This window comes from Wolffia australiana, chromosome 16, assembly GCF_029677425.1.
Source record: "Wolffia australiana isolate 7733 chromosome 16, ASM2967742v1".
Classification (NCBI taxonomy): domain Eukaryota; kingdom Viridiplantae; phylum Streptophyta; class Magnoliopsida; order Alismatales; family Araceae; genus Wolffia; species Wolffia australiana.
Genome location: NC_135850.1, coordinates 655,197 through 726,870, shown reverse-complemented (window position 1 = coordinate 726,870; position 71,674 = coordinate 655,197). Strand labels below are relative to the sequence as shown.

Here is a 71,674-nt window from a genome sequence, read left to right as displayed (position 1 = left end):
ATTATAAAACAACGACACGAATTTTGAGTTCATCACAGTGCAGTCCACAAATTCTCACAAGTGCAATTTTGGTCGCACATAAACCCCTGTGCGATGGCTGGTACAAATTTGTGCTGAAACTCGCATCACACATTGTACAAATTCGCACAAATGATTGCGAGAAAGATGGAGAAGAGAGAGATGGAGAATATCCAGTGAGAGAGAAAATTGATAAGGAAATATGAGGGAGAGAGGACCAAGCTACATACTCGCGAGGGAGGGAAGAATGGGTGGGAGAGATAGAGAATAGTGAGAAGAGCAATAAGTAGAGAGAAAAGAGGGAAAGAGAGCAAGAAAGAGGAAGACAAATAAGAGCGACGGAGAGAGAGAGAATAGTGAGAGAAAATAACGATAGAGACAGAGGAAAAGTAGAGGGAGAGAGAGGAGCAATAGAGAGTGATAGAAAAGAGCAATATAGATCAAGAGGGAGAGAGAGGAGTGATAGGGAGAGAGAGAGACACGTGATAGATTGTGAGAGGAGAGAGAGGAGTGACTGAGGGGGAAGCACGAGAGAGAGATAGAGGAGAGAGAGAGAGAAGAATTATTGAGTGAGAGATAGAGCAAATCTATTTTTTTAAAAATATTCAGACAGAACCACAAAGGCCTCTATGTGGTGTCCAGTGTGATTATTCTGGCAGGTGCACGATGCACACTTAAAATTTTTTAACCGCTCCGCACATCACACAATAACCGCATACGAATTGCACTACCCTAGGGACAACAAAGAAAAGAGGGAAATGACGATTAATGGATGGAAGGTTGTAGAAGGTCATTTCTGTCATCCATTTGAGACGACACATGATGGATGACTTATGATTTGAAATGACTACAAGAGGGAAAGGGGGAAAGAGTGTGAGTTAAATGATAGAATGGGACTCATGGATGACCAAATGTGGATGAATGAGGAAGAATCACCTCCTTGAAAGACAACAATTAGGAAAAGAGGGAAATTACGATGAATGGATGGATGATTGTAAGAAATATCAATCGAGAGAGACACGTAGAAGGAATCAGAAAAAGTACAATGTGTATTACTCAAAAAGGAAATATATATGTGAGATGAGAATTTTGACGACGTTCATTTTTCATAAGATAACAAAAGTTTCTAAATAGTCTACTCCAATCAAACTTTGTTTTGTTCAAGTTGATTGTTCTCCGTAAAACTCGCAATATAACCCTGTAGACATTCAAAGCTTCTTTTAGAGAGTGATGGATAATAAGCCCCACGTGTGATTAGCATGAAGATACATTGTTACAGCGTGTGTGGGTTTGGCGCCTTGGTTCATCCATAGAAAACACAATCCTATGGATGCGAAAGCGTGGTAATCGATTCATAATCGATCTTTAAAATCATACATCGAATGTACCTTGTGGGGAACTTTTTCCACCCTAGACTTTGCTCTTATGAGATATTTTTGAAGCCGTTTACGTGTCCAGTCTCTAGAATGATCCACATGATCACATTGCTCTTTGATCTCCACCTCTTCTTCTTCTTCAATTCTCCTTAAAGATATTGAAGATATTCTCACCATGCCGACACTCTCCTTGGTTGAGTGGAGAAGAGAGTGGAGAAAGGGATGGGCTCTCAATTATGGCTGGCCTATGTGCTTGAAATGAGTGCCCCTTCCCTATTTATATTTTACTTAAGTTTTTTTCTCAAAACCCCTAAAAAGTAAAATATATCCACAAATGCCCTTATGACCTTGTGCGTGTGACCCTTTAGGCCCATGAATCATTTTAGTTAATAACTCAAGTGTACCAATAACAACTATTTTCCAACCTTATTGATTGACTATATCAACAGATAGATTAATTAACTAAGGATTGATTTAACCTAGTCAATAAGTTAGGTTTCCAGCCCGTGGGGTGCCAAGGTACATCTCATGCTCTAGAAGATAACGAGTAGTGTTTGAATTCTCTCATGGAACCTTTACCATCATTAGTTATCGTATATGTATGATTCATCATCCGCATGAGACTCTCGAACGATTGAGGGCATGGTTGATCTTCAAACCCTAATACGTCATTTGATTAGTACTGATATGTACCGGGGATCATTGGAGAATGTCTTCTTTAAAATCCTTACTACCCTTGCTAGGGATTTGTTGCATCATCTTCCTTGAATCAATCTCCTCTTATACCGAGAACAGATGATCCCGTCTTGACCACTCAATCATCTCCGTGAGCTTCTTAATACATCTGAGTTATGACTTGTTTGAATCCCATGATTAGAGGCTCGTAAATCATAGTCAAAATATAGTCGTCCATTCACGAGATGTCAAAGGTGTCTCAGCTCAGTGGATCACTCATACAACCATGACATGAAACAACCTAATTGACTTTCAGGTATTATACCATTGAGGGATTCGTACGGATCAATTTAGTGAACTCTTTCTCCAAAGAGCACCCACTATATGTCCTTAGTGTCGACACACCAATAGCCATATGATCAGCTATACTTTTCGTATAAGTAGGATCAGCTAGTGCTATTCTATACAAATAATTCAATTTCCATCTCGACTATTTGTCAAATAGGAATATTTAGAATACATGCTTAAAGACTAGTGATAAATGTATTATGATCTCATCATAATTCACTAAGTCATTGCACGTATTCACGGACTTCATTATAAACATCACACGGAATAATAATGAACGTAAATATTTTATTCAAAGAACTTAAATAAACATGGTAGTGTGATTGGCTTGACGACCATATAATATCCAACACAACGTCCATTGCATGTTTCCAATATGGTTACGGGCTTAAAGAATAGTAAGAGGGGTGTCACTTCTTGATTTTTCATAAGAAAGGACTTATGAGTCCATACTTTTCGATAAGTCAGAATGACAGCTAGTAGATGGGTACCTCGTCCTAGGGGAGAGAGATGATGAATTCACTAGTACGATAGAAGTGAGCGGAACATGTACTTGTATGGGGATAGGATGATTTGTAGATAAGTTATCAGCTGAAGAAGAATGTACTTGGGCCCAAACAAAGTTTATGGGACAAGGAAGGAGCAACCCTTAATGGGATGACCCAATTCCTTGAAATGGATCTATTGGGATTCCCTCACAATCAGATTTTCTTTTGGCACTCGTCTCCACATGGGATGGCAGAATTATAGGAGGAGGAAGGCTAGAGGAGGGCGGGTTTGAGTATAATATATCCCAGATGTGTAGTAGTAATCAATCGCTTGGTTAAAGTGGGGGTACCATCATAGTAAAAGTGACCTTCATTACACACTACACATTTTGGAGGTTTTTTTTCTTGTGGGAGACAATGTTTATATCCTTAATGAGTGTTAGAGTATCAAATAGACACAGAAGTAAGAACCCATGAGGCTAACTTATTGGTTATTCACTCGAATGAGTGTGATTAATTGGATATAAATGAACATAGCTCTCACAACTAAAGAGACAAAGCTTCAAGGTACGGTGGAGTGGAGCATATGGATGTGAAATTTGAAGGAGTTCTAACAAGGTTTTCTTCCATGTGAGGGACTAGAAAATCTATAAGTTATGTTAAACGATAGCAAAGATACATGCCCCCAAATTGTTGTTGGGACCTTACTCTAGATGTCAAGTGATCTTGTTTCTTCCATAATATGTCCCAACTTATGTTTGGCTACACAATTCTGTTCGGCGGTATGAAGGCAAGATGATTCATGAATAATCCTGAAACCCTTAATATGGAGATGCTTTATAATTAATGAATTATATTGTATTATTGAGTTTTATGGCCTTGAATTGGATGAAACTAAAGTGATTCGTGTAGCAAAAAGACTCTAAACATAATCACAACTTCATTAAAAAAACTAATCTTCAAATCACTGGAGCACCAATCAGATATGTGATTTCTCAATTCCTTTAGTGAAATGTGTCAAGTCTCTCAAGTGTACAACCTCTAGACAAATACAAACAATCCCGACACGTCAAATTTCCTCCATTGCGATGAGCCTGTTATAGTTTCATCATCTCATCTTGATCGCATCAAGAGGTAAGAGAAGACAAGGGGTTAAGGGAGAATAAGTGTGGGGCCTATGCAATTCTACCATGGGTGAATTTTGTTTAGGGCATTTTCCTATTTTTACTAAGGAGGGATTTTTCAAACTTTAAGTATATAATATGACCCTTTAGGCATGTATCAGTCTAATAATGACTTCAATGACTCAAGTTAATGAATTGTAAAATCACACTAATTAACCTAATCAAAAGTTTGAGTTTCCAACTAGTGGGGTGCCAAGCTACACCTCGTGCTCTACAATATGTAAATGAGTGCATTTATTCATGCATTAGACATTTTTTGTGGTCAAATATCGTATCTGTATAGTTTCTCATATGCTTGATACTATTGGGCTCTAAAAGGCCTAGATATAGATGAAGATTTCATTACAATCTGCAACGGAAGACTTTAGCATCGTAACGACATATATAAAACATGAAATGAAGAACCTTTGCACGGATCGCATCCGTGATTTCTTAGATCCCAAAGTGAAACGAGTTGAGTTGCTCAAGTGTGCAGCCTCTAAACGTATCCACGTGGTCATCGGCATGTTGGGTCTCTTCCTCCACGTTGGCGAGCGTTGTTCAATCTCTATCATTGTCATTACGTCATCTTGATCTCATCATGAACGGAGAGGAAGTGTGGGGATAAAGGAGAAGAAGGAGAAGGCCCCCTGAAAAATTCTGGCTAGAGTGAATTTCATTTATGGCCTTCCCCTATCTATACGAAATCATCTTTTTTCATTAAAATCCCCAAAACTTAAATATATCTTCTGACGTCCAAAATACCATTTGCGTGTGACTCTCTAGGCCCATGTATTGGTCTAGTTAATGACTTCAACGACGTAATAAATTTCATTGCCTTCCAAATTAATTAACTATATCATCATATAGATTAATTAATGTCGTATTGATTTAACGCAATTGATAGGTGAAGTTTTTCAACATGTGGGGTGCCAAGCTATACTTCAAGCTCTAGAATATGTAAAGAAGTGTTTATCTACTCATTATGTATAATCCCTCATCCACTTGACGCTTCTAGGATGACTTAGAGTATGGTCAATAGTCAAGCCCTAATCGGTCATCCGAGTTAGTATTGGTACGTTTGGAAATCATCGGAGAACTATCCTCTGATATTTCACTGCCTTGGCCAAGGACTTCATCGCATTGCCTTCCTTGAGATGTCACCTCTTATACCGAGGGTGGACAATCCCATCTTGACCACTCAATCATCTTTGTGAACTTCTAGATGCACCCAAACTAAGACTATTTAGAATCCCATGATTACGGATGCGTTGGTCATAGTTATAGAACAGTTGTTCATCCACAAGACGTCTTCGGTGTCTCAGGTCTAAGGACTACTTACACTATCGTGACGTGAATGAACCTGATTTATTGTTCGGTATAATACCATTCACGGAGTTGTAGTTATCAATCCAGTGAACTATTTCCATTAAATAGCACCCACTATCTATCCTTGGTATCTCGTCACTAATGCATACGGAACGTCCATACTCATCATACGAGTGAGACTAGATAGTGTTATTCTATGCAGATACTTCAATGTCCTTTTCAAGTATCCTTTGAATAGGAATATTTAGAACATATGCTTAAAGACTAGTAATCCATGTATTATGATCTCATCATTATTCATATAATCTTGGACTTCGTTATAAGCATTATATGTGCACTGTAATGAATATGTTGTTTTAATGAACATGGAACGAGATATGGAATGTGTGACTGGCTTGTTGTCCACATATATATTTTCATCAGATACTCCTTGGATGACTTGGGGACGGGAAACTATCAAACCCTAATCAGTCATCCGAGCTAGTATTAATGTATTTGGAAACCATTAAATAACTCTTCTCTAATATTCTACTTCCTTGGCTAATGACTTTGTATCATCATCTTCCTTGATCTGTCTCCTCTTATACCAATGACAGATATTCTCATATTGATCACACAATCAGCTACATGAATTTCTTGATGTACCTAAACTAAGTCTTTTTATAATTTTATGATTAGAAACTCAAAATGTCATACTCATATTACAATCGTCCACTTACAATATATATTTGGTGTGCTAAATCTAAGGACCACTTATTCAATCGTGACACAAATAAGCCTGATCAACAATTTGTAATATTACCATTTAGAAATTCATATAGATAGATTCAATGAACTATTTTCATTAAAGAGCGTCTGGTATCTATCTTTAGTGTCTCCACACTAATGACTAGATAATGATATTCTACCTATAGATATTTTGATGTAATTCTAAACAATAATTCAAATAGGAAAATTTAGAAACATGCTCAATGACCCATCATCTTCGTATTTTTAATATCATCATAATTCAATAAGCTAGTTAATATATTTATGTAATCCATCAAAAGCATCACATGTGCATTATAATGAATTGGTTGTATGAATGAATGTTGAACAAGACAAGGAATGTGTTACTAGATCATCAGTTGCATATATTTCCATCAGCATTTAATCTAATGGCCAAGTGAGAAGAATGCCTTATTTGCATCACTTGTTATAACTCTTACTTGCAGCTAGCTGTGATTTATTTGTCGAATGATTTGCTTGGCCTCTACGACGGGAAGTAATTTTAACATACTTACTCTTATAGAGGTTCATGTTGAGTCAATCGATTTATATAAGCTACTCTGGAAATGGGTTTATATACCATTTATCACATGAGGGAGCGAGCAAGGAACTGGTATCACTCAAGCATTCCTTCTTCCTTAGCCACGAGGATATCCTACTAAAAACAACAGTAACTAATCCTTAATAACAAGGAAAGTGTAACTATCACACCTTGTTATCCAAGTAGTGGCATATGGTGGTAGCTAGATATGAAGAGTGATTTTGGGTGAACGAAGTAGGCCCCAGTTGAAAGTTTCAATGGAGTACAACATAATGAAGTAGCCACGTGTTGACCATATGATTTTACCATTAAACAAGCCTCAGGGGATGTGATGACCTGAAGATGGTAAGACTAAAATGACTTGAGTCACCTAAGCTACTCGAGCATAGACGAGCCTTGAAGTTTTTAAATCAGGAAAAAGATATATTCATCTTAGGCGCTCAAGTTGCTAAGACATGATTGCGAGGTGGCTTCATGTGCTCAAGATTGTGCAATAAACATAGGACTTCCTTAGCGAATAACTTATGTCATGGAGAGATTTTGCCATGAGAAAGCTTGATTAATGGATAAAAATTTTGTGGAGTGTTGAGAAACTCAATAAAGTTGATATGGAGAGTTGCGGCACAAACAACAATGTCACAGCATTAAACGAGATATCCAGAATAGAATTCATGCACACTAGATTCCAATAGAGCCAAGTCACTTGACGGTGATCCATAAAATAATGATTTTCATTAACGTTTGGGCCTCCAAGATTCAAGATGAGTCTTCACTTGCAGGTTATGATACCACACCAATATATATAGTCATTGATTGGAAATGAGTCACACACAATGAATAATAAAAGGATCACATGTATAGCTCATAAAGGAACACATAAACACTGTCACAAGTACAAGAACTTTCCATGATGACAACATTTGCATTGAACGATGTGTGGTCACATTTTACAACCAAGACTAATAACATGAAGGCATTTTTGTCAATCTTCTAAGTCGTAAGATGATGTATTACTAATGACTAAAAATAACTATGGAAAGGGAAAGAGAGTGAGAAAAATGCAGGAATGAGTGTGATAAAAAAATGATGATGATGACTAAATGACAACAAAGACAAGAAGAGGGAAATGACAATAAATGGACATATAACATCACAAAAACATTTTCCATTCGAGTGCTCGATAGACGATGAACGACTGAAAATGATGACTTAGCTCAAAAGAGGGAAAGAGAGCGAGATGAATGATAGAAGGGACTGATGATGGAATGGTTAGAGCTGGAGGACAGATGACGTTTTGCCATCCATCTGTTCAAAAAGAGTCATTGTCATCGTCCGGAGTGACAGACGGATGACTGAATATAGAGCTTTTACTCATCAGTCATCTGTTTGTCATCCGTCATCTGTGATGGATGATAGATGACAGAAATGACAAACGGATGACAAAAAATGACACATGACTTTTTTGGATGATGAATATATTATAAATATAAATAAGAAACTATAAATTCTTACAACATTATATTTTTTAACTCTAGAATAACAACAGCACCACGCTGCTGAACAAGACGACCTACGGTTTGTTGAACAAGACAAGGTATGACATAAAATGCAAATAAAACTTGCTCACTCATCAGGAGAGAGGCTAATCAAAACTGATAATTAATTATTGAGAAGGAATATGAAAGTAAGTACATAAATGACTAGGGATTCTCTTTCTGTCCATAAATTCAGAAATATAGAGGGAAAGAGAGAATTGTTTTCAACCCTAACAACGTGAAATCCCCGTAGTAGTGTTCGCCCATCTCGATACCGGTACCGGATGACGGTATCTGGACATATGCTGCATCGGATACCAGAAAGGGAATTTCTGGTATCCATTTTTTTTGATATCAAGATATTGGATATTGGTTGCTACAGTGCCGATATCCGATATCGATATCCGTCTCGATGTCATCATCGGCCTTCGTCTCAAGGGGAAGGATGGCGACATTGGTTTTTGATGTTGGATATCAAATTCCGATATCCAGCATCAAAAACATTACTTCATGTATTTCGATTCGAAACTTTCGAATCTCTTTTGATTCGAAAGTTTGAATCGAAAACACATAAAATAGAGGGTCTAGCGGACGGTGGATGACGGACGGCGTCATCGGTGGATGGTGGCAAAGGCAGAAGCGGCGGACGGCGGAAGGGGGTAAGTTCTTCTTCATGTTCTTCCCTTCGCCCTGGAAATTTATTTTTCTTCTTCTTCTTCCGCTATTTCTCATATTCTTCTTCATTCGCCAATTATCAATTCTCATCTTCTTCCTGTTCACTAAAATGTTGTAATTTCCATTCTGGTTGCATGTATTCAAAGAATTTTATTTCAAATTAAAATATCTGTATTCAGTAGCTTCAATTTATTTTTATCTTCCTCAATTCTAGTTCTTACCATTGCATTTTTGGCTATCTTGTGAAAGTAACCATGTTAATATGTTATTTTCACACCTATGTGCAATTGTGCATTCATATTTTATATCTCAGTTTGTTTTTTTAATTCATCCGTGATTTTGCCTATTGTGTGTTCATTACCCACTATACTAAGTTTTCTAGTTGAAGAGAATTGTATAATGTATATACGTTATACATGGGGTTGCATCTTAATTTCGTATTTCAGTTTCTCCCTATACCTCTAACTTTCTCTCATTCTTTCTCACTCTTTATCTTTCTCTTTGTATTTCATTCTATAACTGTTTCTTATTCCTTCTCTATATCTGAAACACACACTATCTCTTACTCTTTTTGTCTTAATCTTTCCCTCTTTCTCACTCTTTAGCTTTCTCCATGTCTTTCATTCTCTCTCATTATCTCTCGTACTGTCTCACTATTTCTCTCTCTGACTCTCTCTCTCTCTGTCAGTCTGTCTCTTTAACTCTTTCTGTCTCACTTTCTCAATCTCACTGTCTCTGTCTTTCAATTTCTCTCTTACTCTATTTTGTAATGTATCTCACTTTCTTGCCTTCTAACTCTTCATATATCTCTGTCTTTAGTATCTTTATCTCCTAAGTGTGTGTGTCCCACTGCCCCTCTCTAAGTAGATCTGGTCCGAAACATTTTCCATCACTCATTACTTTTTCTCTGTTTGACTCTCTCATCCTCTCTCTTACTCTCTCTCTTTGACTCTCTCACCCTCTCTCTTACTCTTTCTCTCTTTGTCTGTGTCTCTCACTCACTCTGTGACTCTTTCATTCTTTGTCTCTCTCATTCTCTCTCAGTCTCACTCTTTCTCACTTTGTCTCTCTCATTCTCTCTCAATGTGTGATTCTTTCTCTCCTTATTTCTCTCATTCTCCCTCTCTCTCACACTTTCCCTCTTTGTCTCTCTCATTCTCTCTCATTCTCATTCTTTCTCATTCTCTTTCACTCTGTGATTCTTTTTCTCTATATTTCTCTCTCACTCTTTCACTCTCCCTCTCTCTCATTCTCTCTCAGTCTCTCTATGCATATTTCAGTCCCTCCCTCTTGCTCTCTCTCGCTGTCTATATTTCTCAGTCACTCACTTACTAAGTCTCCCTTTCTCTCTCTTTGGCTGTCTAACTATCTTCCCCTTACTCTTTCTGTCTTCTTCTTTCTTCCTTTCTGTCTCTTACTCTTACTCTCCTTGTCTGTCTCACCCTCTCTCTTATTCTTTCTCTCTTTGCCTATGTCACTGTTTCACTCTGTGTCTCTTGCTCTCTCTTTCTCTCTCATTCTCCCTCTCTCTCACTCTTTCTCTCTTTGTCTCTCTCATCCTCTCTCACCCTGTGATTATTTCTCTCCTTATTTCTCTAATTCTCCCTTTCTCTCACTCTTTCACTCTTTGTCTCTCAGTCTCATTCTTGTTCATTCTCCCTCTCTCTCACTCTATCACTCTTTGTCTCTCTCATTCTCTCTCAGTCTCTCTCTGAATTTTTCAGTCCCTCCCTCTTGCTCTCTCTCTCTCTCTGTCTATATTTCTCAGTCACTCACTTACTAAGTCTCCCTTACTCTCTCTTTGTCTGTCTCACTATCTTTCTCTTACTCTTTCTCTCTTCTTCTTTCTTCCTTCCTGTCTCTTACTCTTCCTCTCCTTGTCTCTCTCACCCTCTCTCTTACTGTTTCTCTCTTTCCCTCTTTCACTCTCTCACTCAGTGTCTCCTGCTCTCTTTGTCTCTCTCATTCTCCCTCTCTGTCATTCTCTCTCACTTTGTGTTCTTTCTCTCTTTATTGTTCTCATTCTCACTCTCTCTCAGCCTAATTCTTTCTCATTCTCCCTCTCCTCATTCTATGATTCTTTCTGGCTTAATTTCTCTCATTCTCCCTCTCTCTCATTCTCTATCACTCTTTGATTCTTTCTCTCTTTATTTCTCTCATTCTCCCTCTCACTCTCACTCTTTCACCCTCCCTCTCTCTCATTCTCTCTCAGTCTCATTCTTTCTCATTCTCCCTCTCTCTCATTCTCTCACTCTGTGATTCTTTCTCTCTCATTCTCTCTTTGTCTCACTCTGTCTCATTCTCCCTCTCTCTCATTCTCTCACTCTGTGATTCTTTCTCACTTTATTTCTCTCATTGTCCCTCTCTCTCATTCTCTCTCAGTCTCATTCTTTCTCATTCTCCCTCTCTCTCATTCTCTCTCACTCTGTGACTCTTTCTCAATTTATTTCTCTCATTGTCCCTCTCTCTCACTCTTTCACTCTCCCTCTCTCTCATTCTCTCTCAGTCTCACTCTTTCTCATTCTCTCTCACTCTGTGATTCTCTCTCACTTTATTTCTCTCATTGTCCCGCTCTCTCACTCTTTCACTCTTTGTTTCTCTCATTCTCTCTCATTTTCCCATCTCTCATTCTATCTCACTCTGTGATTCTTTCTCTCTTTATTTCTCTAATTCTCGCTCTCTCTCACTCTTTCAATCTTTGTCTCTGTCAATCTCTCTCAGTCTCATTCTTTCTCATTCTCTGTCTCTCTCATTCTCTCTCACTCTGTGATTCTTTCTCTCTTTATTTCTCTCATTTTCCCTCTCTCTCACTCTTTCACCCTCCCATTCTCTCTCATTCTCTCTCAGCCTCATTCTTTCTCATTCTCCCTCTCTGTCATTCTCTCTCACTCTGTGATTCTTTCTCACTTTATTTCTTTTATTCTCCCATCTCTCATTCTCTCTCACTCTGTCATTCTTCCTCTCTTTATTTCTCTCATCCTCCCTCTCTCTCTTGCACTCTTTCATACCCCCTCTCTCTCATTCTCTCTCACTCTGCGATTCTTTCTCTCTTTATTTCTCTCACTCTCCCTCTCTCTCACTCTTTCACTCTCCCTCTCTCTCATTCTCTCTCAGTCTCATTCTTCTCTCATTATCATTCTTTCTCGTTCTCCCTCTATCTCATTCTCTTTCACTCAGTGATTCTTTCTCTCTTTATTGCTCTCATTCTCCTTCTCTCTCACTCTTTCACTCTCCCTCTCTCTCATTCTCTCTCAGCCTCATTCTTTCTCCTTCTCCCTCTCTCTGATTCTATCTCACTTTGTGATTCTTTCTCGCTTTATTTCTTTCATTCTCCCATCTCTCATTCTCTCTCACTCTGTGACTCTTTCTCTCTTTATTTCTCTAATTCTCCCTCTCTCTCACTCTTTCACTCTTTGTCTCTCTCATTCTCTCTCAGTCTCATTCTTTCTCATTCTCTCTCACTCTGTGATTCTTTCTCTCTTTATTTTTCTCATTCTCCCTCTCTCTCACTCTTTCACTCTCCCTTTCTCTCATTCTCTCTCTGTCTCATTCTTTCTCTTTCTCCCTCTCTCTCATTCTCTCTCTCTCTCTGTGATTCGTTCTCTCTTTATTGCTCTCATTCTCCCTCTCTCTCATTCTCTCTCTGTCTCATTCTTTCTCGTTCTCCCTCTCTCTCATTCTCTCTCACTCTGTGATTCGTTCTCTCTTTATTGCTCTCATTCTCCCTCTCTCTCACTATTTCACTCTCCCTCTCTCTCATTCTCTCTCTGTCTCATTCTTTCTTGTTCTCCCTCTCTCTCATTCTTTCACACTCTGTGATTCTTTCTCTCTTTATTGCTCTCATTCTCCCTCTCTCTCATTCTCTCTCAGTCTAATTCTTTCTCATTCTCTCTCACTGTGTGATTTTAAGCATAGCTCAGCAACAAAAGATGTCTGAAGAAATTTACAATTCTCTTCCCTCCTACTTCTCACTTATCATAGTTTCCTCACTTTTCATAGTTTCTTCACTGTCGCTGCTTTTTATAGATTGTTGAATTTCTTTAAAGTGTTTTGTTTCTTTATTTGCGTTATCATCATTGTATCTCATATTATCTGTGGATGTAGTCGCAAATTGTGATATATTCTTTATAGTTTTAAGCATAGCTCATCAACATGCGTTGATGTATGAAACAATTTTTTGCTAACCAAATTATGCTTTCTCGGAACCATGAACCCACCGAGATAGTGCCCCACCCCAAGACTGCTATGGGGCAGAACCTAGTTGTCCTAAAGGTACGAACACGGGAACACCCATGCCGTACAGATTCACCCTCGTTCAAACCATTCAGTCATCATTGTCTACTTCGAAGACATTGGTGATCGGTACTATGCATGCTTACTATGCAGTGAGTAGAACCTGCACAATAAGAGGAAAGCAATCAAACGGCAGGCCGACAAGAGCACCAATGTATTCTGGAGACATTTCCAATCTTACCATCCTAAACGTCATGCTGAGCTTAAGGGCTTGGTGGTTGACAACCATCATCATTCGCATATAACGGAGGCAATGCACACCAAACAATAGGGAGAGCTAAACTAACGAGGAGTGATGAGAGGGCGTACGCCAGATGAGACGAAGAATGTCATTGGATGATTTATATGTTTGACTGATTCACCATGGAGCATTGTTCAGAATGTCACATTCAAGGAGCTGTGGCGCTACGTGACACAATTGGACTTGGATCCCCCCAATGCGAAGGTCATGAAGCAGTGGACGATCCAAATGCATGGTTGCATGAAAGAAGAGGTGAAGAAGCTATGGGAGAACGTGGACCAAGTGTCCCTCACTATAGACGCATGGACTGTAGAGAATGGTTCTGGACTTCTAGGCATCACCGTTCATTGGGTGGACGAGAAATGGGTGTACCGAGAGTGGGTTCTCGCCATCCAAGAGATCGTTGACAAGCACGATGGGGACACCATGGCATCCATCGTTTTCCAGGTCCTGGAAGAATTCTGTCTGCGCCCAAAGGTCATCATTTGACATCAAACTTATTTTAGTAATTAAACATGTGATTTTACACGTTACCGATATTTATGCAGGTTTACGTTGTGACTACTGACAATGCCTCTGCGAATAAATGGATGTTGTCATTGATTGCGAAGAAGATAAAGAGCATCAGCCTGAAGTTTAGCACTAGAAGACACGTCCCATGCGTTGCACACATTCTGAATATTTTTGTACAAGTGGCAATAAAAAGCTTTGGCATTCCTTTGGCCCACGTAATAGACCCCGATGAAGGCGATGTGAGCAGGACAGTACGACAGCGACGAGGACAACGAGCATGGAGATATTTCCTCAGCGTTTGACGACAATGATGGAGCACGTCAGATGTTATATCTGGGTGATGTAGTTGCGAACGTGTGGACACTAGTGCGTAGTACTTAGAGCTCTACGCAACAGAGAGAGGAGTATGCAAAGGCATGTGAAGACGACCTTGAAGTCGAGGACTCTAACATGATCGTGTTGGATTGTCCGACCCGGTGGAACAACACTTACACTATGTTATCAGCCAACACCGTGATGAAAAATGATGTCATTGATGAAATGTCGAAGAATTTTGGCCGAAAGGGGAAGGCGACGAAGATGTTGAAGGACAAGTGGGAGTTGGTGAAAGATTTATGTCGCATCCGTGGGCGGTTAGATGTATCCACCGATCATGTTTGCAAGATGGTGACGCTGGGCATATGTGATGTATTGTTTCTCATAAACGGCCTCATTCGCCACATGGAGGAGGTGGTCCAGAAGATCAAAGTGGGCACTTTCTTCACCTGCGTATGGTGGTTGCATGAAGGAGATCGTTCTAACATGGCGCAAGCATGTAAGGCGATGCAACGCAAGCTATGGCAGTATGCAAAAATTTTGTGGGGGAATGATGTAATAACCGGCGCGGCATTGATGGACCCATTCTATAAAGGGCAATGCTACGTAAGGGCATCAGAGAAGCACCAATTGCATATGTACGGTCTTTGTTACCATGTGACTCGCCCGAGGCATGCATCGGGTGGGCACGTTGAATCTGAGCTCTCAAAAGGTAGAGAGTTGTAATCTTGGCTATAGAGCACTATGAGAAAAGTCCAACCAGGAAATGTGTCAATGAGGTCAGCATAGGACGAGTTAAACTAATACCTGACATAGGTCGTGCCCAATGAGGGAGTGTTCACCCCACTATCTTGGTGGGCCAGCATAGGGGCGAAACACTTTCCCTTGCCTCCGTTACAAGGGAGATGTTGTTTATATGTGCAACAAGCGCTCCTGTTGAGCGCATGTTCTCGGGGGGCAACACTATTGTCACGTACAAGAGAGCACGTTTGTCGCCGATAAGCATCGAAACACTCATCACTGTAAAGTGTTGGCTGCGTGCGGACAACAAGTGATGGTACACTGATGTGGAGCTGGATTCGGATGGCGAGGATGGCGAGGATGGCCAGGATGGGGTAGTCACATCTGCTCGAGGTACACATCACCTTCATTGACTATTTTTTATGCATATTTTACATAATCATCGTGTTTTATTTATTATCCTTCACTTTGCAGGTGATGACCAAGTAAGCACAAACCATTGATGGAGCCGTGGGGAAATTCTAAGGCGAAGGGCGTATTTTGACAGTCAAATGTTACGGAAGTAGTCAATTTTGTTGCACACATCTTTTGTTAAAAATTTTCACCATTTTCCTTTAAATTTCTTCAATTTTCCAACATTAAAAATTTACACTTAACCAATATGGAGTCTACAAACTTAGTAACATACATATTTAAAAATTGCATTTAATTCACTAATATAAATACTAGGTATATAAACCATGTTAAAGATCTAGGTAAGTGCGAGGTTAAAAATTTTCAACATTTTCCAATAAATTTGCTCAATGTTCCAACATCTAAAATTTACACTTACCTAATGTGGAGTCTGCAAACTTAGTAATATACATATTTTGAATTTGAACTTAATTCACTAATTTAACTATAGGGTATATAAACCATGTTAACTATCCAGATAGTGTGGGCATCTTTTGTTAAAAATTTTCAACATTTTCCTCTAAATTACTAGAATTTTCCAACATTAAAAATTTACACTAACCCAATGTGGAGACTGTAAAATTATTAATATATATATTTTCAACATAGGTAATAATTAATTGTATAATTTCCAATTGTACAATTTTCAACATTTCCCAAAAAAGCTTCTTTATTGTATCAGGTATTTAGTGGCGGATATGTAAACATCTTCCACATACATGCTATACCTTTAATAAAAAAATGCTTTTACTGTCTTTTCTAATTTCGAGAAAAATATTATAGATATTCCTTAGTCCCCATTAAAAAAAAAAAGGTTACACGTTGCACGATTAAAATTGAAAATAAATTAATTCTAAGGGTTCACTCGATAATTTTTTATTTTCGTATAGTTCTCCTTCTCAAATTTAGACAATATAAAGTAATAGAGGCATTACTCTAATTTTTTCACATGCAGCATTCGTTTGCGTGCGCAACGTAATACAAGGCTTTACATAAAAAACAGCTGGACCGATTTTAAACCTTAAAATTTTTTAGAAATCTACCATATGGGATTGCGGCGGATTTCTAAAAAAATAGCCTGATATCGAAACCGATATCCGGTATTTGAGATCCGCCTCATCCATAGATCACTGGTATCCGTCACTGATATCCGTCCACACTTCAAAGACGGATATTGACAGATATCTGATATCCGATATCAGGCACCGTCTGCATTTTATTGCCTATATCCGATATCGGATGTCTGATAGCGGATATCATATGGATATCGGACGGCGAACCCTACTCCGTAGAGAAGGACATATATAATTTCTTGAAGGCGTTCAATCCTCATGCCTTGCTCGTGGAAAGACGCTGCAATAATGAAAGTAGAGTCAGATTTAAATTAAAATGTTGAAAAATCATTAAACGGATAATTTCCTTGTTCATGTTTACAGAGGTAGATACATCATTTACACTATTGGTTGTCAGGCGCAACCAATAGTGTAACGCACATAAGACCTCAATACTCTCTACATCTAGACTCGATCTTTGGGGTGTCACAACCTTACCACCCATTGAAAAGACTTGCTTCAATGGTGTATTTGTTGCTGGCACAGAGAGGTACTCCATGGCCAACTTCGCGAGATGTGGATAAGCGCACACACCGGTGACCATCCACCAATTTAGAGGGTTTTCACCTACTAGAATGAAAGACTCCTTGAGGCGGACATCCAGCTCATGTTCGGGTGCTACTTTTGGCTTGGTTTTAATGCTAGATTTGGCATCCTTTATCGTCTTTGAAGTTACAGGAGAATGTTGCTGACGACCTCCAGACTCGTGCACATCCATTAGATCGGGATGGTCATCATGAGTTAGGGAAGTGTGGAGACAAGATTGCAGGTACGCAATGGAGTCTTCAAGGCTTCAAGGATTGATCAAAGTCAACTTTGTTAAGGTATCAAGAAGCATTGTTGCTACTACACATTCATTGCAGTGCATGATACTCTCATATTTGTCAAACTTGAACTTCATGGCCTCACATGCTTCCCGAATGGATTCCCTCTGTGAACTTGGTAACATCTCCATAACCGCAAAAATTCCATCATTGTCGAATCGTTCCATGCCATCGTTAAGGTGATCTGAAATAGTCTTAATTATGACAAGCACCATAGTTGCAGTGACAACCTTTGAAGTAATGAAGAAGTTAGTTGCCTCGAGTAATACTGATAATATGTTGCAAAAATCGTCCAACATCATCCACTCCTCAACCTCTAAGCTGTAATTCTTCATGCTCGTCGAGATGAGCACACACACTATGTGATCAAGAACGTCTCACTTATCTATAGCACCACGCAACATAGTGTACATCGAGTTCCACCTTGTTGGGCAATTTACTAGCACTTTGTTGTCGTTTGGCTTCATATTTGCGTGTGGTTTGCCCTCTTTTGAGTTCAACGAGAGATATCCTTTACAAGTTCATGGACTCTGGTCACTGCCTCCCCAAGGAAGGTCCTGCTACGTCTATATGATGTGTCAATTGGATCTCTGTCTTCATAAAAAACAAACGTTTCTACTTCCTTCGATATCGCGCAAAGGCTTTTTAAACACGCATGCACAATCAGGTTCAAGACATGTGCCACACAAGGCAAATGTAGATCACTAGTACATGTTGGATTCGTTGACTGCAATCTTCTCTCAATAAAGTGCCTCATTGTCATGTTGTTTGCAACGTTATCGGTGGTGACAGTAGAAACATGTATGTTAGTAGAAATTTAGATATTGACGATAAGGTAGTCATCATTAGTGGCAAGCTTCTATTGGAAAGAAAATTTTTATCACACCTTTGACTGATGGTTGAAATCTTCTATGACTTCGGAAACAAGGCCACTCATCATCTCCCCATCATGCATGTCTTAGATGTGACACATGCCAACCATATGCTCTTGAAGCTTTGGTTTTTCGTCGACCCAATGGCTGGTTATGCCTAAGAGAGAATAACCCTTTGGAGTTGTCCGAGCGTCCACCGTGAGGGACACAGGGTGTAAATAATTGAACCTATTTGGAATAACTGCCTTTAGTTAGGTGTACACTGTCCTACTGGTCTTCTTCATTGCCCACCGTCCATACTTCTTTATGTTGGAATGTGCTCTGAATTGCCATGCTCGTTGGAATTCTTTCGAATCATAAAATGACCATGGCAAGGCACTAAGGACGATAAGCTGTAGAATTTCTTGCTTCTCCGCCTTCTGAGTGACCCCGGTGAAATATTGTTTCTAGGAGGACAGGTTGGAGAACACTTCTGCAACAAAATGTTGCGAAGTTTTTATACCTTTGAGTTCATCATGTACCTTTTGATGAACCACTTGTAAATGTCGCCAAAAGCATTTGTGCTCCCATCTTTAGGGTATTGTAAGTAGAGTTTGTTTGTAGGGTTAATGGCATGACACAGTTCACATATGTACTTCAAGTCGTTTGCTATCATGAAATAATTGAAGATTTTTTCTCTAGGTGGCTTCCTCAAATTTTGACTCCGACCTTGAGGGCTTTTCCCATTATCACTCACTACTCCTACAACCTGCTCACCGCCATTGCAATGGGGTGTCACATTGTCTGCACTAGACACCATAATAGTCTTAAATTACTCGGGAAATATTTTTTTCCTAGAAAAATAGCCAACTTACTCTAAGTCCAAAAAAGCCACATAGTATCACTTTTATAAAAAAATAAATCAAGAATGCATGTATGAGAGCCATAAATTGAAAAAAAAAACATCAACCTGTTTTAGAACATTGCCCTATGTGCAGAATGGCTCAAAGTGAAACATAACAATACCCACAAAAAATTGATACATTTTTCATTGTAAATATATATTTGTACCTCCAAGCATTGCTCAAAATATTTAAAATGGTGCCAAGAATGTGCTTGACATTTGTATAAAAATGTATCATTGAAGTGAAATCCTCTCTTCTTCGAATCAAAATAGCATCAATTAATCAAATTTCTTCTACAAACTACGATCTTTGTATCCTTGGAATTGCCTAACGGCATATTGGACTTTATGAATAAGTCCAAGGACTCATTGTACAGATTTTTTTTTTTTTGAAAATGAATAGTTGTACTTATTAATATTGTAAAATGTATCGTGCTGAGAACACAGACCGTTAACCTTTTAAGTCACGAAGGTTACTAATTGGAAATCACAGAACTTATTTTTTTAAGAGAACATAAGATATTTCATGCTGAATTAAATTTCCGAATTCTGATTGAATATTTCATATCAATCTGACGATGAAATAATTATTCATCTTAACTGATTTATACCATGAGAAATGAATTTTTATAAATAATCACACAAGCAACATATAAAAAAATATGAAAATACATAAAGATAAAAGGGGATACAATAAAAAGAAAATAGAAAAGGAAGAACACATAAAGATAAATGAAGTGACAGAGAGGGGGAGAGAGAAAGAAATAAATAGTTGGAAAAGAAATGGCTAAATTTCTCAACATAGATGCTTGAGTAGAGATGAAAGTGTGAGATAATGTGAAAAGAGGAAGGCAGAAAGGAAAAATGAAAGTGAGAGGAAGAAAGAAAGAAACATTTGGAAATAAATGGTTCAATTATTAACATATAAACAAGAGATTAAAAGAAAGAGTAAGATAATGGAAAAGAGGAAGATGGAAATGAAAGGAAATAAAGTTAAAGAAAGAAATATCTAGAGAGAAAGGCTAAATGTATTAACAAGCCAAGGAGAATAAAAAATAAGATGATGACAAGGAGGAAGCCAGAAATGAAAGGGTAAATATGATAACATTATGACATAGTGTCATGAGGTCAAATCCCGAGCTAGAAAAAATGCTCGACTCTGATGTGTGCCGGCCTCTGTACTTAGAGCATAACACTAAGCAGCCTTGATCTCTCGTAGGGGAAGTCTATTGCAATAGCTTAAGTTTGCATAGAAGGGGTTAGAGGAAAGGGAGGGGAGGCAGCCCATCGAGGAATAGGTCATTGCACTAATATCATAAGAGGTTACATTGTAGTCATGAACATTACATGGGGAAGAGCAGGGTTGATACCAAAGTAACGAGACGAGGTACCTTGCACCTTGGTAGCATCGCACTGGCGCCTTGAGGTCTGTCATTCTGCGCGCGTGCCTGCCAGCCTTGCCGCTACACATGTGCCCCCCGGGTCGTGCGCCGCGCGCCCATAGGCGTGGTGATCACACACGCCACCCCTGCCTTGACGATCGCACATGCCACCAGCACCTGCGCTGACACCTATCGCGTGTAGGCTACGTGACGTCATCACATTTGATACCTCAAGCCCAGTGCAGCGCGCCCGACACTACTCGTGAGGGCACCACACGCCCATGCTGCCTCGGCACTCACTATGCACCAATGCCTTAGTCTCCTGGCGAGATGTCTCTCGGCCCACGCCCTGCACATGATGCTCGCGCACAATGCCTGCGCGACCACTGCGCGGTTCCCCTCACAACTCCGTGCCCGTCACCATCGCACTACTGCCAAACCTGCACAGCTTGCGCCCGCGCGCCTTATCCGGCATGTCTAAGTGCGAACGAGCACGCACACCATCCGAAGTGTATCACCACTACGGGAGCGATGCCCCAAAAGATCAGGTTGGGCGTCACCAACCTTAGTGTATTGTAGTGCACTAAAATTGCCTAAAATTGGTAACTCCCTCATCGACGCCAGCTGCGTCGTTTCATACACCCACAACAAGTCCTCAAATTGCCAAAAATCTGAATTGCGCTCCCATGTTGCTGATTTGGCTGGTTTGTTCTTCCACTTGATGAGGTACTCAATCTTGTAATAGCAACCGTGATGTCCTCCTCGGTCGATCTCCTTTTTCGTCATGACCGTCTCTACCTCTTGGTTGAAATGCGCCCGCATATTCAGCGATGCTTGTTGGGGTTGGTTCCTCGCCACATCTTTTTTGGTCTGATATATACTTTTCCAGGACTGATACATGGAAGACTGGATGGACCGCCAGCCGACGGGGTATGTTGAGCTGGTAGTCAACTCATTTAATCTTAGCTACCACCTCGAAAGGCCCATCGTAACATGGTACCAAACCCTTATGCCGTTGATTCCCATGTTTTGTCTTTAATATTTGGGCGTTAGTCTTCAACAATACCAGATCACCCACTTGGAATGCAATATCCCTTCTATGTTGATCTGTGTGTTTCTTCATCTTTATAGCAGCACATTCTAGTGCCTCTCTAGCTTCCTCAATGCGGGCATGATTATCGCGCGCAAAGTAGAAGACCGCGGGGAAATGACCATTCCCTTTTCTCTTCGCCACTTCCGGAAGGGTCAGCAACTGCCTTCTCATAGCAATCTCAAACGGTGAATGTTATGTAGCCGGGCTCTGGTTGATGTTGTGCGCAAATTGTGTTGCATCTAGCGGCTCCACCCAATTCTCTTGGTTAACCAAATGTAGTATCGTAGATACTCTTCAAGCATAGCATTTACACGCTCCGTCTAACCATCAGTTTGGGGGTGGAAGCTTGTTGAAAACTTGAGCTTGGAGCCCATGTTCTTGAACAACGACTCCCAGAAATGACCCGTGAGTCGTGTATTGCGGTCGCTAATGATGTCCAGCAGAAGACCCTAGTACTTTGCTATAGTGTACATGAAGAGATGGGCCACGCCACCTGCGTGCACTTCCGACGTGGTAAAGATGAATGTTGCATACTTGAAAAAATGGTCCACAACCACTAAGATAGCATCGTGCCCACCCACGCACGGAAGACACGTGATGAAATCCATTAAGATGGACTCCCATGATCTGCTCGCCCTTGGGAGATGTTCCAGCATTCCTACAACGTTAGCCTTCTTAGTTTTATCTTGTTGACACACCCGGCACAAATAGACATAAGCTTCCACATCTCGTTCCATTCCTGGCTAGTGATAGTTGCTGGACAAGAGTCCAAGCATGCGCGCTTGTCCTGGGTGTCTGGCGTGGGGTGCATCGTGTGCCTCATTAAGGAGCTTACGGCACAGCCCACTCGCACGCGACACATATGGTCAGTTTCCACTAGCATAGATTATATCCTCTTCAGTCTAGAATCTCCTCGTCTTGCCAGTAGCAATGCGCTTCATAAGGCGAACAACTTCTAGATCATCTTTCATAACCAACTTGATTTCATCTAGCATGCTTCCTTGGACTATGAAAGTGCGACCACAAAAATCTCTGGTTCTTTGCGGCTCAGGGCGTCTGCAACTTGATTGGCCTACCATGGCTTGTATATCAAGACGAAGTCAAATTCCGCCAAGAAATATTTCCATCTCGCTTGCTTTGGGGTCAGCTTCGTCTGGGACTCGAAGCAACTGGTGGTTGCATTGTCAGTGTAGATCACAAACTTACCTCCAAGGAGATAGAGGCACCATACTCTCAAGCAATGGACCACAACTGTCATCTCCTTCTCATGTACCGAATATCTTCTTTCTACACCATTCAACTTCCAGCTCTCGTAAGCCACGGGTTGTCCATCTTGCATCAAGATGCCCCCAAGTGCAAAATCACAAGCATCGGTATATACCTCATATGGCTTGTCAAATTTGGGCAGTCGGAGTACTGGCTCACTTGAGATTGCCTTCTTCAACTTATCGAATGCTTTCTGGCAACGTTCTGTCCACTGCCACTTCACATCCTTCTTCAACAGGTGTGTATCAACAGAGCAACTAATCGGAAAAAGCTTTTTACAAACTTTCAGTGATAATTGGCCAGCCCGAGGAAGGACCTCAACTATGGTACTGCATGCGGTGCTACCCAATCTCGGATGGCGTTCACCTTGGAGGGATCCATGAGCACATTTTCATTCCCAATTAGGTGTCCTAGGAACTCAATCTCCTGTTTAGCAAACTCATACTTTTTCGGGTTGAGGTAGAGCTCGTGCTCCTTCAGCTTTGCCATCACCTTCCTCAGGTGCTTCAAATGGTCATCCTTGCTTCGACTGTATATGAGAATATCATCCAAGTACACAACAATAAAATCATCGATATAGTCTTTAAAGACATTGTTCATGAGACAACAAAACGTAGCAAGAGCGTTCATGAGCCCCAAAGGCATCACACAAAATTCAAAAGATCCATAGCCACGCCATCTTCGGTTCATCCTCCTCTGTGATCCACACTTGGTGGTACCCCCTCTTCAAGTCCATCAGTGAGAAGTAGCGAGCATCCCCGAGCATGTCGAACAACTCTTCAGCATTGGGTACATGATAATTATTTTTCATTGTTACCTTATTCAACGCTCAGTAGTCCACACAAAGTCAGAGTGATCCATCCTTCTTCTTCTGGAAGAGGACGGGTGCACCAAAGGGTGCCTTGGATCGTCTGATAAGTCCATTTTCTAATAGTTCTTGTAGCTGCCTCCGTAGTTCCTTCAAGTAGGCAGGCGGCATCTTGTAGGGTGCCCCCCTAGGCGAACGGGTATGAGGGAGTTGTATGATCTCATTGTCCACGTCTTGCTTAGGCGGCAATTTTGTTGGGAGTTCCGCGGGCATCACCCCAACAAACTCCCGCAGTACCTCCATTATCGGCCCCGATCAGTGTAGTCGGGGTTATTGTCGTCGTTGTCACCCCAATTGAGCGCAATCGAACGAGCTGATGCACATCCCTGCCTTCCACCCTTTGTTTGGGGTGCTGGCCCTCGTAGGGTGATGAGGAAGGTCTCTTCCCCCTTCCTTAAGCCATCCTTGAGTTGCATCGCGGATAATAGAGTGGTGTTCTGTGGTTTCTGGACCCCTTGGTCTCTCACAAAGCATGAGTGTGATCCCTCCAGAATCAACAAGCATCGGTATTGAGGAAATACAACTGCACGGGCACCCATCATGAGGTCAAGACCCAAAACGACTGCAAAGTCGTCCATGGGGGACACCATGAAGTTGGTCCAACACTCCCACATTTCTACTTGTAGTAGCACCCCCTTGGCTAAGCCGACGATGTCTCGCGCTTCCAAGTTGACTGCCTTGTTCTTCCCCATACTTGGGGAGAGCTTCACGCCGAGTCATTTGGTTTCTTTTTATTCGAGGACGTTGTGAGTCGCCCTCGTGTCGATCATGGCCATGGCGGGTTTGCTATTGATGAGGATTGGTACGTGCAGGAGGCCAAGACCTTCATACTGGACTGAAGCACCCCCCTACAATGTCGCTAGGTACTATAGAGGGTTCAATGTCAGTATACTACTACCCTCGGTAACATCTAGTTGGGTCGGGGCATGACCATCGCATTAGCGTTGGTGGACGCCCCCATACCCCACAGGAAATCCCTCATAAAATGGGGGCCTCCACATGCAAAATACGACAGTTTGTTGCCCCCACCACTTGGAGTCGCCTTCCCCAGTCTTGGGCTCTTGCCCTTGTCGCGACCTTTGCCGTAGCCTGATTTCCACTTTCTCTTTAGGCCCTGACTGCTTGGGTTTGCTGGTGCCTTTAGCGCGTTCTTCGCGTGGCTTGTCCCACTTCCCGGATTTTTCCTCCTGCTTTGTCATTCTGTTGATGCGGAGCTCCGTTCCCTCCACCACTTGATAGGCGAATTTAAGGTCTCTACATTGTCTTCTCTCCATGTCTGCCTGGAACCAATGGGGGAGTCCCTTGGTGACGCGGTAGAGTTTACCCCCCTCGGACATGTTGGTAATCCTCCTGACTATGGACACGAACTGGTTCGCATATTCTCTCCGATATTGGACATCCTCATGTTGTCAAGCTCTCCCCTCGCCATCCACATCATGTTATATGGTATAAAATTCTCATTTATCTCCTGTAGAAAATCTTTGTATGTGAGTGGTGGCCAATTTTTGCCTTCCAAGCGTTGGTGCCACCACAATTTGGCATCATCCAAAGAAAAGCAAGTGGCATGCAAGACTTTCCTCTCCTCTGGGAAGTAATTGATGTCAAAGTATATGTCACAATCATACAAGAAATCAGCCACCTCTATCTCCTTGTGGACACCGTTAAACCTTGGGTTGGCATCATAATTCTTTCCCCTCCGCCACTATTGGGGCAAATCTTGGAACTCTCATCCCATCACCTTTCTGATAATTCCAGCTTAAGGTACATCACCATCTTCGTAAGCTGGTGTACTATGTCTTCTAAGCACTCTTCACTCTGACGGGTCTTTGCCCTCAAATCCTCAATGGTCACATTATTTTTCTCTTTGTTCTTGTCGACTTGGGACTTCAACCCAAGAGATTCTTCTACACGAGGCAAAGTTCTTAGCTCTATTGTTTTGCCTTTTGACATCTCTATTCAAGTGACTTGGAGTACTTTGTAGACTCCATCTTTCCTCAAACAGGTTCAAGAACACAAGTGGAAGAAGCCCAATTTGGCTCTAATATCAATTGTCACACGGTCAAACTGGGCTAAGACAAATGCTCGAATCTAATGCGTGCTGACCTCAATACTTGGAGCAGAACATTGAGCAGTCTTGATCTCTTACAGTGGAAGTCTATTGCAATAGCTTAAGTTTGCATAGAAGGGGTTAGAGGAAAGGGAGGGGACGCAACCCTGTCGAGCAATAAGGTCATTGCAATAATATCATGAGGTTACATCGTATTCATGAACATTACATGGGGGAAGACCAAGGTTGATACTAAAGTAACGAGACGATGCACCTTGCACCATGGTAGCATCGTCCCTATGCCTTGATGTATGTCACTCTGTGCGCGCACGCCTGCCAGCCTTGCCGCTACACATGTGCCCCACGGGACGGGCACTCTGTGCCCACACGGGTGTGGCAATCACACATGCCACCCTTGCCTCGACGATCACACAATCCACCAGCCCCCGCTGACACCTATTGTGGGTAAATGTACCAGATGTCGGTATCAGGACGGATGCTATATTGGATACCGAAAAGTCAATTTCTGGTATCTGTTCTTTTCAATATCCCGATGTTGGTATCGGATATCGGTTACTACAGTGCTGGTATCGGATACCGATATCTGTCTCAATGTCATCATCCGTCTCCGTCATAAGGGGGAGGATGACGACATTAGATATCAGATGTGGATATCGGTTTTCGATATCCACATCGAATTACATTCTTAAGTTATTTTCGTGTATTTTTTATTCAAAAATTTGAATGCAAAATACACGAAAGATGGAAAGAGAGCTGTAGACGGTGGATGGCGAAATCGGCAGACGGCGGACGGTGGACGACGGCGTTGGCGGATGGCGGCATCGACGAAATCGGCTGACGACAGACTTGCGGGTATGTTCGTCTGGGTCGTCGGTTTATTTTTATTATTTTGCCTCTAACACTCTCGTTCTATGCCACTTAGTTCTTCTAAATTTTCTTTTTTTTGTTCATACTTCATTTGCTGATTCTCAGTTCTATAGTTAAATTGACTATAGCATTGCAGTCCAATGCTATAGTTAAATTAAAAGATGTTCTTTGTTAGAGTTCATATATGATGTTCTTTGTTTCTTGCATATGGAAATTATAGATGTTCTGAATAGCAGAACATCGGTAAAAGCATCCAATGCTGAATTCAGTTGATTGAGAGTAAATGTACATCGGTAAAAGCCTCCAATGTTCAATTATCAATCTTTTTCATTTTTTACCTCTAATTCTCCGTCTCTCCTCTCATTCTCTCTTAGTCTGTAATTATCGCCCTCTCTTCTCCTCTCTTCTCTCATTCTCTCTTATTCTCTCGTACTCTCTGATTCTTTTTCACTTTTTTACCTCTAATTCTCCCTCTCTCCTCTCATTCTCTCTTACTCTCTGATTCTTTTTCACTTTTTTACCTCTAATTCTCCTCTCTCCTCACATTCTCTCTTACTCTCTGATTCTTTTTCACTTTTTTACCTCTAATTCTCCCTCTCTCCTCTCATTCTCTCTTACTCTCTAATTTTACCTCTAATTCTCCCTCTCTCCTCTCATTCTCTCTTACTCTCTAATTTTACCTCTAATTCTCCCTCTCTCCTCTCATTCTCTCTTACTCTCTAATTCTCCCTCGCTCCTCTCCTCTCTCCTCTCATTCTCTCCCACTCTCTAATTCTCCCTCTCTCTCTCTCATTCTCTCTTACTCTATATTTCTCCCTCTCTCCTCTAATTCTCTCTAACGCTCTGTAACTTTTTAAATTATATTTCTAACTCTCCCCCTCTTCTCTCACCCTCTATTACTCTCTAACTCTCCCTCTCTCCTCTCCTCTCATTCATTCTCACCTGTAATTCTCCCTCTTTCCTCTCATTCTCTCCCACTCTCTAATTCTCCCTCTCTACTCTCCTCTCTTCTCTCATTCTCTCTTACTCTCTAACTCTCCCTCTCTCCTCTCCTCTCTTTTCTCACTCTCTCTTCTTGTTTACTTTTTTACCTCTAATTCTCCCTCTCTCATCTCATTCTCTCCCACTCTAATTCTCTCCTCGTCTCTCATTCTCTCTTACTCTGTAACTTTCCCTCTCTCCTCTCCTCTCATTCATTCTCACCCACCGATTCATGTTTACCTTTTTACCTATAATTCTCCATCTCTCCTTTCATTCTCTCCCACTCTCTAATACTCCCTCTTTCCTCTCATTTTCTTCTCTCATTCTCTATTACTCTCCAACTCTCCCTCTCTCCTCTCTTCTATTCTCTCACTCTCTCTTATTTTTTAATTTTTTACCTCTAATTCTCCCTCTCTCCTCTCATTCTCTCCCACTCTCTAATTCTCCCCTCTTCTCTCATTCTCTCTTACTCTATATTTCTCCCTCTCTCCTCTCCTCTCATTCATTCTCACCCACTCATTCTTGTTTACCTTTTTACCTCTAATTCTCCATCTGTCCTCTCATTCTCTCCCACTCTCTAATTCTCCCTCTCTCCTCTCATTCTCTTCTTTAATTCTCTCTTTATCTCTTACTCTCCCTCTCTCCTCTCCTCTATTCTCTCATTGTATCTCTTACTTGCTTTATCGCGTGTGTTTAATTGTATCTATGTTTGTTTATTGCGTTTATTGCGTAGTTCAGCATCATGCGTTACCGTATTAAACAATCATTGATTACCGAATTATGCCTTCAGAACCATGAACCCACCCGGAGGCAGTGTCCCAACCCAAGACAGATCTGGGTCAGGAAATATAGGTCCTGAAAGTATGGACGCGGGAACTTCTCGTGCCGTATAGAGTCACCCTCGTTCGAACGGTCTAGTCATCATTAACTACTTCAAACACATTGGTGATGGATACTATGCATGCTTGTTGTGCCGAGAGATGAACCCGCACAATAAGAGAAAAGCGATAAAGCAACAGGCCAACAAAAGCACCAACGTATTTTAGCGACACTTCAAAGCTTGCCATCCTGCTCGTCACGCAGAGCTTAAAGGGCGAGGTGTTGCAAGGCCCTGATCAGCTGTGTTTTATCCGACAAAATGCAAAACAAACAACAGTGAGAGCCAAGCCGATGAGGGCTGATGAGAGGGCATACGCCTGAGGAAACAAAGAATGTCATTACACGGTTTACATGCATGACTGATTCACCGTGGAGCATTGTTCAAAATGTCACGTTCCAGGAGATGTGGCGTTACACGACACTTCTCAACTTGGATCCTCCCAGTGCGAAGGTCATTAAGCAGTGGACCATCCAAATGCATGGTCGCATGAAACAAGATGTGAAGAAGCTATATGAGAATGTGGACCGAGTGTCACCCACCGTAGATGTGTGGACTACTAGGCATCAGCGTCCATTTGATGGACGATAAATGTGTGTACCGAGAGCGGGTACTTGCCATCCGAGAAATCGTCGGCAAGCACGATGGGGACAACATGTCGTCCATCATTCTCTAGGCCCTAGAAGAATTATGTCTACAGCCGAAGGTCAGCATTCAACGTCAAGCTTATCTTATTAATTAAACGTGTGACTTTACATGTGGCCGGTATTTATGCAGGTGTACGCCATGACTATTGACAACGCCATGGCAAATAAGAGGATGTTGGCATTGATGGCCAGAAAGATAAATATCATTAACCTGACGTTTAGCGCCAGAAGGCACGTCCCATGTGTTGGACACATTCTTAATATTGTCGTGTAAGCGGTAATAAAAAGCTTAGGTATTCCTTCGACCCAAGTTATAGAGCCCGAAGAAGGCGACATGACCAGGACAGTAGACCACTACGATAGCGACCAGGACAACGAACTTGGAGATATGTTCTCAGCATCTGACGACAATGACAGAGCATGTCTACCGTTATGTTTGGGTGATGCAGTTGCGAAGGTGCGGACACTAGTGCGCAGTATTCGAAGCTTTATGCAACGGAGAGAACATTATGCAATGGCATGTGAAGACGATCTCGAAGTCGAGGACTCTAACATGGTCATCTTAGACTGTCCGACCCGATGGAGCAGCACTTGCGCTATGTTAGCCACCGTCGTGAAGAAGCGTGATGTAATTGATGAAGTTTCGAAGGCTTTTGGCCGGAAGGGGAAGGAGACAAAGATGTCGAAGGAGGAGAGGGAGTTGGTGAAAGAGTTTTGTCGCATCCTTGGACGTTTCGCCATATCCACCGATCATGTTAGCAAAATAATGACTCCAGCGATATGTGATGTATTATATCTCATAGATGGCCTCAAAGAACACATGGAGGAAGTGGTTCAGCAAATCGAAGACAACAATTTCTTCACATCCATATGACGGTTGCATGAAGGAGATCATTTCAACATGGCGCAAGCATGTAAGGCGATGCATTGCAAGTAGGGATTGCCCAACTGATATCCGTCTGTCATCCGGTATCAGACAACCGATATCCGATATCGGATATCAGATGCCGATCGATATCCGTCTATAAGGGGTTAGACGAATATCAGTACCAAATATCGGGGGGGTGAGGACGAAATGGGTATTGGATACCGGATATCAGATTTCGATATCCGGATATCAGTTCTGATATCCGGATATCGATATCCGGTATCGACCGATAAAAATAAGCTACAAATCTCATTTTACATGTACGGTTAATATGCATTGATTAGTTTTAATTTATTTTCAATGTCGGTTAATATATAGAGTGCAAACTTTTTTTTTTCTTCCATACAGGATAACAGGATTCGAAGTTAATGTAAACTCAGAATCCCGTTATCCCACATGGAAGATATTAGAAAAGTTTCTCTATATATAATAAATGAGGCAGACAATATATTTAATGTTAAAATAATATCTATATCAATTATCGCCATATTTTAAGAGTCTTATATACATTAATTATTTAATAAAAGAGTGCACCGTCCAATAAATAGAAACAAAGATTTCTATTTCCTTCCATATGGGATAAAGGGATTCCGAGTTTAACACAAAACCCGAATCCTTCTATCCCATATGGAAGAAATTAAAAATACTCGCATGTATATAATAAATGAGATGAATGACCAAATAGCAAGCTCTTCTGGTGCTCACGTGCCCACGTCATCTATGCGAAATGTGAAATATCTGATAAATAATATTATTTTTATTATAATTCGATGTGGATATCGATTGTCGAAATCCACATCTGATATCCGGTACCGTCATCTGTCCCCTTGAGACGGAGATGGATACCGATATCCGGATATCGAAGAAAATGGATATCAGGAATTTCATTTCTCATATCCGATACAGCATCTGTCCTGATACTGGCATCCGATACCAGCATCGGGACGGGCAAAGCCTAATTGCAAGCTTGCACAATATGCAGGGATCTTGTGGGCGAATGAGGCAATCACCGCCGCGGCATTGATGCATCCATTCCACAAAGGGTCAATGCTCCGTCCGGGCGTCCGAGAAGCAACAACTGCATATGTACGGTCTTTGTTACCATGTGACTCGCCGAGGCGTGGACCGAGAGGGGACGCTGAAGAGGGGCGCTCAAGAGGTAAAGAGTTGGACTCTTGGCTACAGAACATTATGCGAAAATTCCAACCAGCACATGCGTCAACGAGGTCAGCATGGGACGAGTTCAACCATTACCTAACGGAGGTCATGCCTAATGGGCCAGCACTGGGGCGAAGCGTTTCCCCTTACTTCCAGTCGTTACAAGGGACCTGTTGTCTGTATGTGTGACAAGCGTTCCTGCCGAGCGCATGTTCTCGGTGGGCAACGCTATTGCCATGTACAAGAGATCACGTTTGTTGCTGATAAGCATCGAAACACTCATCACTATGAAGTGTTGGCTCCGTGCGGACAACAAACGATGCTACACCGACGTTGAGCTGGATTCGGATGGCGATGATGGACAAGATGGCGTAGTCGCATGTGCTCAAGGTACACATTAAGTACATGAACTACATTTTTATTTATTTCTTATCTTTTTCGGTGTACAGGTGATGACCAAGTAAGCATAAACCTCTGACAGAGCCGTGGGGAAACTCCTAGGAAAAGGGGGTGTTTTTGACAGTTACATATTACAGATGGCCTCCTTTGTAAATTTAGACTTAACCATTTATATAAAATTATATTTTTATTTATTGAATTTTGCAACATTCTCATGAAATATTGTTGAATTTCGCAAAATTAATAATTCACACTTAACGAAACAAGTTAAGTACTTATTTCAAATCTGCACTTTATTTAATAATATAATATTGGTTCCACAAAGCATGATGAAGCACCAAAAAGTGGGGGAGAATTTATTAAATATTTTTGCAACATTTTCTTAAAAAATTATTCAATTTCCAAAAATTAATAATTCACACTTAACCAAACATGTAAATTACTTAGTTCAAATCTGCACTTTATTTAATAATATAAATATTGGTTAAATAAACTTATTGAAGCACCAAAAAATGAAGAAGAATTTATTTATTGAATTTTGCAACATTCTCCTGAAAAAATGTTGAATTTCGCAAAATTAATAATTCACACTTAATGAAACAAGTAAAGTACTTAGTTCAAATCTGCACTTTATTTAATAATATAAATATTGGTTCCACAAACCATGTTGAAGCACCAAAAAGTGGGGGAGAATTTATTAAATAATTTTGCAACATTTTCCTAATTTTTTTTTGAATTTTCAATAATTAATAATTCACACTTAACCAAAACAGTTACAGTACTTACTTGTATTTCTTCTTGCATGCTCCAGATTGGTCATGACCACTAACGAGGATGGTAGGATCCCTCATCATACGACGCACAAATAAGAACATATGATGGGGCAGTAGGGGTGCATAAAAAATAAGAGAGGTCCATGAATGTGACTTGATCGCATCCATTGGATCCATTACATAGATTCAGTAGAAATTAAGGCAGAAATACTATTTTGAATCTATTTTCATAGAAAGCCTCACTTAGGCATTTCATATATTGACATTGTATGCATTTGATTTTCTCTTATTTTTTAATTTTATTCATATTTTATATTATTATAAAGATTCAAATTACAAATCAAATATAAAAATTTATATGAAATGTAATACATTAATATAATATACGAATTATCCATTAATAATACACATACTTATCTCTTAACTATCATCATTCTTCTACATTATCTTCTAGCTCTCTCTCTATCTGATTTCTTATACTCTTCCAAAAATTCAAATCTCACTCTCTCTCTGTCTATGTCTCTCTCTCTCTCTATCTGGGTGTCTCTCTCTATGTGTGTCTCTCTCTATTGCTCACATTCTCTCTCTCTTAATCTGAAGCTCTCATCCTATATCTATACTCTATATCACCCAAATAATCTTCAGAAAATTAGATAATCTCTTCCCTAATCTATCTAATTGTTATCCCATTTCTTCTCTGTCCTTCCTTTTATCTTCTACTAAAGATAAATACGCCTCTTCACTATTTTCTAAATCTTTATATCCGTCATTACTCTATTTCTCTATCATATCCTATATATAATCTTAATATCACTCAAAATAAATAATCATTATAATTAACTATCATGCTAAGCTTAGTATCCTTACTCTTGTATCTTAATTGTAAATCTAAAATAACCCTTCCACTAATATCTTACACTCTCCCCTTATTATTAAACCATCAGATTTATTATTCCTCTTACTAACTATTTCTGGTATCTATAAAAAATTTAATTATATTATGCACTTTTCTTTTCGTAAAATTCCATTATATTAATTTTGTTCAAACATTAATTGTTGCCCACAAGTATGTTGCGATTTTGACATATTAATTTCAACATTTGATAATAATACGTCACAAGTATGTTGCAATTCTAACATATCTAATTTTTTTCAAGACGTAGCATCTGTGGATGCGCGCAATGGGATTTACATATATGACGGCTGAGGCAAATTTAAACCTCAAAAGAATTTAGAAATTTTCCATATGGGATTGCGATGGAATGGGAAAAAATATGCGGATATCAGTTACCGATATCCGGCATCTGGTATCCGTCGTGTCCCTCTACCTACAGTATCTGGTACTGATATCCATCTACCCCTCAGAGGCGAATATCGTCCGACATCTGATATCCGGCATCGTCCCATTTTTTCCCGGATATCGGATATCGATTGTTCGATACCCGATGATGGACGGATATCGGTAGGGCGAACACTATTGGCGCCCATGGGCAGCCTTGGCGCCCTCGCCCAACATGCGCGGACATCGCCTTATCCGTCCCGCCTAAGTGCGAACGAGCACGCACACCATCCAAAATGTATCACCACTACGGGGGCGATGCCCTAAAAGATCAGGTTGCGCATCGCCAACCTTAGTGCATTGTAGTGCACTAAATAGAACTCAGTCATTAGATATCGTGAGTCCAATGCGAACATGCCCTCCCAATAAGCATGCAGGCCTCTAGGCAGGGAATGCCGCCTACTTAGGGCATAACAGATAGATATAGGTGAAGAAAAGAAGCAAGACGACGGAAGAGGAAAAATAAAGTGAGAAAAAGGAGAGAAATAATAGGAAACAAATGGTCAAATATTTTCACCTAAAAACAAATAAATAAAGTAAAAATTGAAATAAAAAAAGAGAAATTAATGGAAAAAAATAATAAGAGAGAAGAAAAAATAACCCTAGATAACATCACATAAAGTAATAATCAACCACTTAACGTGATGGTCAAATCATTTTGACATAAAAATAAGAGAAGATGAGAAAAAATCAAGAGAAAAAGGACAAATAATTGGAAATAAAAAAAGAATAGGAGGGAAAAGAACGTAGGATAACATCACGTAAAGTGGTAAAGAGAAAGCGAGAGAGCTGTGGACTATATAGATTACTATGGTGTACGTTCTCCTATCATTGATAGATAGGACACCCATTGTATTTTGAGAGGGCAATCTTAAATTAAGATATTTGATACATTAATATACATTGCTACGATTGATACATTAATATACCTTGTCCTAATTGTACAGATTAATACTGCCGTTCTGGAAATGTACTGTACAGATTAATACTGCCGTTAAACTTTTAGTCATGAAGTTTATCATTTAGGAATCACAGAACATATATTTTTTAAGAAAACATAAGATATTTCAGGCTGAATTTAAGTTCGGGATTCTGATTTTAAGAATTATTCTTCGTAACTGATTTGTACCACAAGAAATGAATGCTTATAACTAATCACATTAGCAACAGAGAAAACAAAAAGGGAAAAAAACATTTCAAAGAAGTAATGTAATGTCAACGAGTAGGATCGAAAGAAAAGGCGCAAAAACTTGCAGACAACAAAGGAGACAGAGAGAGAGATTACCAAGAAGAGTGGAAGACGATGTCATCTTCGATGGACGTATGGAGAGGACGGGTGCATGACTGCGAGGCCTATGGGTCACAAGCAGGCGACGACGAGGCCTGTGGATCACAAGTGGGCAACAGGTCACTTTCTTATAATATTTTTATAAAGGGCCCACTTTCGTCATCCATACGTCTGTTATCTGTTTCGTTTTCTGTCACAGACGAATAACGGAACGGTACCGATGACAGACTTGTGACGATGTTGAAACCCAAACAAATGACGAGTTGAACGGAGCAAAGTGCATTGGACGGATAACTGAATGGAAGTCCGTTCAGTCCTGTTCCGTCAGTCCAAGATTGTCATCCGTCCACGTCCAACAGCTCTAGGAATGGTGCCAATGATGAAATGTGGATAGATAATCAAGAATCATATGACCAACAACAGTGAGGAAAAGAGGGAAATGACATCAAACTGATGGACTACCGTATCAAGACATTTCTTTCATGACTCATGAGACCATCATCGGTCTAAGATGGTTGATGACTGATGGGTGAAAATGACTACAGAGAGGGAAAGAGAAAGAGAGTGAGACCAATGACGAAACAGGAACGGTGACTATGACTAAATGTGAATGGACGACGGTGAAGATGATAACTAATCCTCTGAAAGGATGACAGTAGTTCAATCCCATAACATCATCTGTCTACTTTGACAATTATTGCAAAATCAGAAGCTGCATTGGCTGTTGTACAGCCCTCGTAAGTCTTAATCATGGCCCACGTGGCACACCCGCGAGAAACTCGCCGACTCGGTCCCGGTTCTATCTCACCGAGTCAACTCGTTCTCTCCGCAACCTTCACTAAGTAAAAGATAAAAAAAGTGGGCCCCACTAAATTCCAACATAGCCAAGTCTTAAACTCTACGAGACCGTCGGATACATCGAGGTTGATCCCGACCGTTGGATCCCCGAAGGAAGAATCAAGAATAATAGTAGACTTAATTACAGTAAGATTCGGTCTCTACTAAGATAATCTTCCCGATATCTTCTCTTCTGCGGCGTGGCGACTGGCGATAGACTGCACGCCTTGGTGGGATCCATGCCTTGCGCGAATTGGAGGGTAGCGATCGAAGAGAGTGGACGGGATCGGCCGTGGGTCGCGCTCTCAGAGTCTCAGGTGGTGGCCGATCAGTGGCAGGAGCGGTCGGCCAATCCCGAGTTGGATTCTGAGCGAACCATCTCCCCAAAGATCGCAATTTTACACACCCCATTGGCGTTTAGCGGAGCGGAGAAGAGGGTGAACAATGGCGACGATCAGGGATGATTGATTCGAGAACGCGCGCTAGGTGTTTGTGGCAATTCCCCAGAAAGGAACTCGGCCTTGATCGTCGCTATGAAGGCCTCCAGCGGGTCTTCCGAGAGCGCTTCAGAAGGTTTTATTCTTCGTCTTCGTGCCCTACCTAGGCTTTGATTCATCGCTCTTTCGTTTCGCTGATTGCCCGGTTGTTTTCTCTGTGACTGGGGAAAAAGGGGAAAGAAGGAAGATCGATCCGGGGCTATGGCATGCTTGCGCTGGCCCGCTGGTCTCAATTCCCCCTGTAAACACTCTCGTCGTCTACTTCCCTCAAGGCCACAGCGAGCAGGTATCTCTTGCTACCTCCAGAAACCCTAATCGATCTTCTACGCTGAGTCTCGTTGTGTTTGTCAGGTGGCAGCTTCGATGGGGCGCGACGCTGAGTCCTTGCCCAGCTACCCATCTCTCCCTTCTAAGCTCGTTTGTCTGCTACAAAACGTCACTCTACACGTACGCGCGCCAAGCGCTCGATCTCATTTTTTGGAGAATTACGCGTTAATCGCAGGCTTTCTCGTCTTCTTTTTCTTCAGGCTGATGCCGAAACAGATGAAGTTTATGCGGAGATGACGCTTCAGCCTGTCTCTAAAGTAGGTCAGCGGCTGTATTGAGATTAGGGTTCTGGTTTCTGGTTAAAATACTGGATTTTGGGCTCATTTGGGGTTTGAATTTTGCGAGCAGTTTGATCGAGAGGCTCTTCTGGCTTCAGATCTGGGTATGAAGCAGAGCAGGCAGCCATCTGAGTTCTTCTGCAAGACCCTGACGGCCAGTGACACCAGTACCCATGGCGGCTTCTCCGTGCCTCGCCGCGCCGCTGAGAAGATCTTCCCATCTCTGGTTGAACCGAGAAAAACAAAGAACAAAGACAGTTTTTTTTGCTACAACTTTGACTCATTTTAAATCGATTTTCTGCAGGATTATTCTACGCAGCCGCCGGCCCAGGAATTGTGCGCCAAAGACCTGCATGATGCTTCTTGGACGTTTCGCCATATTTATCGAGGTTTGAATTTCAGTAAAGTGGGTTAAATTTCTTTAAAGCCATTCTATTTTGAAGTGTTTTGAAGTGGGCAGAATAGCAAGTTCTTACTCATTTTGATTGTGATGCAGGTCAGCCCAAGAGGCATCTGTTGACCACCGGCTGGAGCGTTTTTGTCAGCGCTAAGAAACTAGTCGCCGGTGATTCTGTTCTGTTTGTGAGGTTCGGATGATGAAGATCTTGCTATAGTTTTCTATTACTTGATGGGCAGTTGACTCATCTGTTTTTCTTTAAAGGGACGAGAATTCAAGGCTTCTGCTGGGCATACGTCGCGCAGCTCGGCAGCCACCATCTCTCTCATCATCTGTTCTGTCAAGCGACAGCATGCAGATCGGAATTCATGCAGCGGCTGCCCATGCCGTCGCCAACAACAGCCCGTTCACCATCTTCTACAACCCCAGGTCCTCCCTCCCTCTCTCTCTCTTGACAATAATTCAAAACTTGTTGCGTTGAATTCTACTCTTGATATTGTTCAAAAAAAAAAAAAAGAATTGTACTCTTGACTCGTCTCCTGATGAGCAGAGCGACGCCGTCAGAGTTTGTCGTCCCACTGGCCAAGTACCAGAGGGCCGTGTACACGCAGGTGACTGTGGGAATGAGATTCAGGATGATGTTTGAGACCGAGGAATCGGGAATCCGCCGGTTCATGGGAACAATCACTGGGATCAGCGACCTCGATCCTGAACGCTGGCGCAACTCGCCGTGGCGGAACCTCCAGGTCCCTTCACCTACCCTCTTCCATTGTTCCTTTCCCATGTCTAGACAAGTAGTGAAGAGAATTCTGGCCATCCATGAGCAGGTCGGATGGGATGAGTCCACGGCGGGAGAGCGGAGGAACCGGGTCTCGCTATGGGAGATTGAGCCTGTGGTTGCCCCCTTCTACGTGTGCCCTCCCTCGTTAAGACCCAGATTTCCCACACAACCTGGGATTCCGGGTAAGCTAATTATGCTTTGAGTTTCACAGTTTCTGCATGGGAAGTGTATACTAATCCCGGTTTCTTCAGATGATGGAGGTGAAAGAGAGAATGGGTTCAGGGTTGGGAGAGGCAGGCTGGGAGAGGAGGGTCAGGGGATGCCGGGGATGAACTTGATGCAGTGGATGGGAATGCAGCAGGGTCAACAGAGCTTGGTGTCGCCGGCGCAGGTTGGGATTTTCCATGCTCTGGTCTCCTCAGCCACCTCTGTCCATGGCGGAGACGACCCATTCAGGCCGCAGCCGCCTCCTCCAGTGCCTCTTCAGCCAACTCATCAATACCCTCAGCCGCAGTTTCTGCAGGCGCCACTGGCAACGGTGCAGCCATTACCTCAGATGGTAATGGCGGCGCACCCATCAATTCACTTCCAGCAACAGCAGCCGCCACAGCAGAGTCCGACAAGGCCAGCGAGCTGCCCCGTTGGACTTCTAGATCAGCAGAGCTCATATATTATGAACCAGGGTGCAGCGGTCACCCAGGCGCCGGCAATGCATATCCAGCAACAGATGCAGCTAAATCAGCCTCAGTTTCAGCTGCACCTCCTACACACACTGCAACAGCAGCAGCAGCAGCAACTCCTCTCCCAGCTAGCCCCCAATTTACTGCCACAGGTGCCTTTGCAGGGTCAACTCCCCCATCATTCAGCTCAGATGCAGCCCCCGCTACCATCAAAACATCAAGCTCTGCCGCCGCTGGGACAATTGGCGGTACCACATGGAAACATGATCCAAGAGCTGCGGAGTATCAAGAATGAGACTGACTGCACAAAGGAGTTGCAGAATTCTTATTGTCGACGTGGCATAACGGACCGTCTGGAGGCCTCCTCTTCGGCGACCTCGTTCTGCGCAGACGGAGGCAGCGGCGGCAGCAGCGCCGCCATGGTCACCCAGGAGGGCTTTTCCACGCCGCCGCTCTGTGTGGACAACAATATGGCAGCTGGCTTGGCCCCAGACGCCCTCCTCAAAGCCTTTCCGTCCTCAAGAGAGCTTCAAGGCCTGTTAACCGCCGCTGGCTATGTCAACTCAAGGAACGATCCCAAGCGCGAGATCTCTTCCCGTGAGATCACCTCCCAATCCTTCGGCCCAGGCTGCAACCCAAGCACAGCTTGCGCTGCCACCACGGCAAATGAGAATGGCTCCTTGACTCGGGCGTGGATGGCACAGCAGCCCCGGATGCGGACCTACACTAAGGTCTGACCGGCGCTGGCTTCGTCGAAAAAGCGTGGGGTTTGGATTTGTGAGACCAATTTCCTCTCTGGTGCAGGTCCAGAAGCGGGGGTCTGTGGGCAGGTGCATTGACGTCACCCGGTACAGGGGCTACAGCGAGCTCCGACGAGACCTCGCCGCCATGTTTGGGATCGAGGGTCAGCTGGAGGACCCCCACAGGACGGACTGGAAGCTAGTCTACGTTGACCATGAAAACGACATTCTCCTTGTTGGAGACGACCCCTGGGAGTAAGTCAAAGTCTCCTCCACCCAAAGTCAACTCTCAGTTAACACGGCCGTCATTTGAATCTCCAGGGAATTCGTGAGCTGCGTGCAGAGCATCAAGATCTTGTCTGGCACTGAAGTCCAGCAGATGAGCCTGGATAACCTGGTCAACGGCCCATCAGACAACCCGGCCTGCAGCGGGTCCGACAGTCAGTGGAGGGCCCCCTACGACGATTCCTCGGCCACTTCCTTCGGACATTGACTATTGACTTTAGAGCTGAATGAAATCCATTGGCGTTGACAGACTTTTACAAAATCCGGTTCAATGGAGAACTGATCTACAAAATTGGAACAGGAGAAGGGTGAGATCTAGGAAAGGATGGCCATGATATCGTTTTCCCTCAGCGTGATAAAATCTGAGCCGTCAGATCCCTTGAAGTCAGTCCCGGCGTACTTGGAGTAAAGGACGGTGTTCCCCGCCTTCACCCGCAACTCTCGCCTGCTTCCGTCTTCCTCGAGGACGCCGATGCCCACCGCGACCACCTGTCAAAGTTAACATGCATTGTCAGAATTGACCGACAAGGTCAACGGTCAGCAGCAGCCCTTCGTCGCATACCGTCCCGACGGAGGGCTTCTCCTTTGTCGCCTCAGTCAGCAGCAGCCCGCCGGCGGTCTTCTCCTCGGCCGGAGCAACCTGCATATTTAATTTTACATAAGAACACAACTATATAAATGATTAAAGAAACCAAAGAAATTTCCAAGTTAGTGAAGTGACCTTGATGAGAACCCGGTCGTTGAGTGGCTTGAGGTCTTTGATGTCGTCTGAGTCGAGCACGCCCACGACGTCTTCCTCTTTGAGAATGATGTGAGGCGCGCCGCTCAGCTCAACCTCAGTGCCTGCATATTTCGAGTATACGATCTGCTCTCCTCCCTGCAAAGATTTTTAATTTTTTTTTGATGATTAGAATCAATTTTCATGAATTGTCCATCCATTGTCCAAGCTATAATTTTCGTGATTGAAGTTTAGTTATTTCTAAAGTTATTTTGCTCAGTAGTTTCAGATTTCAGATTTAATTTAACCGTTCTATCGCTTAGAGCTCATCACTTGTTCAGTAGCCCCAAGCCTGAGGTGGGAATGCTTTGAGCCATTCCCCAGAAGGAGATAGAATTGAAAATGAAGCAGTATGCAAGAAGAAGAGAGAAGAAAATACATTGACATTGGTGATGGGTCAATTTAGATCCAATTTGATGAATCCTGAGGAATGGTTGAATGTTTCTGGGCATCAGTTTTAAAAAGCTTGAATTGGATGGAAATCATCGACGAAATCTCGATATCAACATGTTGATCATCATATGCCCATTTTGTAGGAAGATTAACGAGAAAATGATGTGGTACCGATGCCAAAACTGCGTGCAAGAACTATTCGATTAAGGATAATTCAAATTACAGAAAATAATGTTCTCTACAACACAATCATGCAGTCGGTTAGAATGGCAAACTGTACAATTCAAGCACAGAAAATGACACGGTTTAAAAAATTCTTGGCACGGACGCTCTTGGACTATACTTTACAGAACGATCAATGGATTACCTGAAGGCTGAGCTTCAGCTTCGTCTCACCGATGGATCTTCCACTTCCGACTGCGACAACCTCCCCACCCTGAGGTTTAGTCTGAGCAGTTGAAGGCAACAAAATCCCTCCCACTGTTGTCTCCTCGGAGCTCTTAATCTTTACCAGCACTCGATCGCCCAGGGGTTTGACTGTGGTATACTGCAATCAATAATTATAAGAACCCAGACTTATAGAGGAACAAAAGACATATATATACTAGCAATAGGTTTTTCTTTCAAAAGAAATCGGATATTCCAAAGAGAATTAAAGAATCAGTCGATAGGGACACAAAATTTCCAACGCAATATTGCCTGGGTAATGAGCAAGAGCACATTCCTCGAAGTAGGATATTCCAAAACAAAGAATCAGTCTTAAACAGGCATATATTTTCCAAGGCATTTTAACTGGGTCGTGACAAAGAATATGCTCAAACAAAAAGCAGGGTATTCCAAGAGAATGAAATAATCAGTCTCAAACAAGCATAAATATTCCAAGGAATTGTTACCTGAGTTGTGACAAAGAACAACACACTCAAACTAGACGCAGGACATTCCAGGAAAATTACTGAATCATCTATAAGGGAACAAGAACTCTAGGGCACTGTTACTTGGGCTGTAACAAAGAACACATTCGACCTTGCCATAAAAAACCCAAGAGACTACTGAATCCGCCTATAAGGCAACCAAAACTCTAGGTCATTATTACCTGGGTTGTAACAAAGACCACATTCGATACTGCCATTAGAAATTCGAAGAGATTACAGAACCCGTTTAAAAGAGATTACAAAAATTCTAAGCCGTAACTTGGGTTTCGACAAAGAACACATTCGAAATTGCAATAAAATATTCCGGGAGATCAGGATATCAAACTGTACCAGCACAAAATCAAAGTCTTTATTACCCAGGTTCTGACAAATAAAACATTCGAACTTGCAATAAGATGTTCCAAGAGATTCGATAATCGGAAGAAATCAGCACAAGAGATCAGAGATTACTACCTGGGTCGTGACAACGACGGCGCTTTTCACAACCAGACCTCGAAAGGACAGTCGAGGAAACGATGCCCTGCTCGGAGCGACAGAAGTGGAGACGACGAAGGCCGCCGGGCGAAGGCCCTCGTACTGGCCCATGGCAGCAGACGCCATGCTCCTTCCCCTGATCATGCACGAGGAGCTCGTCAGCTGAACAGCTGCCATGGAAGGCGACTTCCTCGGAGCGACAAGAGAGCAGATAAACTAGATAGGCTTGCTTGGTGCTCACTCTGAGTCCGAGAGTCTCTTTTTAAATAGAAGCTAGACTTATGCTGCACCGTGCTTCCGCAGTCACAATCGTGCTCCGACAATAAGTTATCCAATAGTTTGTCTTGTCGGAGGGTGTAACTTGCGGATTAGGGTGGTCCAGGGGAATAGCGCACCGCGTGAACCTTCCAGAAACCTCAAGAGATTTGGGCCCAGCAGAAATTTTCCCTTGAAATTAATTCATTTCCTGCCCAACGTTTTAGGAAAGATGGAGAAATGTTTGATGCGTAAATTGTTGTATATTATTTGCAGAGGACATGGTATTCGATGGTTATATTAGACGTTTTATTTGTATGCTGATTATATCCATATTTTTATTACACGATGATTTCCAAATAATCAAACTATGTAGTGGCAAAAAATAGATAATGTGCACCATTGTAATCCACGTACCCATTAGCCAAGAGATTCCAATACGTGAAGAAATAAACCATGAATTTTTTTTATAAACGCTTTTTACCGTTTGGAAATAGTTTTTCGGAATAAATGATACTGGGACCCAAAAGTACATTCCACATCTTGCTCAATTTTAATCAAAATATTATATTCATTATAATGCACTTGTGATGCTTACAAACGAAGTCTACGAATGCTGCAATGGCTGAGTGAACTATGATGGTGTTATAGTACAATGATCGATTGTCTATAAAAATGTATTATAAATATTCGTGCTCTAAGCATATTTGAAAAGGACATAAAAATATCCAACGACAATGGTGTTATCTAGTCATGCTCATATCATGAGTATGACCAATCAAGTGGTCATTAGTGTGAATATACTAAGGGTAAACAATAGGTGCTCCTTAGGCAAATAGTTCACTTAATTTATCTGTTATGAATCCCTAAATATTAGTGTTATGTAACTTTTAATCAAGTTGGCTTATATCATGGTTCTGTAAGTGATTCTTAGACACTAGGCATCAATAACACCTTGTAGATGGATGGTCGTGTTTTGACTAAGACCTACAAGTCTCAAACCACACGATTTAAAATATTAGCTATGATGAAGTTAAAAACCTACAAAAATGACTTTCTAGTCAAGATGAGATCACCCACGCTTGTTATAAGAGGGCATTGACTCAGGGAAGAAGATGTAGTCAAATCCCTAGCTAAGTATAGGAGAAATATTTGAGAAGGTGTTCTCTTATGAATTCCTCCATTTCTAAATACAATGACAAATTAGAGTTTGACAGTTACCTGTAACCTAAGTCATTTGAGGGCCCATCTACAATAAGAGATTGTACATAAATGATAACTCATGATGGTAAAGGTCCTAGGAGAGAGTTGACAAACTCTCTTCACTCTTCTAGGAAATGACGCGTTGCTTGGCACCCCACATGTTGGCTACTCAACCTTTCAACTTGGTTAAATCAATATTTGATTAATTAATATAGATGAAAATTTAATTAATTATAAGATTTTAGCCGATATATGTTACTAGGCCATTAGAGTTATTAACTAGGTCGATATGTGAGCCTTGAGGGTCATACACACGATATGTTGGACATTGGTGGATTTAATATACGTTTGGGGACTTTATGTATTATTTTGGGAGACTTCTATAACATTTCTAGGGGACTTTATGAATTTTTTTGGAAGACTTCTACAAAATTTCCTGGAGACTTTTAAATTTTCTTAGAGAACATAAATAGAGGAGAGAGCCAAAATTTGATACCAAAGTGATTCATTCTTGAGTGCCCTTCCCTCTCTTCTCTTGCTCATTGTAAGTGTTTCTTATAACGAGACTTGATGGCGAGGAAGTACATTCATATTTTTGGCAACATAATTTTATTGAATAACAATGACATCTGATGAACTAAATTTGAGGGTAATAAATTTTCTTTGTAATATACGTCCATCAATAAAACATCATAAAAATTGACAGATGGAATAATTTGACTGATTAGTGATGAGCAAGGGTAAATTCCATAGGGAATGTATATTAGAAAGTAAATGTTATTTATGTGACAACCAGGGGATGATAAAAAAGATATATTTTTAATTAAGAATGTGGCGAGATTGGAAGGATGATAATTGAATATAAGATAAAATGAACAAGTAAGAATGGATATCATTTGTTTTAGCACATAAACCACTTCTTAAGGCCCATTTGCATGTGGTGGCCCAAGTTGGAGATCTTTCTAGAAGCTGACAAGATCTGAAGAAAGGTATGTAGACACCTATAAAATCCTTTAACATATTTTTATTTGATAGATTCTTGTTCTGCCAAAGTCTGCAAGATATCTCTGTCATCTCTATTTAGAGGTGCATATCTTCGGTTTTGTCTTATCCAGATTCAATAAAGCCACACAATATCTTCTAAAAAATGTTCAGTAGGCCCAAGAATCTACAAAATATCTCTGCACAATATTTTTAGTCTTCTGATATTGTATCTTATCATGCTAGTTTTTTTTTGTCAATGCTTGTCATGGGTATCATCATTATGGGTGACCCTGACGGATATTATGTGGTCGGCAATCCAAATCGCACCGCCATGTCTTATCTAGGTTTCATTGAATAAAAGATTACATTCATTATTATTGCAATGCAATTTTTATAATGAAGTCCATGAATACATGCAATGACATAATGAATTATGAATAGATCATAATGCATTGACCACTGATCTTTAAACATGTAAGCTAAATATTCTTATTTGATGGATAGTCGAGATGGACATCGAATTATCTGGATAGAATAACACTACCTTATCATACTTATTCGATAAGTAAAGCTGATCATGTGGATATTAGTGTAGCGACACTAAGGATAGATAGTAGGTGCTCTTTGGAGAAATATTTCTTTGAATTGGTTTGAAGAATCCCTGAATGGTAGTATACCTAAATGCCAATCAGGTTAATTCATGACAATGTTGTACAAGTGATCCATTGATATGTGACACCAAGGACATCTTGTGGATGGACGCCTACATTTTGACTACAACTTACGAGTCTCTAATCATGGGATTTAAACAAGTCATAGCTTGAGTGTAGTAAGAAGCTTCCGAAGATGATTGAGTGGTCAAAACTGGATCATCTCCCCTCAGTATTAGAGGAGATTGACTCAAGGAAGACGATGCAGCAATATCCTAGCCAAGGTAATGAGGATATTGGAGAAGGCATTCTCCAATGATCCACATTACGCATCAGTACTAATCGAATGATAGATTAGGGTTTGGCGATAAACCATACCCTAAGCTGTTCGAGAGTCTCACGCGAATGATGGATTATACATGTACGGTAACTGATAACAATAAAGGTTTCATGAAAGAGTTCAAATAGTACTTAGTAAAGGATCTCAAAACTCACTCTCTTTCAATCAGCGTACACAAGTAGGAAGCAAGTTCAAGATGAATTTCACAATGATCTAGAGCCTCTATTTATAGATCAGAGGGTATGGACGGAAAGAGGAGGGGAAGAGGAATCAATGATGAAAATTTCAGCTCAATCAGAGTTGTACCAAAAGTTATGGTTGTTTGAAGTTGAGCTAATCCTAGCCCTTGATTTCCTTCTCTCTCCTCATCAACGTCCTCATTTTCCCTGACCGTTAAAAAGTCAAAGCACTTGATATTCCACGATTTTTGTATTCTGTGCGCGCGCTCTTCGTATTCTGCACCATGTCTACTTGAAAAAATGATAAAGGAAAACAAAGGAAAAACATTTAAAAAATATTTCTTGAGGATGACATGGCGGCAAGTTAGGGCGCCATGTCACATTCTTTTTTTAAATGAGTGGCCATGAGCGCGCCATGTTACCCTGCTAGAAAAACCAAAATACGTTAAAAATTAAATAATATAAAAGCCCAAAAAATACGTATAAATATAGATATTGACTTATAAAAATCATATGTTTCCAAATTTTATGTCAAAAAATTCCATAAAAATAATATTCTGTCTCAAAAATTATATTTTTTAGAATCTATAGTTAGAAAAATCCTGAAAAATAATAAAAATTAGAAAATCATTCTTAAAAATTATTTAATCATTTTAAGCTTGATAGCATGAAAATATGAGTGATTTAATACAAATATAAATGTAAATATGATCATATTAAAGCGCTAAACATGCATGTTATCACTTGGCGCTCCACGGGCTAGAAACTTAACCTATCGATTGGGTTAAATTGATCCTTAGTTAATAAGTCTACATGTGGATATAGTTAATTAATAAGGTTTGCCAGTAATTATTATTGGGCCACTAAATTTTTTAATTAGAATGATATATGGGCCTGGAGGGTCAGGCGTATAAGATCATAGGGACATTGGTGAATATATTTTACTTAATGGTTTTTTAGAAAAACCTAAGTAATGGTTTTTTTTTATAAATAGGGAAGGGGCACTCATTTCAAGCACCCAAGGGATCTAGAGTTGAGAGCCCCCCCCCCCCTTGCTCTACTCTCTTCTCAACTTAACCAAGGGAGTGTCGTCATGGTGAGAAGATATTCAGGATTTTGAAGAAGAGTAATAGAAGAAAGGTGGAGATCCAAGAGTAACGTGATCGTGTAGAGACTTCTAGAGACCGGGCACGTAAATGACTTAAGAGCAATCTCAAAGTGGGATAGTCAAGGGTGGAATAAGTTCCCCATAAGGTACATGTGATGTATTTATTTTACAGATGTATTGAGAATCGATTCACGCTTACGCATAACGGAAACCAAGTTTTCAATGGTTGAACCAAGACATAGAACCCAATAGACCCTTCACCTTTTGTGGTTGATGATAACTTGCAAATTATAATGGTTAATTGATGAATATTTCAGTACATTTATGTTTTTTAATGGCCATATTTTCATGTTATCATATATAAATGAAGATAAATGACATACACTTTGATTTTATTATTATTTCTCATTTTTAGTATTTTTTACATGGTATTTAACCTCTTTGCATTGAATAATTATTTTTTTACAGGGCTTGAAGTAATTGGCTGAAGGTTGGTAAGGGTTTTACTAATTTTCTGAATTTTTCCATGTTTGTTTTATAATTTTCTGACCATTATTCAGCCAGGAAATGAATTTTAAAATTGTAAGATTATTTTTTAATGATTTATTTATTATTTTAAATAACTTTTCTTTGAAATTTTGGCAAACATCAAAGTGTATTTCTTTGAAATTTTCCACGTCATCCGCCCGAAATTTGGGCGAATAAGTGGATGCAATTTTTTAAAATAATAATAAGAGAGAGCATTATTGGCTCATTATGGCATCGGAATGCACAATGCCATAATGAGCGAATGATTGTTTTAAAAGCATCAACGTGGCACATGATGACGAGAAAAGCGGTACGCATTTTTTTGATTCTTTTTGTTCAATAAATGCACATGGAGAATCGTTCTCCACGTGCATTTATTGAAGTATATTTTCACATATAATAATAAATCTGATAGAAGCATATTGCACACGGCAATAGTTGGTTAGTCGCTTGCATTTATTGCAAGCGGCAACCGACACACGCACATTTATGAATATTCTTTTGTATTACACGTACGCAGAATCGATTCGCGGCGTGTATTTAATGCACACGGCAATCAACTGTACATGCATTAAAAAATATGCTGTAAGCTCACCTTTTTTGTTTTGATTTAGTCAAAATGAAAACGAACGGGCGACGTGGCGCGTTCTCAGTCGTTAAAAAGTATAATCTCTCTCCTTCTTTATCGCTAATGATTTGATTTTTTTTCGCACACAAAGACGTGGCAGCATGAGATCCGAGAGTGGAGAAAAACAATGTGACCAATTAAAAAGGGGCATTTTCTATCTGAGTGGATGAGAGATAAAAATCTAACGGTTGAGATGAATCATTAGTAGAATGATGATATCTTGAGATCTAACCGTCCGATTGAGCCCAAATTTTGAGGGCACGTCTGTCATTTCCCCCTCTACGATCCATACGGTTGGTTTTTAAATAGAGGTCAGGAAGAAGGCGAAATTGACTTTTTAAGCTCTCCCTAAGGATTTGGCAAGGAAGGACATAGGAGTTGCTTTGGAAGTCAACAGATCTTGGTTCATCATTGAAAATTGTAAGTTTCTAATTTGATTTTTGAACTTCTTCTTGAACGATTCTAAAATGCCAAGGCATGGGCGAAATGTACATGCCCTTGAAGTTCTTTTGAAATAAAATTAGCATTGCATTTTGATTTTGATTCGAGATCTTATTTTTAATCTTTTGTTCTACATAAATATGGATCAATTCTGCATTTTTAGATTTTTGAGATGAGTGTCGAATTTCACTTTTTCCCCAAATTCTTCTACTTTCTCTCTCTAGGTTAATTTGTCTACTTTCTCTCACTAGATTTGGAAATTGATTGTTTGGAAATTTAATTCCATATATAAAAAACCTAAATTAAAATTTTCATCCCAAAATTTCGTCCATCTTGAAGTCCAATTTCAAAATCCCTTTCTTGATTATTGATTCCCAATTTTAATACATAAAAATTGTCTTAAAAATTGGGAAATTAGTGATCCGAATTAATCTGATCTTATAATTAAATTTATCCTATCTTGAGTGTCTTGACTGAAAATATCAAAATCAAAATTAACTTTGTACTTAATTTTGATTAATTATAAACATAATTAAAGTCTATTAAGTGCAAAATGAATTTATTCTTGAATTAAATTATTTAAAATTGGATAAAAATTCTTGCTTAGTGTCTCCCTGTGGTTTTACCCCTTGCTTTCTCTATACACAGTATTTAGTGATTAAGGGTTATTATAAATTGTATGCATAAGTCTAAAAGACCAAACAAAGACATATTTACACATTAATTTTAGGCTTATCAGTCTAGATAAGACCCCATGTACCGTAGAAGGATGATATTGAAATAATTTGTTTTGTCGGTAATATTATTTTTCCCCTCTGAGTGTTCTCCTTGTGAGAGAGTGCTCCTCTACTCGTGGCCTCAAGCAAAACCTCCTGAACTCAAGGGTTGGAGAAGCTAGTTATGGTAGAGCAAGCTTGTGGACTCAAGGCTTGTTTCTACACTATTCCTACGCTAAATACCCCTTACAATTGAAATGGAATAAGTGGGTCCGAGGAATGTCAATGATGAATAAATTAGATATGTATGGATGATGCTTCCAATGGCTATGAATGATATGGATGTGAGTTGGCATGGTTGTATGTGATGGGATGGATAATTAGTGATATGATAGGATTGATGTGATGAAGATATGTGGATGATGTCGAGAAGAAGAAAACAAAGTAAGTGCAACAAAACTCAACGTAGATCCTTATATTCTGCCATGATCATGGCAAATTGTCACAATGGGAAATCATCTCCACTTCTCAATTGTTTTTTCACTTCAAACGATGATGAACATAAGGAAAAATTATTGGATCATTAAATCAGTCTCTCATTCAGCTAATAGAGTAGGATCCATTCCAATATTAACATTATATGAATCAAGGGTGTATTTACAACTCCAAAAATATAGATGAAAAGAGGACGAAAAGATCAAGATACACTCAAAATTTGAGTCTCAATATGTTTTTGAATTGTCGGATAATGTTATTTGAAGTTAAATAATTCTCACCCTTAAAATTTTTCTCTCCCCTGGTTTTATCTCTTCATATTAAGTGGCATGAAAAATTCAGAAATTTGGAAAAAACCATAAAATGAGTATAAATACTATAAATGTATATATATTACATAAAAAATATATCTTCTAATTTAATGTCAAAAAATTCTAAAAATCTATTTTAAGGTTTATAAGTATTTTCTTCATACATATGATGTCAAAAAATCCATAAAAATATTGTAAAGACCACAAAAATAAAAATATCGTTTAAAGAAATATTATAACATTTTACACATTAATGGCAACATGACCAGCGATACTCATCATATGGGTGCAACAAGATAGTGCTGTTTCATTTAGATAGTTCAATGCCCTTCACAACTGTACTTCAAATATGAATATTTAGAATGCATGATTAAATAATAATGATTTATGTATTATGCTCATATCATAATTCAGCAAGTTGCATTATGTATTCATATACTTCATAATAAAAATCAAACATGATTAACAAATAGTGATCTAGATGATGGAAAGATATGCGTTCAAAAAAGTAATCACATAGTCCACATCTTGCTCAATGTTCATTAGAATGATGTATTCATTGTAGTGCATGTTTGATGCTTAAAATGATGTTTATGAATACGCGATGCTACTTAGTGAATTATGATAAGATCATAATACATAAATCACTATTATTTAGGCACGTGTTCTAGATATTCATATTCTAATTAGTGTGGAGCCTCTAAGAATATACATTGATTTCTCTTAGGAGAAAAAGTTCATTAAATTGATTCATACAAATCTCTAAATGATATTATACTAAAAGTTGTGGACCACAGGGTGTACCTCGGCGCCCCATGGGCTGGAGATGAGACCTATCGATTGGGTTAAATTAATCCAACATTAATTGATCTATATGATGACATAGTTAATTAATTTTTAAGGCACATAAAGGTTATTGGGCCATTGGAGTCATTAATTAGGTTGATACATGAGCCTAAAGGGTGCACACAAATGGTCTTTCGGATGCCGGAATATATATTTATGAAAAATGTCCACTTAGTATAACTAGGGGAAGTCTCTAAAAAAAAATAACCCTGTCCAAAATAATTTAGGGGCCTTCCCCTTCTTCTCCCTTCTCCCCAAAGGTTTTTGATGGAGGACCGTCTAGTCGAGCAGGTCTAGACTCGTCATCAACCACGTCGTAGAGCCCAGCTGACATGAAGGACCCAAGTGTTTGCTTCCAGGTTTGAGGAAATGACCTTCATGTCATTTAATTCGTATTCATGTTTTCTTTTCATTCTATGGAGGCCCGTCCTGTGTACAACCCCTCCTCTTCGTGTCGTTTTTGTTTTACCATGCTCGCCTTTAACTGTCGGGGGCACCCCTCTTGCGTGTTCACAGGCCTCCCCCATGTGCGAGTCTTGGTCATGATTTTTTTTGTTCACAACCTTTTGGGGGGGGGGAAGTCCCTGCTTGGCTACTCCCCCCCCCCCCCCCCACATTATATTTCGAACACATATATGTCCATCATGAAGATCACTATTTGTTAATCATGTTTGATATTTATTATAAAGTGTATGAATACATAATGCAACTTGCTGAATTATGCTAAGAGCATAATACATAAATCACTATTTGTGTTTTCTTTTTGTTTTATAGAGGCCCGTCCTGTGTATGACCCCTCCTCTTGGTGTCATTTTTGTTTTACCATGCTCGCCTTTATTTGTCGGGGGCTTCCTTCATGTTCACGGCCCTCCCCCTTTTTAATAGAAAAGGGGAGGGAAGGATCACGATAGTTTCAGACCTGTCTTTTGAAGGAAAATTTGTTTGAAAAAAAAAGAGAATTCTGTTTGTTGTGTGCTAGGGTTCCCGAGCTCCCTCCTAGGGAGATCCTTGGAAGAAGAATACCCTGTTTTCTTGCAACCGAGGGTCTCCAACTTCTCCTCCCAAGAGGGGGAGATTCTATCGCTAGTAGAACTGCGTAGGGATATTCCATCCTCGGTTCAGCATCATTGCCTCCATCAAGCCGCCCTTGGTTGCACTCATTAGTCGCTGACAAGTTGCCCACCCTTCAGAGTTGCACCGTGCTTATGAATGGGTTGCTCCAACGTTGTTCGTGGAATCCGCAACCCGCATATCCATGGGTGGCGCTGCACCTAGAAGCGACTCAGAGTGTACTGTTAGTGCTTTTCCCGCTGTGACGTGGACTTCTCACATCCCGTGGAGTTGCCTAGAGACCAGCGACTTCCACCACCGGATTTGATCTCAAACCTTGAGCTCCATCACCCCTCCCCTCCTTCAGTCTATCGTCCCTCAAGGCCTGTGGTACGAGCGTATTCTTCTGCCTATGTCATGAATATTTTCCCCTCTGCCTCGGTCTCCTACAGCGCCTGCGCTCACCGTGGTGGTCCATGTGGGGTTAACTACTATCCCCCCCATCCGGCGCATTGTTACAATGGAGGTCGCAATCACCATACTCTAGGCCTTGACTGTCTGCAACTCCAACTGATGCAATCCCTCTTACTTGACAGCAGCAGCCGTGTGTTCCAACAGAATGTAGCACGGCATGCCCCTGCCCATCAGAATACCGTATTGTGGGCATTGCAAACTCAGCACATTGTCTCTCGTTGTGTCCCACCATCTCTATTGCTGATCCGTGCGCCAAGCCCGCAGCACCCACTATAGGGCCGCGACCCATTGTTGTTCACATCCCACCTACCGCTCCCGCAACCGAACGATTGACAACACAATTGTTTCCGCGTTCGAAAACCTTCCCCTCCCGAGACCGCCGCCTGCCTTGAGCATTCGGCCCCAAGGCCACATGTCATTACATTCCTCTCCTCTTTACATTATTATTACTACTTTCAGTGTCATCCTCATATGTTCTGTTTCCACAAGAGATTTGTACGGGTTTTAGGACCGAATTCACGCTAAGAATTTTATTTTGTCGGTGTTGGATTAGTGCTGCTCGTGGTGACGGGCGTGGATGCTAACGGACGGTGAATGGTCCCCACACCAACGGCCTTTGAGCCAAACATCCGGGTCATTGTGAGCCTGTCCATGCCTTGACTCCTCGTGTTGTCATTTGTGCTTACACCTTAGATCACCTGGATTTCATCGTACTTCTCGTTGATTTTACTAAGCATACACATCATTTGATCTTGTTGCATCACACATTCTCGTCCGGCCCCTGTGGTGCGACACAAGCCGCTCGATTGTGACATCCATCGTGTTACATCAGTTTCTCCACTCATGTAACAACATAGATAGAGTGTGAACGGAGCTCATCATGGTGAGTGAGGAGATTGATGAGCCATGGACCGCATGTATACATCTAGACATGTCTCACACATGAGTATCTCAACATGTCTGACGAGCATGAAATCAGGGTTGTTTAAACACAAATTAGAGCATCAATAAAAAAATAAGACTCAGTCAAATTAATGATTAAAACATAATATAGTGATGAGTGTAGGTTGAATTTACGGAGAAATAGGTGTTTTCAAATAAAAATCCGCACGTACGAGATACAATTTTAGAGTCTTGAATGACGGTTTGAGTGAAGAATGATGAAATAATGGTGAAAACACGAAGAGAGACCTGATATCTACCCAATCGATCCGAAGTTTTCTGAATCAGATCCGTATATAATGAGAAAACACATATATAGAAAGTCGGGATTCAACTTTTGGGGGTTTTATTTTAATTTTTTTTTTTGAAATTAAAATCAAAATTAAATCTAATCAAGCAACACTTTCGATGGAACACATCAGAACTAACCTTGAACATGTGATTCAATATATCCAAACGCATTGGATTGAGGTTATCCTCGTCGTGAAGTCCTCAATTCAAGCCCACACATTTTGACAAACATGTTGCGGCTGGTGCTCAACCATTGTTCTCGGGCGGTGGATCTCACCATTGACAGTCTCTCATGGCACTTTGGCATTGGATCTCGCTATTTGCGCCAACCAAACTCACCGTGATCCTTCCTCTTCAATTTTGCCAAGGAAATCTCAGAGAGAACTAGTTTTTCTTTCAAAAGGAGAAAGAATCATTACGGTTCTGTTTTATGCCCTTGTTAAGGATGGTCGCGGCCTTGGCCATCCGATCACCCTTAAGTGGGGAGTAATCGGCAAGGATGAGGCCGTGCCAGCCCCACACAAAAGACCAAATTGAAGAGAGATAAAATTGTGGTCAGGAGAGAGAGTAGGGTTCGGAGGAGAGAGAGAGGATCGACGGCAACTACTGCCGCCTTTGCCATCGGAGCCACCACCCTAGTCACAACTGCCACCTTTGCCGTCGAAGCTTTGTTAAGGCATGAGAGTGCCTCTAGGGGCAGTTGAACGCACAGCTTCGCCCGCGGCGACCTACGCGTTAACCTGCGCGGTCCGCCTAGGATGGCGTGCACAGCTCCGTTCGCAACAACCTGCACGGTTGCAACCTCGGTGGCCCGTGCTGCTCCGCACAAGGTGGTGCTTGTGACAATGCACGCGACAATGTTCACGACAATGCACAAGGCGACATGCACAGCTCTGCACATGGCTGAGCACGCAGCAACACCTATGGCGCCTCTATTGTTGGCGCCACATCATGCACCGATACGCCCATTGAAGCCCCAATTCCTACGGTGGTGCTGCCTTTTACACCGCCTCCTCCAATGGAGATTCCGTCATCAGCATCGCCTCCTGCGGAGCTTTTGTCAATGGGGCTTCTTCATGTAGAGCTGCCTCTTTTGACACTTCCCATAGTGTTGTCTCCAATGAAAGTGCAATGCTTGTAGAGAAAAAAATGAAGGGTCATATTAAAAGTCTCTCTCTCACATGCCACACCTGCACTAGGCAAGCACAAACACGCGCCCACAAGGCATATCTCCCTATTGGCTACTCCAAATTGGGTGAAATCTTCACTCAATTCTTCTATCTTGTGATGGAAATATATGTGGCCAGCAAGCCAATCACACATTCCATATCTCGTTCCATGTTCATTAATAGCACATATTCATTATAGTGCACATGTGAAGCTTATAATGAAGTCCATGAATACAATATCCAACTTACTGAATTATGATGAGATTATAATATGGAGATCACTAGTCTTTAAACGTATGTTCTAAACATTCTTATTCAAAGGATACGCAAGAAGGACATCAAAGTATCCGGATAGAATAACACTATCTAGCCTCGCTCATATGATGCGTATGACCGATCCCATAGCCATTAGTGTGGAGACATTGAGGATAGATAGTGGGTCCTCTTTAGTGGAAATAGTTCGTACGAATCCTTGAATGGTATTATACCAAACATTCAATAATGTTGATTGGCGTCACAGTTGTGTAAGTGGCCCTTTGACCTGAGACACCAAATATATCTTGTGGTCAGATAGTTTTACTTTGACTATGACCTACGTGTCCCCAATCATGGGATTCTAAATGGTCTTAGTTCAGGATGCATCAAGAAGTTCACGAAGATGATTGATTGGTCAAGATGGGATCGTTCACCCTTGGTATAAGAGGTGAAACCCAAGGAAGACGATGCGATGAAGTCCTTGGCCAAGGTAACAAAATATCGGCGAAAAGTTCTTCGACGATTTCCAAATTCATCAGTACTAACTTGGATGACCGATTAGGGTTTGATAGTTGACCGTACCGTAAGTCATCCTAGGAGCGTAAAGTGGATGAGGGACTATACAAACACAATAACCGATGATGAACAGGTTCCATGAATTATTCGATACACACTCCTCTGTATCTTCTAGAGCACGAGGTGTAGCTTGGCACCCCATGTGTTGGAGACTTAACCTATCAATTGGGTTAAATCGATCCGATGATAATTAATCTATATGTCGATATAGTTAATTAATTTGGAAGGCCAATAAAGGTTATTGGGCCGCTCGAGTCATTAACTAGACTGATACATGGGCCTAAAGGGTCACATGCAAATGATCTTTTGTACGTCGGAAGATATACTTATGTTTTGGGGGTTTTATGATAAATACCCACTTTATATAAATAGGAGAAGGCTCTTAAGTAAATTCATCCAGGTCAGAATTTTTCAGGGGCCTTTCCCCTTCTTTTCCCTTCTCCCCACACCCCTTCTCCATTCCCCATGTGTTCAGGACAACATAATGACGGGGACAGAGATTGAACGAGGCTCATTAAGAGGAGTAGATCCGACGTGCCGAGGACCGCGTGGATACGTATAGAGGTTTCACACTTGAGCGGCTTGAGTTGTCTTACTTCGAGATCGAAGAAATCACAAATGCAATCCGTGTAGAGGTACTTCGTTTCAATAGTTTTATTGATGCCGTTCGATTTCACAATAGTCTTCTACTGCGTATCCTTTTGATTTCTTCATCTATATCAAGGCCTATAGAACCCAACATCTTGGAGGGCTTCGAATTCATTCATCTTGCATTTCACATATAAGAAATTCACGCATTCACATTTAGCACAAACTTGGCACCCTGGTCTTGAAATGTTGCCCGCGCTCGGCGTGCCACAACTGATAGTCGTGAAATCTTTTAAACTGGATCTTGCAATCATAGAATTCCAAATAAACTGATCAACTCATGAAGGTTTAACCTTGAGAAAGGTCAAAACTTTAAATCACATCGTATTAACGCTAAAATAATGAAAAAAGCAAACAGTTGATGAAATAGAATGAATACAAAAATGAAAAAATTATCAATTACATGCATCAAATTCATACGAATTATGCATTAATATTGGTTATAAATGATATTATTAATTATCATGATATCATGTTATCAACATCTCACTCGATGATCCAAGAAATCAAGAATGCAATTTATGCCCATGCGATTTGATTCATGGTTTTAATGATACGATTCTGTTTTAAGTCTTTCATTGCAAATTGTTCTTAGTTTTCATCTATATCAAGGCCCTAGAATCCAACATAATGTGCTATTCTTTTCAGATATTTTTATGTCCTCTCAAGTATCCTTCGATTAGGAATATTTTGACCAAATCTTTAAAGAGTAGTGATTTCTCTATTTTGATATTATTCTACTTCCCTTAGTCATTATAAATTACTATATTTCATTATAATCACCACATGTGTGTTATAATGACGAACTTTAAATGATGTAAAAAGTTTGATTGGCTTGTAGACCACTTATATTTCCTTAAAATATTTTTATTCACCATCCTCACTTAAGCAATGTATTGTCCTTGAGCCATAATACTGGAAAATATTGAGTAATCTTGTACATGGTGTGTGGATTTCATTTAAGATGATGATAACAGAGATAAGTTCAATTGCAAAAGCTCCTCTCATGTGCAATATCATATGTGGTTGGTGAATCAGTAAGACATGCGCCTATAAACTAACCATACCTTTATTAAAGCACAAACAAAAAGTATGATTATCCAAATAATGACCATAATATCTAACAAACTTTAAATACATAATATGAGATGCATGCCTATTTTTATTTGAAGTCTTCAGCACAAGTTTTCACATAGTTTCATTTGATAATTTTTATGTCCATGTGATGATATTTAAAGTTATACATGTAATAGTTTCATTAGATGTATACCTAAGAATTATACTTTTAAGCATACATTTAATAGGCATTGGTCAAATGATAATGTGTTATTCCTTAACATGAGCTCACAGTTTTAGTGTGGTCAAATCCAATCTTCTAAAGTGATATGAGATAATCATTAAAATCACATGGTTGCACCAATTTTAGAAGTAAAGGTTCAAATTATTTTCCAATAAAGTAGGCTCTTTCACCTTATTATTATGTGAATTTAACTCAAGGTATTTTCACATGGGGATTTATTCGCCTCTAGGGCTTTGCATCTATCCTCTTCACTAATCATACCCTCATAGTTCCTTAAAGATTATCCACCTTTCCCTCAATCCCATACTGGCTCATAAATCATGTCATTGGTAATAAAAGCATGCCATCATTTTAGTTGCATATTTGGGCATCACTCTTTTCTTGATCTCATGGGGTGACGTGAAAGTGCCTTTATCTTTGTCTCAAACATAATTGTGGTTCATCTTTATCATAGTCTGACTTTTTTGTAAGCATGCTATTGAGTGTTGTAATCTTCATAATGGTTTTTTGTTCCAACCCATAGTAATTTGTCATTGCTAATCCTAAGCTGGCATGTAGGATATTTGCTTTATCCTCATCGGTGCAAATATATTTCACACAAGATTCTGATGCAGGACAGCTACACATATATTAGAATAATGATTAATGACAACTGAAGATGGACCCAAACAAGCTACCGTTCACAAATATGCCTTAGATTGTGTAAACCTATGGATGTGAATAAGGAAAGAGCCCCTTTCCTTGATCAAGGATGAGAGGACTGTGTGTAAGCACTGCGGTGTATATTTGGCCCTAGATGCAATGATTGGTAGGTCTCCGTCAGGATAAGCTAGACATTCAACTTTTCTATCTAGTTTGACGACACGAGTAAACACACAAGGAAGTACTGAAAGAAATAAAGCTTTAGACTTATGAGAGGGGTGGAACGAGTGCACTTGATGGCTGGACGACAATCGTTGGTACTATGGGGCAGACCGTTGACCCAGCCAAGGAGACCATTAATCAGGTTTAGTAGTCAAATGACCGGGGGTCAAGTTGCCCATTAATCGTTGACCCATCCAAGTTGACTAGAGCGGATACATATTGACAATTAACTGTTGTCAAAGTTTACCATATTGACCGTTGCCCATTGAAAGTGGTTTCACTGTGTTGATCGTTAACCATGTTGGCCACCGGGTGATCGCTGACTGGTTGTCGTGGTGAAGAGATGAAGCGATGATGCATGAGATCAAGATGATGGAATAGAGTTGGTGGAGATAGATATAGATAGATAGATAGATAGATAGATAGATAGATAGATAGATAGATAGATAGATAGATAGATAGATAGATAGATAGATAGATAGATAGATAGATAGATAGAGAGAGAGAGAGAGAGAGAGAGAGAGAGAGAGAGAGAGAGAGAGAGAGAAAGAGAGATAGAGAGAGAGGGGGGAAAGAGGGCTAGATATAACAAGCGATAGCAGTTAGAAGAAGAACGTTGAGTCGTTCGTAGGCCGCGTGGGCCACCGGTGGGGGAAGCGTCTGCAGTCATGCTTGCGGCATCGTCGATTCAATGGTTTCATCTCCACCTGATTCATTTGATGATGGACTGATGTGTCCCAAATTTACAACCCATTTAGACAGAAAATGGTTGGAAAATTTAAAATTCTTCTCCTTGGTTCAGATTTGTGTTGAACTAGATTTGTTCTTTTAGGTTGCAATTTTGTCTTGCAAACTTCCATCTCCATCTCTATTATTGTCTTAAATTGCACTATCTTCTTGTTCATACTTTATAAGTGAGTTCATATGATAACGAGTATTATCTCACTGAAAATAATTTACATTTTTATTACATCATATTTAACTCTTATCTGATGATATTCACATGTTATACATTTCCAAAACATATATTATTAAAGAAGATTCTATTTATAACGCTTGAAAGTCCAATTCACAGTATTTCTATAAATTCATGAATATTCAATATCTAACAATAAAATACAAGTTCCTAGTACGATTAAATTCTAACCATTTACTAGTTCATAAAGTTTGTTGCATTACTGATCAAACATCTTTTCACTCCATCAACGCCGAGCTTTAAAGTTCCATAAAAACATGTTGTGCACAACTTAAGTTACAGATAATAAAATTCTACTTCAAATACATCAAAGACTAATTTACATTACTTTTACTGATTTCTATAATATCATGTTTAGTGTGAAAATAACAAACATTGTCTTGATTAGTTTCATACCATGATTAGGTTCTAATCGTTTCCTTATTCATTTGAGTCACGATCCAACTAAGTTTACATTTTTAATGACATCCATTGATTTACGAGGTTCAGTTAAATTCATAATAGCAGAAACTATAGCTTTTAACTGCCTCCATTTTTAGATTTCCTTTGCACTATTTTATTTATTTAATGATATTCAAGAAATAATTCGAAATAGGCTTTCTGGGGGTGACGGTTGGGGATAAGGCGAAACATCCACGTGGCGTCCACGTCGGACAACCATAATGGGCTTTTGGCGGGTTAACGTTAGTCAACAAAGGTTTGAGTCGGCCCATCCCCCTGGGGTCAACGTTTTTTGTACGGTCAACCATTCCGTACGGATAACGGTCCAAAGTTCCCGCCATATATAAACTCCCCACACCCCCTCGACCGCATTTCTCTGGGAAAACGGCCAGCCATCTCTGCTGGCCATCAGGCAGAACCGCCGGTGAGCACCGGCTGGAACAGAATAAGCCCTAATTGGGGCAATCCCTCCCCTGCCTCTGCCTCCGGTCGCGGGTTCCCTCGGCGACGGCGAGGTTGGAAGAGAGGGCTAGATTGCCGATCACCATCTGATCTCAAGCTTTCATCAGATCTGAGATCGTTCTGACAGGGAAATTCCTCACTGCGATGAGAAGAGTCGCGGGGAATCGGCGATCGGAAGCAGGTAAAGATGGCAGCTGGGGGCAGCAGTTGGTGGCCGTCGCCATCGACGGGGATAAGAGCAGCCAGCACGCGCTGAAATGGGCGGCCGATCATGTCATCTCCAGGGGGCAGATCTTCGTCCTCCTCCATGTCCGCCGCAAGATCACCACCATCCCCACGCCAAGTATGAATCCTCGCCTCTTCTGTTCCTTTTGATTCCGTCGCCAGTCTCTATTTTGGAAGTGATTTGATTATCTGATATTCTCAAATGTTCCTCTTTAGATTGCATCAGCATCTTCCGTCTCAAATTTCTGAGTGATATGTGGTGATGAATTGAATCTAATTGAACATGACGTTTTGATGTTCTCAAATGTGCCTATTTTTATTGCCTAATCGTCGTTCGCGTTAATTTTCGATGTGATCTAATTTGATGATTTGAATATCCAAGTTCATGATGTCGTGCAATGTATATTGCATGATCGTCGTTCGTCTCAAACGTCGAAGTTAGCTGATTTGATGATTTGAATCCGTTAGTTTCATAACGCCCTGATATTATCAAATGTTCCCATTTAGATTGCATTGCCATCGTTCGCATCAAATTTCGAAGTGATCGGATTTGATGATTTGAATCCAGTAGTTTATGATATTCCGATGTTCTCAGACGTTCCTATTTCTAGTGCGCTTTAGTCGACGCTCATCTCAAAATTACCGACTGACCTGATTTGATGCTTTGAATTACTTGTTCATGGTATTCCGATGCACGTTTAGGGTCGATAGTTTCCTGACGCTTTTTTCTATGTTTCTTTCATTTTTGTCTTTTCAGCGGGGAGCCAACTTCCCATATCAGAGGTGGAGGAAGACGTGGCAGCCACTTTCATGGAACAGATTGACAAGCAGACGAAAGAACTGATTCTTCCTTTTCAATGTTTCTGTAGCAGGAGAGGGGTAATTCCAACCACCACTTCAGAGATTTCTTTAATTGTAGTTTTGATATCCGTAAATCCGGATAAAACTGTGGAAAATTCCATCGGGTTTTCTCTCTCTGATCGAGTGCATAGCCTCGGAATTTTACTATTCATATTCAAATCTTCCGCATCCATCGACGAATTAGATGTTACATCCTTCCCCCAGAAAAAAAAACATGAAAAATACTTAAACTTGATGCACTTTTTCTCTGCAGTGTTCTTATTATTCTAGCTCTGACATTGACAGACATTGGAAATCTTAGTTTATAATCACGTTTGTCTTGGATACAGTTACAGTGCAAGGAAGTTATATTGGAAGACAATGATGTACCAAAGGCGATTGTTGGCTTTGTCACAGCTAATAACGTGGATAAGCTGGTCATGGGAGCCTCATCTAAGAACGCTTTTATGAGGTAAATGTCTTTTTTATCATCTAATATAGATTAATAAAGGTAATCTCTCATCTTTCTGGAATTTTCTATTTTTACAGGACCTTAAAATCCGATGTGCCAACCGCTGTATCAAAAGCTGCTCCCGATTTCTGCTGCGTCTATATCATCTCAAAAGGAAAAATCTCTTCGATCCGACCAGCATCCCGTCCGAATAAAAACACAGCCGTCGTCCACCAACTCGAAACACCGGGAAATCAATTCCAGTCCATCAAAAGTGAGTTAAACTGGTCCTTAATTTCTCTATTTCTTTCCCGTCTCTAAAAGAAAAAAAAACTTTTTTCTCAAGTCTACCTGCTTCCCTTGCAGGTGAACCGGATGCCAGACACCGCACAGAGGCTATAAGAAGGTAACTCCAACAAATCAAGTCCCACAACCAAAAAAAAAGAAAAATCATTGTGAAGAAGCAGTGGTGATCGACGTCGAATGATTAATAGACTATTCGATGAAGGGTCCATTTTAATCGAACAGAACCATTAAATATAGGACTGCCGACTCGGGCTTCGAATTGGTCCGAATTGATCGACTGATCAGATCAAATCAATCGATCGAATTCGGCAGTTCCAGTCGGATTGCCGAGCCTTGGATTAGGATCGTGCGGCAAATTATTAACACATCCGGGGTTTATCTAATAAATCGAACGTCTTTGAATCAGGTCTTCGGGAGGACTTACAGCCGGAAGCAGCCCAAGCATGGATTTCAGGCCAGCGGGTGTGCTCCACGACAGCGGCGCTGACGGGAGGAGTTCAACCAGCAGTCATGGCGAGGCCTACGTGGACCACAGCTACTACAGCACGGCATCGTGCCCGAGCCCGAGCAGGGCGTACGCAGAGCTCATGGCCAACAGCCACCCTCTGGACAACTCGCTTCGCCCGGCCGTGTCGCTTGAGAAATCTCCCCTCCACGATCATACCAGAGGCTTCAAATGGAGCAGAGAAGAAGAAGGCGACGTCTGGTCCTTTGAGGGCGAACAAGCCTGCAGAGTACCCTCTTTTCTCTACCTCTTCTTTCCATAAACCAACTCTAATTACAATCTCCGTGTCATCAACGCAGGAAGATCTCGAAGCCGAGATGAGACGATTGAAACTCGAGTTGGAACATTCGCGGAGTATCTACAGCAGCATTGACGACGAGGTACCGAGCTGGGATTTAAAAAAAAAAAGAAAAGAGAGACGAAAAAGAGATTAAAATTCCGTGCTCTGGATCGCAGGAGCCGGAAGCGTCGGCGCGGGAGGAGGAGCAGCCGCGAAGATCGTGGCCGGGAGCAGCGCAGAAGAAGAACATCTCCGAGGAGAGGAAGATGCTGCAGGAGATGATCCTGAACAAGAAGGTCCTGGAGGGGCTATCCACGGACGTTCCCTACCGTCGATACGCCATCGAGGAGATCCAACGGGCGACAGACAACTTCTCCGACGAGCTCAAGATCGGGGAGGGCGGCTACGGGCCCGTCTTCCGGGCCACTCTCGACGACGCCGCCGTAGCCATCAAAGTCCTCCGCCCCGACGCCGCCCAAGGCGCGGAGCAATTCCAGCAGGAGGTAAAGTCCTCCGCCCCTCGGATCTAAATCGGACGGCCGAGTGAGGTCCGCGGATTTCTCGCAGGTGGAGGTGCTGAGCTGCATGCGGCACGCGAACATGGTGATGCTGATGGGGGCGTGCCCCGAGTACGGGTGCCTGGTGTACGAGTACATGGCCAACGGCAGCCTGGAGGACCGCCTCTTCCGCCGGTCCAACACACCCCCCCTGCCGTGGCAGCTCCGGTTCAAGATAGCCGCGGAGATCGCCAGCGGTCTGCTGTTCCTCCACCAGACCCGGCCCGAGCCGCTGGTCCACCGCGACCTCAAGCCCGGCAACATCCTCCTCGACCACAACTTCGTCGGCAAGATCGCCGACGTGGGGCTCGCGCGGCTCGTCCCCGCGTCGGTGGCCGACGCGGTCACGCAGTACCGGCTCACGGTCGCGGCGGGCACCTTCTGCTACATTGATCCGGAGTACCAGCAGACCGGCATGCTGGGGATCAAGTCGGACATCTACGCGCTGGGGATCATCCTGCTGCAGCTCATCACGGCGGCCCCGCCCATGGGGCTGGCCCACAGCGTCGAGACGGCCTTGGAGGAGGGCCGCTTCCCGGCCATGCTGGACCCGTCCGTGCCCGACTGGCCGGTCCGGGAGGCGCGTACCGTGGCCGAGCTCGGGCTCAAGTGCGCGGAGCTCCGCAAGAAGGACCGCCCCGACCTGGCCTCCGTCGTCCTCCCCCAGCTCGCCGCCCTCGCCGCCATGGCTCAACAGTCCCCCCTCGCCTCCACGTACCCCCACCCCCACAGCCGCTGAATTCATAGCTCAGTGACGCGGACGGGACGATTTTTCGGCCCGGACGAAAAAACGTCCCGTCTAATGATGTGGACGAAATTCCGGACGAAAATTCGTCCCGGGGACCACCGGACGGGACGGCTTTCTTACCGTCGGACGGAAATCGGCTGTAGATCTACGTTTCTATCGTGTCATATCCTTTTGCGCCGAGGGGAGTTTTGTGTGAGAGAGCGCCATGGCGGGGCTCCTTCGTTGCCTCGTTTGCCCGCCGTCCGTCGCGTCGCCGCCGGAGGCTCGGCGGCGCCGCCGTCTCCCTCTTCCGAACTTTGGCCGCGGTCTGCCTTCTCCTTGCTCTTTCCCTTTGTTCGAGATTTTTCTTCTTGCTGGAAGCCGCTAGTCGGATCGGCGGAAACTTAAAAAACTGTTCACTCTCTTGTTCGTGAACAATCCTCCGACTAGCGCCTGAAATTAACTAGTTTATCCGCAATCGTACCTTGAAATACTGTACAGTTTATGTTCCACCGAGTGAGTGGACGAGGAAGAGGTGGAAATCACTGGCTGAAAGCTTCGGTAGGCTGTTTTTAATTAGGGGGGGAAGATTAATCCGGTTGGTGTCCTGGGCTCGGTTGTTTTGAGCGGGAAAGTAAATAGTGGGTTGCCTGCGAATGTGGCGGATGGTGGGTTCTTCAGGTCATTCAGGCCCGCAGAGGGGTTCATCAGATTCCCAATTCAGGATACCGTACAGGATTTTTCGTTCCAAACGCCATGAATTCCATTTTTTTCATTTTTTCTCCATCCTTGCCGGGTTTTCTGTATTGCTGCTTCTATCAGCTCAATCGCCCGGAATATTATTATTACAGACGTTTTATGTGTTTTTTATGTTTATTTTCTGATAGTTTTGTTCGAAGTTTTGATCTGCTTCTCAATGTCTCGGCAGATGCAATATTTCAGATTCGGCCAGCAAAAATTAGCGATGCACCTGGGTTTCTCCAGTCTCTCAAGGCAAAACCAGATAGCGATGCAACAAGGGACACGCCTGACTGTACTTGCGACGTCGGCAGTAATTGCCATCATCAGGTAGACAGCATATCTGGTGAGCCTTCCTCGTTTTTAGCTCGAGCACGTTGTAAAAGCTGCGTCATAAGTGTACGCTATAGTTGTGATTCTTGCACTTTCCGAAAAACTAATGGCAACCCTCTAGATTGCTCAAACGCGAGAATGTTGGTAAATTGTCCCTCCCCATCGTCGGTTCATGCCACTTTCTAAAACAAGTTGCCATCCGTACTACCAAAGAACATGGTTGGTGTGCCTGAATTTTTTCCATCTGGCTTGCCCATGTCTATTTCATTTTTAGCTCATTGTATGAATGAAAATTCTCTGTTAGATTTAGTTTGGCTCTTCTCCGTGTAATCTCTCTCTCTCTCTCTCCCTTGCTCCCTTGCTTCAACTTCACTCTTTATCTCTCTCCTTGCCTGGCTCCCACTTCACACACACACACACACACTCTCACTCTCTTTGTGATTAACTCTCCCTTCCTCGCTCCCACTTCACACACACGCGCACACACTCTCTCTCTCTCATTAACGCTCCCTTCCTTCACACACACACACAAACTCTCTATCTCTCTGATTAACTCTCCCTTCCTTCATAACTCCCACTTCACACACACACTCTTTCTCTGATTAACTCTCCCTTCCTTCATAACTCCCACTTCACACACATACACACTCTCTCTCTCTTTCTGATTAGCTCTCCCTTCCTTCCTCTCCCACTTCTCTATTTATCTCTGTTAATCTCTCTCTCTTGCTTCCTGGCTCCCATTTCACACACTTTCTCTACCTTTCTGATTAGCACTCCCTTCCTTCTTCGCCCCCACTTCATACACTTTCTCTACCTCTCTGATTAACTCTACCTTCTTTCCTAACCCCCACTTCTCTCTCTCACACACACACTCTCTCTCTCTCTCTCTCTGTGATTACCTCTCCCTTCCTTCATAACTCCCACTTCACACACACGCACACTCTCTCTTTCTCTCTGATTAACTCTCCCTTCCTTCATAACTCCCACTTCACACACACGCACACTCTTTCTGATTAACTCTCCCTTCCTTCCTCCCCCCCACTTCACTCTCTATCTCTGTTAATCTCTCTCTCTTGCTTCCTCCCTCCCACTTCACACACTTTCTCTACCTTTCTGATTAACTCTCCCTTCCTTCCTTGCTTCTACTTCACACACTTTCTCTACCTTTCTGATTAACTCTCCCTTCCTTCCTAGCTCCCACTTCACACACTTTCTCTACATTTCTGATTAACTCTCCCTTCCTTCCTCGCCCCCATTTCACTCTCTTTCTCTCTCATTCTCTCTCCCGTCCTTCCTGGCTCCCACTTCATTCTCTGTCTCTTATTAACGCTCTCCCTTATTCCTCTCTTCCTCTTCACTCTCCATCTCTCTAGCCTCGCCTTCCCTCTCCTTCCTTCTATCTCTCTTTGGAATAGTCAGCAGGCAATTTTGAGTAGGATGTTACTCTATCTGTGAAGCTGTTTTCTGTCACTGATACGGTTTTCTTTCATGCAGACTTTGGTAACAGCACCAGCTTTCTTTAAGTCTCTGGTCGCTGTTAATGCGTTGACTTTAATGATTCCCCTTGAAGCCCTAGCCGAGACATGCGAAAATAATAATTCTCTCTTCAACATGCCATTGCTCTTCGCCATTGCCATGGTTGGAGCCACTGTTGGGGGTAAGGAAAAACCATTACCTTATAATTCCCTTTCCATCTCGTCGTTCTCTGTATAATCGAAACCCTTCCCCTGTAGGTGTATAAGAAAGATCTCAAATTTCGACTTGATTACTTACTATGAAATCTGTGTGTAGAAAGATAATGAGTTTAGCTTGGCGTTGGCAGACAATGGCAAACTTGTCATCCCTGAATTTGACCTTAGTCATGATCATCATCCATGCGTGTCTTGGATGATCTGTAATGATGATGATGGGATCACTACAGTTTGATGATGAGGTTACTTTACCCAAATCTTGTGACCGATGTTAGAGGACCTTGATGAATGGGGATGATGATGATGACGATGACTCATCATCGGCTGATGGAAAGCATTGACAAGGACAATGCTGATTCATCATTCTTTTTTTGCCATCTTCACCCCCCACTCCCTAAAGTCATCATTGATGCTGGACAATTATTACTATTTTCTTCCATGCTACAGGACTATTGGCAAGGCAGAGGAGAGGAGAGCTGGCGCGGCTGAACGAGCAGCTGCGGCAGATCAATGCGGCCCTGAGGAGGCAGGCAAAAATAGAGTCTTATGCACCGACGCTGAGCTATGCACCGACGACTAAGGTGACAGAGGCAGAGGTTGTTGTTGACCCAAGGAAAGCGCAGCTACTCACTCGACTGAGAACTGGCAAGAACTTTCTCCGCAACCAGGACCCCGAAAAGGCTTTCTCTGAGTTCAAGACGGCCATTGACCTCGCCCAAATGCTTGACGACCATGTCAATGAGAAGAAGGCAGCCCGTGGTCTTGGTAAGTATTCCACCCTTGTGGGCATTTTGATAGATATAAACTGTGTTGTCTTCGTCTGTGATAATTTAGTGTTTATGGTTTAGGGGGGTTTGCACTCCGGTAGGTAACAATTCTTAATTAATACTTCATTCTCTATGAAAAAATTAACTATGTTAGATTAAAACCCTACTTTCCTCATCTTAGAGAAATGGTTTTAATCAAGAGAGCCGGTTCATTGTATTTTGCCCTTTTAATTCTGTCGTCTGAGTTGTTTTGTCATTTGAGAGAGAGATACCTTACATAAGCTTGCTAGCTTAAACATATTAACGATTGTGAGACAATTCAATTCATGTAAATTATCTCTTTTTGGGTTTGCTATAATGGTTGGGTGTTTTTATATTTCTCTCAGGGGATTCTTTATTTTATGTCCTGTAACCCTTAGAGAGAGCGAGTGGATTTTACTTTTGTCTGGCAAAGTTTTTGACGAGTGAACTATAATTCAACTCCTGCGAATCATATTTCTTGTGGTAAATGCTATAATGGTTGGGCGTTTTTATATATTTTCTCTCAGGGGATTCTTTAGTTTTATGTCCTGTAACCCTTAGAGAGAGCGAGTGGGTTTTACTTTTGTCTTGCAAAGTTTTTGACGAGTGAACGATAATTCAACTCCTTTGAATCATATTTCTTCTGGTAAATGATAGTTGAAGAATCATTTTGCCTTTCCTCTGGTGGTCGTGTCATCCTCTGAGAGAGATTGAGAGAGAAATGGAGATGATGTCAAGGGGACAAGAATGGGATGTGAGGGAAGTTGGATTTTATTTATTTGCAGGGGCATCGCTGCAGCGGCAGGGGAATTACAAGGAGGCGATTAAGTACCACTCTAGGGTGCTGGAGATCTCCAAGCGGACGGGCGAGGAGTCGGGCAGCACTGAGGCCTATGGCGCCATCGCCGACTGCTATACTGAGCTTGGGGACCTCGAGCGTGCTGGTAAATTCTATGACAAGTACATCGCCAGACTTGAGTCTGACTAACCTCTGTCTATCTCTCTCGTCTCTCTGGTTGATACGTTTTTTGCCGTAGAGCTTTCAACCCCCCGGACATTTATTTTTTATCAGTTGATTAGCATAATAATGAATATTATCATGGAATCATGAGTTCAACACATCTCTCTCTCTCTTTACATATTTCTCTCTTTTTTTTTGAAATTTTGAACTGGGATCACATGCCCATGCTGTGGTCATATTTCTCTCTTTACATACTTCCCAGGCGGTTACTGCTCTCACCCAAGCACGCTTAACTTCGGAATTCTAATGGTATCCGGTACACTAACGTGCTGATACTAGTAATTTACATATTACTCTCTATCTCTCTTGTTGACTAATTTTAAGTAGAGCTTTCAGCCCCTGGGCTACTTCTATCTCCATCTCATCTATCTTTATCTCCCCGGTTGATTTTTTTCTGGCCCAAAGCTTTCAACTCCCGAAGTATTTCTTTTTTCTGACTAACCTCTCACTTGGCCAATGTGTATCCTTTTCCTCTGTGGCAATCGACAGAAGGACATCAATAAAATAACAGAAGGACATCAATAAAATAACAGAACGATGTAAATTCTTGCAAGAATTGGAGAGGAAGAATAAGTCTCTAGTAGGTAAGAGGCGAAGATAAAGAACATGAAAAATAAGATGGTAACTCAGAGTGGGGGTTTTTGGGCCCTAAGACAGTTATTGTAAATTTTGAACTGCATTTCTGGTACTGTGGCCCTCTGTTTGGGCTGAAAATTTGTATGGGTTTCCAATGAAGCCCCACAAAGCTTCAGCGAAAATTTGGAGTGGAACAGATGGCTGACATCGGATATATAGACCGTAGATATTAATTTGCTCTTGCCCTAATATTTGGACGAGTGGCTTCCCGCCAGCTCCTACTTTTAAACCCAAATCCACATGGTGGTTGGGGCCTCCTGGGTTTGCATTTTCCATTATGATATGAAGCCAATTATTGCAGAAAAATGTGGGCAATGTAGAAGGGTCTTAACTAGGTTCCATCTCGCTTGAAGGCTTGTGGATTTACAGAATGTCTGTCATCTGTCATCTGCCTTGACCTTGTAATCGAAAATGGATCAAAGTCTTCATGCCAATGATTTTGTTCCATCATCCGGTGCTTGTGATTTACGCCAGGTTTACAACAATTATACATGTCTTATCATCTGTTCCATCCAACCACTTCAACAGAAACACAAGAAAACTTCAAAATCTTTAAAAGATGACTGACCAAAATGCCACTATCCCATTCTGTTCATTCAATTCCATCATCTATTTCTGAGCCATAGTCCTGATGGTGATCAGGAGCAAAAGATTGATCACACAAATGTATCTGTGGATAGATCCGGTCAAATATTTGAGAGATCATCTATTGTAGGCAACCTCAATATCCTCTTCTTGGCGTCTTCGACCTTCATATCTTTCTCCTTCCCATTTATGTTCCAGTTTATATGGCTATGGGTTCATCTTTAATACAAGGTAGAGCTCATCCATGACTGTAATATTGTTTTGGAAATGCTAATGAATGGGGAGCTAAACATCACCCTCCCTGAGTAGCTAGACCAGTTAAAATATTTTATAGAGCTCGAGTCTTTGAAGCTGGCAAAGATCAAACCTACTTGATCTTGTTTATAAAATAGTGATGTTTATACATATAACTTTTCAGAATCTAAGAGCAACTTGTGGAAAAAATATCACACAAGATATAAAGGTTTACTTTTTTCAATTTAGATGGTCGTGGGTACTTCTCCTAAGATTATCTGATTGTGCAAAACATCATGGATGACTAAGTGATGAAGAACTCTAGAATGCAATGAGAAGATATGCAATAATGGGGAAGAGTCAATAAATGACAATGTTTATTGATTTTCTATTCTGGACATGGCAAACTGATATGATAGAATCTAATTTTGAGTACTCCTTCAAATAAGATTACTATGTATCTAGGGGATTTTTTTCACTTTGCACATGGTAGCACTAAAAACTATTACTATTCTAAAGAAATATAATAAAAGTTGAGGAGGGAAATTAATGGAAAATGGAATGATTTCAGATGTGATTGACTTGGACCCAATAGATGACCGTTAGTAGGAGCTTTGGGGAGTTGTTGATGGCAGATAAGTTGGTTAGAAGATAGTAAATCAAAATATATTAAAAAGTAATGCTAAAGGGTTAGAGTGATACAAGAGGTGGTAAATGGTCCATCAAGATGTAAGAGGAGATACAACACCAATCAACAGGGTGGTTTGGTAGAACATGCGGCTGAAAATAAGTTAGGATTGCATAGAATGGAAAATGTATGGGGGGGTGCTTCTCAGCAGAAGGAGATCATGGAAATGGCAACAGTGACTCAATGGGGGAAAGAATAATGTTGAGCATGTAGAAGGTGGTTCATTCAGTATAGTGAGTTAAGGAGGCATCACACAAGCAGAAATGAGGCTTTGTGAGTTAGGACTAATTGTTTGCAACAAGATCTAGTGAGTCAGTGAGTTTAAACCTGAGATTTTATCTTTTTTCTCCAAAGGCCTCTAAAAAATCTCATTGAAAGAAATAAAAAAATCTTTCCTACACTGTGATAATGACATAAAATAGAAACGACAAAAATGAATAG

At 41.4% G+C, this 71,674-nt stretch overlaps 4 protein-coding genes and 1 non-coding gene across 6 annotated transcripts; 3 read left to right on the top strand and 2 right to left on the bottom strand.

The window, feature by feature from the left end:
- The first annotated feature begins 36,136 nt into the window (after window positions 1-36,136).
- Window positions 36,137-40,181, top strand: LOC144714013 (auxin response factor 16-like). 2 transcript variants are annotated; one of them, XM_078588751.1, is made up of 13 exons: window positions 36,137-36,507; window positions 36,605-36,717; window positions 36,783-36,878; window positions 36,959-37,015; window positions 37,107-37,262; window positions 37,341-37,425; window positions 37,533-37,623; window positions 37,698-37,862; window positions 37,984-38,179; window positions 38,261-38,396; window positions 38,466-39,625; window positions 39,699-39,889; window positions 39,956-40,181. In XM_078588751.1, the coding sequence occupies exons 1-13, from the start codon at window positions 36,468-36,470 to the stop codon at window positions 40,125-40,127; spliced, it is 2,658 nt and encodes an 885-aa protein (XP_078444877.1). In that variant the 5' UTR covers window positions 36,137-36,467; the 3' UTR covers window positions 40,128-40,181. The 2 variants fall into 2 exon arrangements, with proteins under 2 accessions (XP_078444877.1, XP_078444878.1); XM_078588752.1 differs by lacking the exons at window positions 36,137-36,507; window positions 36,605-36,717 and having other exon boundaries at window positions 36,800-36,878; window positions 36,959-37,019.
- LOC144714014 (20 kDa chaperonin, chloroplastic-like) lies at window positions 40,136-42,747 on the bottom strand. The gene is made up of 5 exons (XM_078588753.1): window positions 42,476-42,747; window positions 41,458-41,637; window positions 40,641-40,796; window positions 40,482-40,559; window positions 40,136-40,408 (listed from the first exon to the last, which is right to left on the bottom strand). The coding sequence occupies exons 1-5, from the start codon at window positions 42,671-42,673 to the stop codon at window positions 40,235-40,237; spliced, it is 786 nt and encodes a 261-aa protein (XP_078444879.1). The 5' UTR covers window positions 42,674-42,747; the 3' UTR covers window positions 40,136-40,234.
- On the bottom strand, window positions 41,143-41,224 carry LOC144714065 (small nucleolar RNA SNORD36). Its single transcript, XR_013584226.1, has one exon. It is a non-coding gene; the product is annotated as a small nucleolar RNA SNORD36 (small nucleolar RNA).
- A 17,722-nt stretch (window positions 42,748-60,469) lies between the features above and the next one.
- Window positions 60,470-64,704, top strand: LOC144713492 (U-box domain-containing protein 52-like). The gene is made up of 9 exons (XM_078588087.1): window positions 60,470-60,971; window positions 61,611-61,732; window positions 62,044-62,165; window positions 62,243-62,418; window positions 62,511-62,550; window positions 62,857-63,184; window positions 63,255-63,335; window positions 63,412-63,738; window positions 63,803-64,704. Exons 1-9 carry the CDS (start codon window positions 60,773-60,775, stop codon window positions 64,529-64,531), a joined length of 2,124 nt encoding a protein of 707 aa, XP_078444213.1. The 5' UTR covers window positions 60,470-60,772; the 3' UTR covers window positions 64,532-64,704.
- FLU (Tetratricopeptide repeat (TPR)-like superfamily protein) lies at window positions 64,686-69,174 on the top strand. Its single transcript, XM_078588088.1, has 5 exons — window positions 64,686-64,845; window positions 65,448-65,587; window positions 67,085-67,247; window positions 67,729-68,046; window positions 68,855-69,174. The coding sequence occupies exons 1-5, from the start codon at window positions 64,746-64,748 to the stop codon at window positions 69,055-69,057; spliced, it is 924 nt and encodes a 307-aa protein (XP_078444214.1). The 5' UTR covers window positions 64,686-64,745; the 3' UTR covers window positions 69,058-69,174.
- Window positions 69,175-71,674: the final 2,500 nt, after the last annotated feature.

What these genes read in the sequence shown, in the direction of transcription:
- LOC144714013 (XM_078588751.1), top strand. Translation starts at nt 36,468, where the DNA reads ATGAAGGCCTCCAGCGGGTCTTCCGAGAGCGCTTCAGAAG. An exon ending in CGCTTCAGCCTGTCTCTAAA is followed by an intron (nt 37,016 to 37,106) that starts GTAGGTCAGCGG and finishes TTTTGCGAGCAG; the next exon opens with TTTGATCGAGAGGCTCTTCT. An exon ending in GGATGCGGACCTACACTAAG is followed by an intron (nt 39,626 to 39,698) that starts GTCTGACCGGCG and finishes TCTCTGGTGCAG; the next exon opens with GTCCAGAAGCGGGGGTCTGT.
- LOC144714014 (XM_078588753.1), bottom strand. Translation starts at nt 42,673, where the DNA reads ATGGCAGCTGTTCAGCTGACGAGCTCCTCGTGCATGATCAGGGGAAGG. An exon ending in CCGTCGTTGTCACGACCCAG is followed by an intron (nt 41,638 to 42,475) that starts GTAGTAATCTCT and finishes TATTGATTGCAG; the next exon opens with TATACCACAGTCAAACCCCT. An exon ending in AGCTGAAGCTCAGCCTTCAG is followed by an intron (nt 40,797 to 41,457) that starts GTAATCCATTGA and finishes AAATCTTTGCAG; the next exon opens with GGAGGAGAGCAGATCGTATA.
- FLU (XM_078588088.1), top strand. Translation starts at nt 64,746, where the DNA reads ATGGCGGGGCTCCTTCGTTGCCTCGTTTGCCCGCCGTCCGTCGCGTCG. An exon ending in GCAGTAATTGCCATCATCAG is followed by an intron (nt 65,588 to 67,084) that starts GTAGACAGCATA and finishes TCTTTCATGCAG; the next exon opens with ACTTTGGTAACAGCACCAGC. An exon ending in GGTTGGAGCCACTGTTGGGG is followed by an intron (nt 67,248 to 67,728) that starts GTAAGGAAAAAC and finishes TCCATGCTACAG; the next exon opens with GACTATTGGCAAGGCAGAGG.
- LOC144713492 (XM_078588087.1), top strand. Translation starts at nt 60,773, where the DNA reads ATGAGAAGAGTCGCGGGGAATCGGCGATCGGAAGCAGGTAAAGATGGC. An exon ending in TCTAAGAACGCTTTTATGAG is followed by an intron (nt 62,166 to 62,242) that starts GTAAATGTCTTT and finishes CTATTTTTACAG; the next exon opens with GACCTTAAAATCCGATGTGC. An exon ending in ACAGCAGCATTGACGACGAG is followed by an intron (nt 63,336 to 63,411) that starts GTACCGAGCTGG and finishes TCTGGATCGCAG; the next exon opens with GAGCCGGAAGCGTCGGCGCG.